Source organism: Brassica napus, chromosome A9, assembly GCF_020379485.1.
Source record: "Brassica napus cultivar Da-Ae chromosome A9, Da-Ae, whole genome shotgun sequence".
NCBI classification, from domain to species: Eukaryota; Viridiplantae; Streptophyta; class Magnoliopsida; order Brassicales; family Brassicaceae; genus Brassica; species Brassica napus.
In genome coordinates, this window is record NC_063442.1 from 25571238 (window position 1) to 25641603 (window position 70366).

The following is a 70366-nucleotide window of genomic DNA, read 5'->3' on the forward strand; positions in this document are numbered from 1 at the left end:
CACACCGGTTGTGGATGTTTTTCAGAGAAATAAAGGTAACTGAGGAGGACATTAGGAGAATGTTTCATCAAGTCAGAGAGAAGATGAAACACAGGATCACATTGACGAAGAAGAGTGATCCTGGGAAGTTTGCAATACCATGCGTAGTCAAGGGTGTTGAATTTCCCCATTCAATGTGTGACACAGGAGCATTAGTTAGTATCCTCCCTAGGATCATGGCAGACCAGCTTGGTTTGACCATCGAACCTTCAACGGAATCCTTCACCTTCGTGGATCTTTCAGAGAAACGATCAGGAAGAATCATAAGAGATCTGGAGGTACAGATTGGTAATGCCCTTGTCCTTGTAGATTTTCATGTCCAAGACATCGAGCTTAACTGGAACTCTTCACTTCTGCTTGGAAGATCTTTCCTGGCTACAGTAGGAGCTGTATGTGACATGAACAAAAACAAATTGTGTCTGACGCTCATAGACCCAAACATCCACTACGACCCCATCCGACCTAAGAGAAAGGTCATTAATTCTACGGATTACGGGAAAGAACTTGTCTTCATTGGCGCATGCCATTGTGGAGCAGAGTATGAATCGGAGTACGAAACAGAGTACTCGGAATCGATCGACACCCCAACCTTTCCATCGATCGATTCTAATGAGTCAATGGTGACCGATGACCGCAACAACACGTCAGTCGACGTAAAGCACCCAGTTGACCATTTCGCTCCACCTAAACCTTGTTACCAACACTTTGTCTTCCAACCTCCAAGCAAGAGAGGACTTGATGATTATTCCATAGGCAGTTGGGCAGACAGTGGTTTCCATGAAAGTTTTGCAGTTGACACTGAAATTACTTCATCTAATGAGGAACATACAGAGGAATACAATGAGGATTGTTGGAAAGAACGTGCAATAGAAATGTCTTTGCAGGATGAAAGACTTGAAACGCATAAGTTCACAAACATGTTTCCAACATCGATCGCCGAAGTACACTCCACATCGATCGACACCCACCCTCGTCCAGCAAAACAACCGCTCACATCGATCGACACTCACACAGGAACATCAATCGATATTTGCACCGCAGCAAAAATTCAGGAGCAGGAGAATATTCCCTCTACAACTAGGTTTATAGATACTTATATAAATCGTTTTGCACCCCCAAAACCACCTCCACATACCAGAGCAGACACACAAGCAAAAAAGATGAACACTCTTCTATCTACATCAACAGGAAAAGCCATGAAGAGCAATCATCTTAAGAACACAAGTTCTGCAGAAATTACTCTACCATCGATCGATGCAACTGTATCTACATCGATCGATACTACTCTAAACCCTAATCTTTCTATTTCTAAATTGAATGATTATGCAAACATTGATTACGGTTTTCTAACACCTGATAAATTTGGTATTTTCAGGGACCCAGATGCCAACGCACGTGAAATAGATGGAAGGATCTTACAAGTGTCCAGAGAGGACATAGCAGATATCCTTCAAGTAGCCAATGGACCTGACAACCTATTCTCACAGCAACGTGTCACTCCAGACGTCATTCAAACAGATCCTAACAACCACGTAGGAGTCGCCACAACAGAAATCAATCCAGATCTATCACGCCAACCAAAAGGGCAAGCATCGATCGACGGAACTACTGAGACATCGATTGACAAGGTAACACTAACGTCGATCGATAGAGATGACACGACGTCGATCGACAGACGGTATGAATTTGGGAACCGCGCTTTTGACATGTACGGAGCCAGAAAGTTCACTTGGGAACAAAGGGACGAGTATGGAATCTACAGAGATGAGTGTGGACACGCACGAGGCATAGCTGGTGAGATGATACCTGTCACAAAGGACGACATCAGGAAATTACTGGAAATAGCATCTCTTTTTGAAGAGAGCCACATCTGTCTTTTAGAACATGCCACTTCCTTCACACTCACAAGACTGGCACCAGAACTCTACACCAAAGATGAAATCAATGAGATGATGTTTGGTATTTGTGGAGCTCAGGAGAAACTGGGAGAGGAGCTCAAAACATTGGTAGAAGATACACATCAACCTTTGGATAGAGGCTACAATGAGCTTTTCAGAAGTATGGCAGAAATGAGGACAGAAATTGAGAGTTTACGTCAGCAACTTGAGAAGGAAGCTACGATCTCAGTATCGATCGACGCACCACATGCAACATCGATCGACGTGAGTCTTCCTACAGCCCAGATCCCTGCAGAACCGCAATGTTCAGCACAACACAAGGATGAATGGGAAGTCTAATACATCGACACAAGGATAAACGACGTGTACTACTCTCTCAAGAACAACCTGGACTGGCTAAGCACTAAAATCGAGCTACTACAGCAAGATCTGGACACCATTCGCAAGAAGGACCAACAACCAGCCACATCGATCGACATGTGTACCTTCACATCGCTCGACGCTAAAGTCTCAGCCATGAATGAGAGGCTGAGGACTTACGAGGACATGTATGACCGCTTTATATCACCAGTCATGATAGATTTAAACAAATTGTCTACTCAATTACTTCATGCCCAAAAGGATATTGATAACATTACTAATCAAAATTTTATTCAGGCAAAATCAACATTGATCGACAGGCTACGAGGGCCTTGGATCGATGGTAAGAAACATGTGGAGTTACTTCCTTACACATCAGCAGAAGTTGACAAGATCACATCCAAGATCTACACTGCTCTAGACCCCATGGAGGAACGATTTGACAAACGCTGCGATGACATCTACTTTCCATTCGACAACAAAATCAGTGGACTAGACAGCCACGCAGAATGGCTACAGAAAGAAGTCAAAGTCATTCAGAGGCAACTCGCAGCTCAACACCAGATATCAGCATCGATCGACAGGACACGAGCGAAATCGATCGATGGCAACTCGCCGAGATCGACCAACGAACACCTAATCGCATCGATCGACGCCGAGTCTATACCAATCGGCGAGCAACTGATACACAAGACGATAGAGTCAATGCAAAAGGAACTGACAGAACTTTCAGCATACGCCTATGACAACATAGGTTGGCACCAGGTCAGCATTGACAACGTTCAAGAAAGGCTACAGAACATCTCCAATGTACTTGAGAAGATGGATGACAAATGGACAAGAAATGATGAGGCCACAAGAAGTTTCATTGCATCTTGGTCCAAAATGTGCAGAGATGACGTGGATGCTTGTTTTCCAACAAGCAAATGTTTCTCCACCCAATAGCCAATCACTACCGCAGTCAAGCTAAATGACTATAACCAAACGCTGAGTGGGAGGCAACCCACTATTAGGTATTTTATTTTGGTTTTATTAGCTAGCATTTATTTACTTTCGTTTTATTTCTTTCAGATTTAGGAGACCCAAGTAGGAGGACCTGAATATCGACCGCCGACGAGACGTCGACATCGCTCGACATAGACAACCACACACGATTGATGTAACACTTACACATCGATCGATATCTAATCCGGTCAGATGTATCTTCCTTACTTGTTACATTTCGTACAACATGAACTATTTCATCATAACTCCGGCTGAGTTACACTGGGACAGTGTAATTTAAGTCTGGGGGGAGATTTACTGATATAATTTATTTTATTCTTATATAAAAAGGAATTTTAATAAATTATGCTTAGCTATTGAAAATAAGGACTATAATCTTATATTGATTTAAACTTGAATATCTAGCCAATCTTTAGCACCATTTTAGATTTACTGATTGCAGATAGCACTAAAGATGCTAAAGCAGATCAACCTATCAACTACACACTTGCCTTGAACCGTATGACATAACCGCTTGTCTTGGGGCTTGGTATACATGGGATCGGATTCTTCATACAGGTCTGGAAGGTAACGCCTGGTGTAGATTATTTATCACATTTTCTCTCTCTAAATTTCGACCCTAGATTAGTTAGAGAGTTTTATTTAAAAAAAAAGATCTATTGTTTAATTAGGATGAGTCTGAACAGGACTTGGTGGCTAAAACCATTAAGACTTGATTCATAAGAACTCCAATAAAAGAGTTCAAAACAAGACTTGGAGGCGGCAATCTTCAAGGCTCGCTTTCGCAAAGAACTCTTGGATATAAGTCAAAAAGAAGTGAACAGAACTTGGTGGCAACCACCATTAAGTTTTGATTCATGGAAACCTGTCCAATCTTGGTCACTGATCATGCAATGGAAGCAGACTTTGACTCAAGAGAGAAAATTAGAGAGAGAAAAACTAGGAACTAACTTTTACCTGCAGCTCCAGATACATGTCTGAGATCCTTGCATCATGTGATCGATACTCCCAAGGTAAAGCATTCACTTTATATTTATGCTAAGAAATGAAATCAGTAGAGGGGGGATGTCAGACGTGAATTGATGAGTTGTGTTATGTTAGAAATGGTTGCTAAGCTAAGATATTGCATAGTGTGCTTTTGTGATTAGAACATTTTAAATGTGGTTGCAAAATTGTCGAGGAAAAGATTTCTTGCTTTAAAATTCTAAGTCCCTAATATTTTCAAACCTCTTTCAGAGAGACTGTATGTATGTTTTGCTTGAGGACAAGCAAAAGGGTAAGTCTGGGGGAGTTGATACACCTTGAATTTGACCCATTTTCATCCATGGTATATAAGTATTTTACTATATATATCTATGTTTTCTACTCATCTAGGTATGTTTTCAGGTTCAGGTGCATTTCGGAGTAAAGCTATGACTTTGGAGCATTTTGGAGCTTAAAGGACATTTCACCCGAGCTGACCACGTAGAGGTCGATGAGAGGAAGAACAATCGATCGATGCACATCAGTGATGTCGGTCGATACCAGGAGATGCCTCGACAGAGGAAGATTAATATTGATTGATGTACAGAAGTAAAATCGATCGATGTCGAGACATCAGACACGCGACATTTGGATTCAGCAGACTTAAAACCCAAGGCCAAGCCAAATTACCAAAATTCCCTGACGAGTTTTTAACCTAGTAGATTATATACTGCCTAAGTGTTTTGACGGGAGAAGAGAGAGTTTTGTTACAAGTTTCATTTTGAGAGAGAGAGAAGAGAGTTTTGGAGAGAAGATCACTTGTGATTGGAACTCCTTGTTTTCATTTCTTTTCATCTATACTATGAGTTTATATATCTTTATTGTTATGAATTGCTTTGCTATGTCTGAGTAGTTCAATTATTAGATCCAGGGTTCAGATAGGTTTGTGGGATTAACCCCAAACTATAGATATGCCTTGTTCTGATATTCATGATAGATTTGTATTCATTGCTTGTTTTAGCCTTGCTAACTAGAACTTGATCATAGGATTGCATACTCAAGCACCCTTGTTATCCCATCCTGACATCTATCTATCATATTAGGACTGCTAGAGAGGGCTAACCACCAATTTAGTATCTTAATAGGGCATATCATATTCGCGCATAGGCCTGGCTAGAACCCGTCGATCGATGTCCTCAACTGACTATCGATCGACGTTGGCAAAGGTGTATCGGTCGACGTCTTAATAGACCATCGATCGACACTCTCTCGTTGTCGACATACTAACCGTTGAGACACAAGATCTAGTCTGTTAACCAGTGAAACATGCGACAGCTGATCACTGAGTTAAGCGATTGAGCTCTAATATATCATGCATGCAACAAATAGGCATCTATAGGTATTATAATCTCCAATACCTGAATAGTGGTCCTGCATCTAATATCATTTCCAACCAAGTTACATATATTATTTACTCGCTTGTTACTATTGCTATTTCATTTAAACATTTACAAACCCTTAGAATTAATAAACACTAGATTTAATTGTTCCCTAGCTCTTTGTGGATTTGATCCCTAAGTACTACATCTGAACCTCTTTTGATGAGAGTAACACTCCTTAGGATAATTTGAGTGGTATCAGTGACCTCATAGCTAGTTTGTTCAAGAGATACGTAGCATGTCTTGTTGCCTCTCCCCATAAGAAGTTTGGAATTATCTTGTCCTTTAAGATGCTCCGTATCATCTCCATCAAGGTTCGATTGCGTCTCTCAAATACTCCGTTTTGCTGCGGAGTAAACGGAGATGTTAGGTGTATTTTGATTCCTGATTCTTTGCAATATGAGTTGAACTTTTGTGATACAAATTCTCCTCCTTTATCGGTTATAAGGTTTTGTATCTTCTCTCTTGAATCCCATTCTACCAACTCTTTTAATCTCTTGAACTTACTAAACGCTTTGCCTTTTTCCTTGAGTAATATATACAACATGTACCTGGAGTGATCATATATGAGGACTAATATATATATATATATATATATATATATATATATGTTCCCTCCAGCAGTGCTAGGTTTTATTGGCCCACACAGATTTCTGTGTATCGAGAAACGAAACTATTGGAGACTTGGGAAACACTTGCCTTGCTTGTATCCAAGAAAACATGAACCACAAACCTCTTTTTCAATCGCAATCTGCGGAATTCCCATGACAAGTTCGCGTGGTATCATATCTCTTATTGTCTCGTAATTTATGCGTCCCAGTCTTGCATGCCATTTATTTGAATCTCCATTGAAGTCGAGTGTAAGCACAAGTATTCTTTTAAGCCTATATGAACCTTGTAGAGTCTATTCCTTGATTTGTTTGCTTTGACGAGAAACTTCCCATCTCGGTCATGCATCGTTAAGTAATCTCCTCTCAATCTGACATTACAACCAGACTCTTTAGCCTGTCCAAGACAGATAATACTGCTTTTTAAATCCGGTATATAGTAAATCTCTGTCATCGTTCTTGTTTCACCATTCCAATCAATAAACTCAATAGATCTTTTTCCTTTAATGTATATCCGCAAGTCGTCTCCAAACTTAACTTTTCCAGCGATAGAGCCATCGAGTAGCATGAAGTATCGTTTATCACCTGTCATATGATTTCTGGCACAATCATCCAAGTACCAAATATTCTCTCCACTGATGTTGGCATCATATTTTCTTGGTACGATCATGTCTTCATTGAGATATACAATCTCCTGGATCATCAATTTCTCCGCATCCTGGGTATCACTATTGTTTTCTTGCGCTTCTTGCAATCTAAGCAATCGATCCGGACAATCTAATGTGTAGTGTCCTAGCTTATCACACCTATAGCATGTGATCCTAGATGTATCTCTCCTCCGCCAAACCAACCGTGACATCTTCCTATGTACCACAAACCTCATCCACCTCGACCGCTATTTTGATTGTCATTGAAGCCACGGTTCGATTAGTTTGCTTGATGATCCATGTTTGCATACATCAATTATTTTTCATCTTCTTGAGATTCTTCTTCTTCATCAGCAACACGTTCATCATAAGCTTTAAGATGACCTATAATATCTTCGGAGCTTGTAGTATTTAGGTATAAAACTTGCTCCAAAGATGCCAAGATATGTATACACTTTTTCGGGGAAGGCTCGTCAAAAATTTCTTCACTGACTTTGCTTCCTCGATGCTTACTCCCAGTGCTGCAGACTTTGATGAAATATCCGACAATTTTCCTCCAAAATCATTGATTGTTTCATTACCTTTATCTTCAGTCAATCAAAATCGTTCATCAAACTTTGCGATCTCGCTTCCTTAACTCTCTCGGCTCCCACATGTCCTGCTTTAATAGTCTCCCATACTTTTGTTGCCGTGTCAAGCTCACCAACCTGTAGGATAAGAATCTCTGGTATTGATTAGAACAGAAGTGTGATGGCCATATCATTCTTGTCTCCTTCGGTTAAATCAGCTTCAATGGCATCCCATAATTTATGGACCTTGAGGGTAATCTTCATACCCATACCGTATAATTGGTTGATGTGAGCATAGGGCATTGGATTGAAGACGTGCCTCCTCCCTTCGGTTTATCTGTTGCTGCAATGATATATCCCATCTCTTATGGAAGGCTCTGATAACACATATAGAACTTCAAAGATTGAATATGAATCACAATAAAGAATAACTCTCTTTATTAATCTCTTAAGGAAAATAAATCAAAACCTTAAGCACTCAAAAACAATCTCTAAACTCTTAAGTTATGCAACATGCATCTACTTATATAGAGATTTATAACTCCTAATCATAATAGGTAATATATCTAGATAACTCCTAAACATATTCCTAATTCTATAACTCGTCAGGATTAGGATAAACTTGCAGCTCAAGTAACCTTCAAGCTTAATCCAACATAATATCAAGCTTCACCGTTTGATCAGAAACCTGAATGGCTAAGAATTGTGTTATGTGATCAATACCCCCTTCGATAAGACTGCACCTTAAGCTCTTAAATGAGGCAAATGGGTGATTTTTGATATTTTTAATGAATTGTGGGCTGGATATGGTTAATTTCTAAGATGAGGTCAAGTACGTGGAAGTACTTTGTAAGGTTGGTACTTATAAATGTGGCTTGCAAAAAGTACCGGTAAAAATGAATGGTTCTAAAGGATATGTGAGTTCCTAGATTTTCAACTATTTTTAACAAGGCTAGTTCTCTGTTTTGTTCGAGGACAAAGAAACTACTAAGTCTGGACGAGTTGATATATCATAGTTTCTATAGGGTCTTAACGATGATATAAGTCATATTTTAGAATCTTTATTATATGTTTCGAGTTTTTTTTAACAATCTCTGCATGTTTATGTATGATTTGGACAAATTTATAGATTATAGTGCACTTTGGAGCATGGAAAGAGTTGTAGCGGAAGAAAGCAAGTCTGAGTTCACTCGACCCCATTCAAATTTTGCTTTAAAATTATGATGAAAAAGCATAAATTTAATTTAAAACATTAAAATTATGCTTCTCTGGTAAAGTTTAGTATTCACTACAAACCTAAAATTTCATTTTTTGATAGAATCTTGTTTTTCCTACCAAAACATAAAATCATACTTTCCGTTAACATAAAATGCCGTCAGTAAAATTTTGTGTTCTAGCCAAAAAGATAAAATCATATTATCTGGTAAAATAATATTTTCTATTAAAACATAAAATACAATTTTCTGCCAAAACATAAAATTTATTTTTGACAAAACTTTAAATATTTTATTCCGTAAAAATGTAAAGTTTCAGTATATTTAAGTTATATTTAGGATATTTTCGTCAGGTATAAAGTAAATAATTACAAAGCTTTGGAGTTTAATTTACTCTTGAGTGTTTTGTTTCTTAAGTTTTAAGAGCATCTTCAGTGTATTACTGCATTTTTTACTCTAAAATAGTGCAACATCAAAATGAAATTGGATTTTACTCCAATGTATTCCTCCATTTTTTACTCCAAAAATGAATATTTACAAATAATTCCAATTTTATTTAATTATTAATTTGGTAATACCTTCTACTTATAAAAAGTTACAAATTAACCCCAACTATTTTATGTTTAGAAAACTTTCATATAACTATAATTTATTTAAATTACACAATTATTATTAAAAAATACAGTAATCATAAATCTATGTAAGATAGCATATTTTGGTTCTATAATGAAATTAGTATATTTTTCCACAAATGGTCAACTAGTCCATTTTATAATTAATAATTAGTTTATTTATCTTTGACTTTCCTTAATGGAGCAAGAAAATTTTTAAGATTGGTCATTTGTATTGTTTGGGCAATACTTTGCAGGTCTAAGCGGTTCCAGAAATGAGTTACCGGATTATTAAATCACTTATTTTATTTATTTTGTGTGTTTTATGTTTAGTTTTGGTATTTTTATTAGTTTATGCATCATTATTTTAAATTATTAAATATTCTCTTATGGGAATCATATTTTCATGTTATTGTATTGTTTTTAAATATTAAAGTATTAAATATAAATGATGAAAAATGTATAAAATAAAAATATTCATGATTTAAAGACTATTCTATAAATAAAAAATTTTTAACTCCAAAATGAGTATTGGTAAGAGTAACCCTAGCTATTATCCCATTTTGGAGTTGAGAATGGGTGTGATTGGATCATATTTTACTTCAAAATGATGTTTGGAGCAGTGACGGAGCCACAGTGTTGGCACATGGGTCAACTGAACCAGGTGAATTTTCTGTTAAAAAAATTTTACTTGTATAATTCTGTGAAAACTATGTAACTATTAGTAAATTTTAGCTAGATGACCCCTGTAAATAATGTTAACTTTTAGAGATTGACCCTCCCAAATGAATTTCCTAGCTCCGCCACTGGTTTGGAGTATAAATTGGAGATGTCCTAATATGCTAAGATTCAAACCGCCACAAACTGCAAAGAGTAGTCGTCACTAGTTAATCTGCCATATCTCCGAGATGAGTTATTGTTGAATTGTTTGGTCCGAATCTTGAGATTTTTTTACCCTGGCCTTAAGAGCAATCCCAATGATAGTTTTTTACCGAGGAGTTCTTAAGTCACATATTAATGTATGTATATATAATAATTACTATTTAATTAAGAATATACTAAAATTCTTGAAAACCCAACCAATAATATCTCATTTGACATATTATTGGTTGGATTTCCAAAAATTTCAGTATGCTCTTAATTAAATAATACTCTATCCGTTTCATTTTATTTAGTAGAGAAAAAAAATTTGTTTTCAAAATAAGTGTCATTTTATAATTGTAATGTTAAATTTATTGATTTTATATTCCGATCTATTTTTTAATTAGTTGAAACGTGGTTAGATGTATTGGTGATAATGTTTTTATTTAATAAATATACAAACTTAAATATTTTTTTAATTTGTGTGCCAAGTTTAAAATGTCAAATTAAAATGATACTGAAGAAAGTAATTATTATATATACATATAATAATATATAACTTAAGAACTCTATGGTAAAAAGCTACCATTGGAGTTGCTCTAAAAGCATCTCGAACCCACCTTTATTTTCACCTCTATAATAGCATTTAGAGCTAAAATCACTCAAACTCATCTCTATTTTTGCCTCTAAAATAGAGATTGTTGTTTTTTTTTCTCTATTTATAGAAGAAGAAATAGCATATCTCTATATTTTGATCTGTATTTTAGAGAAATACATTGGAGCAAAACTCAATTCTACTATAAAGTTTTTCTATTTTAGAGGTAAAAATAGAGAAATACATCGGAGATGGTCTTAGTCTCCAAAAAAAATTACACTCTCTCTTTGCTCTTTGCTTCACTTGAGCTTTACCAGACTCGAACTCTTTTAGGCCACACCTGGAGTTGTCTCTATGTGTGCTTGATTTTAACAAATCATTTTGGTTCATGCTCTGCCGGAGACTAAATCTGGTCCTTAACCCTAGCCCTAACCCTAAATCGCTTAAGACTATTTATGAAGCAAGAGAAGATGTCACATGACAATCTGTTGGTCTCAGTCCCAGATGTCAATGATCCTTCTTATCAACCGTTCCTATGAAAGTTTACCACAATTGGTTCTAATATCTACATGCTTGGCGGACACATCAATGATCAATGGTAAGCCCACGTCTAGGGTATTCTTCAGGGATTGTTGGTCACACATGGCAGAAGCTCCAAACATGCAGATATATAGTCCGGAAGTTTCGGTGAAGTGAGTGTTCTTGATGGGAAAATATATATAGTGGAAGGAGGCCATTGAGAAAAGGGTGCCATCGATGTTTTTGATCCTAGAACATAGATATGGGAACATGTGCCAAGCCCTAGCGCAGAGATATGTGGGATATATATATTATCAAGATATTAGTGATCAAAGAAAATCTTTATATTTTTGGGTATATGGGATGTGATCGAACGTATGATGGGTCATAGGTGTAAGCATCTATGAGGTGTGTGGTTGGGACTACAATATACGGTTATAGACAAAGTTTTGAAGGATCTGGAAGAACGGCCAAAATTACCAACAATATATGGTTGTGCTAACTAGGTTGGCAAATTATGGTGGGAAGATTGATGTTTTATGGGATAAGTGTGCAAGTTCTTTTAGTTCGAAAAAGAAGGTTTTGTGTGCTGAGATTGCACTTGAAAGACGCAACAAACATGAGGTTTATTGGAAAATTGAGTGGTGCAGTGTCGTGCTTACATTCTCCAACCCAATTTTCATATAAGAACATGAGGTTTATTGGAAAATTGATTGTCGCTATGTTTGATAAGCTGATCATACTCATGTACAAGTATAGTATTACAAAAGAACAAATGGTGTGGACAAAAGAGGATTCAAATGAGGCCGATAAGGCGGTCAGTTCGAGTCAAGAGCCATTGGACAAAGAGGAGAGACTCTTAGCTGTTACAAACTAGTGCAGTGAGTATGATGGCCTGACATGATAACATCATTGTGTTCTCAATATGATTAATTGTTTTTTCTTTTTCTTGGGCTCTCTATTTTGTCCTCTGCTTAATTAAAACGCACCATTAAGCAAAAACAGTATAAAACAAACTCTGGTTCCTAAAATTACATGAAACTGTTAGCTGATGTTCTCGAGTCAGGCTGAGTTGTTGTAGGAACCACGAGTGGTCTCTGCAACATCCTGACGTGTGCTTGTCTCCGGTTCTTGCTCCTTCCCATCCAAGTTTACACCTTCTAGTGACCGGACTGTCGAAAATCGATTCTACAAGAACAACGAGGAACTTTCAATCCATTACGGACCTGCCACAAAAGAGGTGAGATTTTTTTTGTTCCTGTAATTTTACCTTGAGAGCATTATTTTCAGCAACAAGCTCTTCGTATTGGCTTCTAAGCTTGTTAATTTCTGCTCTAAGACTTGCGTTTTCTCCATTTAACACATCTGCTCGTTGCGCTAACTCATCACATTCTGCCTGAACATGCAAATAAAGAAAAAAAGCTATTGATCATTTCATATGTATGGCCTTTGATGCTAGAGCAGTTTTGAGTATTACCTGTTTACGCAGCCTAGATCTACGAGCAGACTCCCTATTTGATTCCTTGCGTCTCTGTCGCTTAAGCTCTCTCTCGTCCTAATTCACAAAGCAATTAAACACGCCGCTTGAATAACCGTAAAAGGGGACATAAGTTACACAGACCTGTACCCATGTTTGTGATTGGGAACCATCTACTACAACTCCAGGAACTGTTGTCCCATGACCGCTCCAGTAATCCATTCCCATGTTTAGATTTGTTGGTGGAGCTGGAACACCTGTAGCCGACACTGGCGTGACTGGGACGATTTGGTTCACCGGTTGATTACTTCCATTACGAGGTGGTCCCTGAGCAGAATCTGAAGCTGTTTCACCTGAAGGTACCATCTTTGAACATTTAGGTCTATATCACATGATAAGAGTTGAGTTATGTAAGAAAGATAGACTAACAAACCATCCTTCCCGTTGTGTCTAGATCCAGAGTCCTGCAAACGTTGCAAAGCTAATCAGTAACATCATCATGCTCACAAACTGAAACGATTTAGTGGGTTGCTAGAAACTTACATTTTGTGAGTTTGCATCACTTCCTTCACTTGAACCATCAGAACCGCTCTCAGCACTGTAAAAACCAAACAAAGCTCTGCCAGTTTCAGCAAATATACAACACAATGAGATTACAATCATGATGTGACATGCCTTTTAGAACAAGCTCCATTAGCTGATGCTCCTGAGTTTTTTCCAGCCTCGTTCTTCTTTCCTATAATCATATTCAAACTTCCCAAGCTTCCTTTTGATCTTTTGATTGGTAACTTCTCCTTCACCTCAGCTTGTTTACCATCACCCTCCACACCGCTTCCAGTATTTCCCTGAGAATCCAAAAGACATTCCTGGATCAAGATCCCATTTGAATTGATTGACACAGAACCTTATTAAGAAAATGGATAACTCACAGAAGCTTCAGCCATTCCATTAGGAGAAGGCATTGCATAGGGACTATATGGATAAGATCCCTGTTGCAGCACCGAAACAAAACGTTAACAGAAATAACATAAACATTCACTAACTTGAACACATAACAGAAAGATCTAAAAAGCGGAGCAGTACCGGAGGTATTGAAGGGTGAGCGTACATGCCACCTGGAGGATACATCGCCACATATGGATGAGGCGGTGTTCCATAAGGAGGCATCATATGCTTCAAAAAGAACAAAGAAAAAACAATAGAACGTTTTCATTAGCCAGCACAATGGTTCTGGAGAGCCTAACGAAATACTTATGTTTAGCTTGATGAAACCAACACAAGTGACCAACAGAATGCTTCCCAAGTATGCAAATATCAACATAAGCCCTCGAAGTTTACCTGAACACCCCACATATAAGGGTGAGGTTGGGGACTTGATGCTACATAACCATGAGGCGGCATAGGAGAATAAGCCTGTTAAACAAGAAACATAACAATGAGCCACATAACACCCAAAATGCAGGCAAAGAAACAATACAAGGAATCTCTTTCTAGACCTGGAAACCAGACCAATCAGGAGTAGCCACAGCAGAAGAAGGTTCCTACAAACACAGAAACATTTAAAACACCAAAGCATGAACACTAACAAACACTTTTGGCAGGATCCATCAATTGACAGCAAATGCAAACCTGTGAAGTAACAGGAGCAGAAGAAGAAGAAGGGGTCTTGGGTTCGTTCTCTTCACCAGATTTGTCCACCTCGCTGCTACCCATTATCACATTCACCACACTAGACCACAAGGAGCCCTGCTTATAAGTTTAAACATAACAAACCCACCAATCAGTTATTATCTCCAAATGACGCATTGAACAGTAAAAAGCTCCTACGCAGATTCACTGACCTAACCCAGGATCTAAAAAGATCACATTTTTATCTCACGATGCAAACAAAAAAACTTAGCTTTCCGTTAAACAATGGCGGAGAAGAGCTAATAACACAAATTTCAAATAATCGCTTATACTAAAAGAGAAGAGCTACAAGGAATCCAGTTTTGAAACTCGGAATCTAATCGAATCGGCAGAAAAAATACCTGAAGATCGGTAATGTTGGAGCAATCTGAGGAAACCCAGAGATGCGAAATAAATCAGTGAGTCTCGAATTTGCAGAAATTGGAGTGGGGAGGATTGATTGATCTTTGTTGTGTTTCTGATGGGGAAGAGGAGGAACAAAACAAGGAGAATATTTATTCAAACCCCAAATTGTTTTCTTATTTATGACATTAACCCCGTAAAACCTCTTAATAGCATTTTACTACTGTTTTTATGACGAGTGTTTAAAAAGATGGAAAGACGAATATTATGAGGACTCGATAACAAATGAAGTAAAATTGAGTATCTCCTATGTATACCTTCATTTTTTCCTCTAAAATGGAGTAAAAGTAAAAATGAAGTAAAATTGTTCCAACTCTACTCCATTTTCTACTCCATAATGGAGTGATGAACAAACAAAAAATAGATTACTCCATTTATAGAGTAAATTTCATTATGGAGTGAGATATAGAGTTGGGTTGGAGCATTCCTTAATTCATATTCATTTTTACTCCATTTTAGAGAAAAAAATAGAGTAGGGATGGAGATGACCCATAACTCCTAAAAGAGATAGGTATTTTTAAATTTTAACAGAACAAATTAACATGATAGTGCTCGAAATAAATTAATTCATAGGATTAGTCGGGACTTCAGGTTCAGATATCACAGGCACAAACTATAAGAAAGTGCTAGACTTTAACCCGTGCATCCGCACGGTGTTTACTTTATATATATAAATATATATTTGTTGTAAGTATACAATGTCATATTATTATTTTGTATTAAATGTTATTTTGTTTTTCTTATAAGTATAATATAATATTATATATAATATTTTTTCAAAAATATATTTATTTTTTATGTCACTATTATAATATTATATATGTGTCATCATATAATTAATCATATTTTTAATTATATAATTAATAGTATTTTATACGTATCATCTTATAAACAATCATATATATTATATTTTTAAAACTTAATGTGAAATATAAAACTATAATTTAAGTTGATGTTTGAATCAATGGGCTTTGTATTGTATTTTTCTTATATATATATTTAGAACATTTTTTTAACAATGATTATTGGAAAATATTTTAGTAAAAATAAAATTTTGAATATATGTATATTTTGAATCAATTTTTGATATAAATGTATTTTATATTAATATTTTGATTTGAAATATTTATATAAAGTTTAAATTTTGTTTTATGATTATTTTAGACAAAAGATATTTTTAGCTAATTAGATTGGACCAAATATATAGTTTCTCATAGGATAATTGACCTCTAAGTTTTCTTAATAACATAAGTCCATTGCTTCTTTTTCTTTAATATATTAGTATCTATGTTTACAAACAATGTTATCTTATTTTCTACTACTATACATGTTTTCAAACATTTCTTAAAGGTATTTCTACTTAAATAAGATAGATATTAATAATTCTTCGGAGTTTGAATCAACTTCAACCTTTAAAATAGCATTTCCAGTGATACTGTACTTTTTCTTTATTCTAAATATAAAGTAAAGGTATTGAAGTATACTAAATTTATACCAAATATCAAATATTCAAAAATCGTTAAGCGGTAACCATACGCATTATATGAGAGTATTGACAGAGTCGAGCCTTGATTAGAATCTAGTCAAGCACATGTTTTGAATCAAAAATAGTTTTAGAAGCCAACTTTGTTGCAATAAACGCCTACATCTTGGTTGGTAACTATCCCCATTAGTAGTTTCTCAATTCTAATCTCATACATAATTCACAAAAAACTCTAAAACCCTAGAAACTCTTTTTCGAGAAGAAAATCCGCCGGTGAAGAATCTCTACTCTGGGCTGGCTTTAGCCGGTACCAGAGGTGCCATCCTCTCCCCTTAGCTTATTTTTCCTTTGCGTCTCTCTCCACAAATTCTCTCCATGTCTATATGTGTGGTGTTCTGAGTCGTTGATGACTCACCAGAAAGCTTAAGGGACAAAGGTGACTTATTCCGAAGGCTTGGAGGAACAACGAGACTACGGAGCAGCAGTGGAGAAAAAGGTCGGCTTTTAGAGCTGGAGTGTGACGCCAGATCTGATTTTCCCCTTTTGTAGATCTCCAGCGATCCCTCCACGGCGACGGCGCATGTCTCAGTGGGGCACCTTCTCCGGCGTGGATCTCCCATCCCTAGCAATGGTGAACCAAACTGAGAAGGCACGTCACGAAGGCAGTCTTTTCTGAGTCGTAGGAAATGTTTGTCTTACTGGGTAGAATTACATCAAAGTAGAAGATCGGGTAGTGTATGATCCATCTATGTGTTCATAGGTGATACTAGATCACTTTGTATGTAAGTGTGGTTGAATCACATGTGGTTGAAAATCATGTACTACTCTTTTAGATGATATAAAGTTGAAGTTGAGTCAAAAAGAAAATTGTTCTCATTAGTACTCTAGAGGTGCGAGTTCAAATTTCAAATAAAGGATTTTAAATATTTTTCCATAAAATAATAGTTTTTATGGCCAAATTTTTTTTAAGCTTAAGGACCCAAAATATTCAGGTCCGGCTCTGAGTAATGATTAGACGGGTCTAGACCAATTTTTTTAGCACTTTAGCTGATTTTCGAAAAAAATTAATCTAAAAAATGTGTTTTTTTTTCGTTTAGGCTTTGATCTTCGTTATTGGATTTCGTGGCAATAAGTGTTGTCCATTTGTTTTGTTTTTGTGTATTGTTGTAGGAAAGTGTGAAAGACCGCACATCTGCAATTGTCATATGAGTTGAGGATATGAACTGAGAATTTCCGTAAATATTTATCGGCTTGGTGGGTATTGTTTAAGATTCAATCTTTAGATCTTATTTTCGTCATAAAATGTTAAGCTTCCAATTTCATAATAGACAATCAAGTGAACGATGAAAAAGGTTTGTTACATGCTTTGTTTTTTGGCTTATGAAACCTCTTAGTGGATTCTTTGTTAGGCCTTCTTGAAAGTATGGCTCTGTGTGTGATGGATGTATGGAACTAATGTATAGAGGCTTGATGGATTTTCTCCTAGAATGTTTTCGAATCACTATTTGACATATTAAGAATGTTCTTACAAAAAAAAAAAAAAAACTATGGCTGCTTTCTTCGCAAGAAATGTTTAATTTGAGTTTGGTCATATGGTAAGAGGAATAAAATTCGACTGTGAGTTATTTCAAAAGCATTTTGATCAGAAGAGAGTGGTGCTACAATGTGTGTGTGAACAGAAATAAGTTGGTCCTTTCGTCGAAGTTAGCTGGAAAAGTACAAATCGTCGAAAAGGAGTAGAGAGTAAATAAAATCCCAATTTCTATCCATCAGTCTCCATATGTTCAACCCTTGTCATTCTTGTTCTCATTTTATATGTAATTTTCCTCTTTTTTTTTACCCTAAATTGGTCTAAAAGTAAAAAAAATCTACAACATATATATACTTGAATAATATACTAATAAATACTTAAAATTAATATAATATTAGTTAACTTTGGATGAATAATCAATATGTATTAACATATTTCCATTGAGTAAGTTTTGATTATTTTGGGATATTTACTTTTTGATATATTCAAGTATTTAGAAAAATTTCAAATATTTTTGAGTATTTTTGACATTTATAGATATTATATTTGAAAATAATTAATATATTTAAATATATAATTGTGATTTATGTATCTTCAGATACTCGAATATTTGACTCGGATCGGATTTGATTTTGGTGCTTTGAATGATAAAATTTTAGATCTACTCAACTATTTTACCAATTTTAGTTTTTTTGTATAATATTTTGGGTCAGGTTCAGTTTGGTTTTTACTGCGGGATAGTTTGTGAGCACATCTAAACGTTTTTGAGGCTTTTGACTAAAATGTTAACTTTCTTACAACAAGCCCACCAAGTCCATAGCTGAATGCATACTTCGAGTTTCGATGACGTGGCAAGATCAAAACTGTTGATCTTCCCTCAATCGAGACCGTTGAATATTCCCACTAGGAACCGATTCTCGATTCCTTTCTTCTTTTCTCCTCTCGACAACTCGGAGGTCAGCAGTATTCGAGATTATCTCCGTTGAATCGTTTTCTGGAAACGAAGCAGAGATGGGTTTCGAGGATGATCCGTAAGATCTTCTCCTTTTCTTCTTCAGTTTTCAATTTAACTATGCTGTGCAGAAGAAATTCACAAACCCTTCCTCCTTTCCCTAGGGTTACCGAGATCCAGCTTTGATTTTTCCAAATCTATATCTTCTTTTGATTACAAAAAAAAGTGAATTCGTTTTTCATGGGTAGACGAAAGCTTCGATTTTGTTTTTGTTCCGTATTGGATTTGTGCGTAATCGTTCAATTGAATTTTGGTTTTTGTCGTTTCAGGTACCGTGATGTGGATGGGGAGCCGTTGGTGGACTTGGATGATGACTTCGGAGACGATCGTGAGGACTTTGAAGATAACTTAGCCGATGATATGGGAGACTGGGATGGCCAAGGTTCGCAAACGCCTCTTTACGACAACGATAAAGTCAAACCCAGGAAACGCTTGGTGAAGAAAGCGTCTAGTGATAGACAGTCTATCGATGTTCCTGAGTTGGTTGACGAGGATGTGGAGGATGCGGCGTTTGATGAGTACATGGAAGGAAGAGGAGGTGGTGGTACAGAGTATGATGATAAGGTTGGTAGGAAGAGGAAGAAGGAGAAAGAGAGGACTAGTAGTGGCAGTGGGAAGGAGAAGAGGTATAAACTCCCAAGCCGCGGTGAGAGGAAGTCTGAAGAGATTGATGAGATGTGGAAATCTATTGCACGTAACCCTGAGGTGCACCACTTTGGTTGATCTTCTGAGATTACGTTTGCAGTTTTTTTTTGTTGTTTTAAAATGTTGTTCTTCTGTTATAGAATGATGAAGAAGGTGTTAGGACTATGGATGACGACAATTTCATCGATGATACTGGTGTGGATCCTGCTGAGAGGTATGGAGGTGATGGGGGAGACCGCTCTCCAACTCATTATCCTCAGGTATGACAGGTGTCATTCATTTTCTGTCTCTGAATCTAGCTTTTGTTTGATGATATGTAACGCTTTTGGTTATGAACGATTCAGGCAGAGGAGGGTGAGGATGATGATGAGGTTAATAACCTTTTCAAGATGGGAAAGAAAAAGAAAAAGGCTGAAAGGAATCCTGCGGAAATCGCTCTCTTGGTTGAGAATGTGATGGCTGAGCTTGAGGTCACTGCTGAGGAAGATGCTGAACTTAATAGACAGGGGAAGCCTGCTATCAACAAGCTTAAGAAACTTTCCCTTCTTACCAATGTTCTTGGAAAGTAAGTTACCAAGTTATTATTATTATTATTATCCCAAACAGTTTCTTATCGACAATCTATTTTGTAATACTGCATGTTTCATCTTTTTTCCAGGAAGCAGCTTCAAACAGAATTCTTGGACCATGGAGTTCTAACTCTGCTGAAGAATTGGCTTGAGCCTCTTCCTGATGGAAGCTTGCCAAGTATAAACATTCGTGCAGCTATTCTGAGGATTCTCACTGATGTATGCGTTCCTGTTTATTCTGTAGATATATTTGCCTGATTCACTAAATCTAAGCTGCTTTATCTATTCCTGATTATGTCTTGCAGTTTCCAATTGACCTGGAGCAGTATGATCGGAGGGAACAATTGAAAAACAGTGGGCTTGGAAAGGTTAGGATACACCACTTGGTTGCATATTGACGAGTTGGTACTTATATTTGTTCTTCTGGCTCTGGTAGGTCATTATGTTCTTATCAAAGTCTGATGAGGAAACTACATCAAACAGACGACTTGCTAAGGATTTGGTTGATAAATGGGTAAACAGCTTTCTCGACTGCTCCAATCTGTTGAATCAAATTCTACGTCATTTGCTTACTGTTGTGTGCTTGATGTTGTAGTCTCGTCCAATTTTCAACAAGAGCACAAGGTTTGAAGACATGAGAAATCTTGATGAAGATAGGGCTCCCTATAGAAGGCCACCAGTGAAGAAGTAAATCTCGAACCTTTTATTTTTTCGACTTCACTCATGATTTCATATACTGACGCATAGTTTCTCTTCTTGTTCTACTCGGTTTGACATAGACCTGTCAACAAAGCTTCGACAATGGAGTCAAGAGATGGTGACTTTGACTTAGATATTCGGTATGGAAGAACCTCTTAGAATCTGGATATTTCCATTTCGTATACTGAGTTTAGTTGATAAAATGTGGCAGGCAACGAAAATCTGGTCTGACTTCGGGTCAGAGTTCGAGGGGAGATTCGTCCAGGAACATGACCATGAGACCAGAAGCAACCCCAATGGACTTTCTGATTCGTCCTCAGTCCAAGATTGACCCAGATGAGGTCAGAGCCCGTGCTAAACAGGTTTCTCAGGACCAGCGTCGAGTGAAGGTAGAAGAACACTCTTACCATTAGTTATGTTCTCACTGATCCGACAAAACACCATCAAGAATACCACCTTAAACATTTAGGCTCAAGCTCCTTGCTCCTTGCTCATGCACAAGCTTGGCTGAGTCGCTTTTTGTGAACAAAACAACCTTTGTCGCTCGTTTCCTATGAATCCGTCCTTGAACTGGCTTTTTTTTTGTGTTAAAATTGCAGATGAACAAGAAGCTGCAGCAGCTAAAAGGACCAAAGAAGAAGCGGTTGCAAGCCACTACGGTGAGCGTGGAAGGTCGGGGTATGACCAAGTACCTATAAAGAGCTTGCAACCAGGCGACGGAGTACTGGCTCTCTTCTATCCTGTAATCTTCAACTTTGATTGGATCATTGTTTGAAGTCAAAGACTTAAAGCTTTGGGGTTATACTTATATGCTCTCTACTATAAACTATTTGCTTTGAGTCTCTAATGTAATGGGGAAGTGAAAGAAACACTAATAAAGGATCGATTTTTGCTTTATTTTACCATCAAATCAATTTTCAGTCCGTTGCACAATAAAAGTTCGATTTTTGCTTTATTTTTTCTGTAAGTCAGGTGAGCTCTAAGGCCTCCTCATAGTTATCACATAACTCATATTGTAACATATTTTGTTATAAGATAGAGACATGTAGCAAAAAAAACCTAGTTTCTACTTGCCAAAAATATCTCATTTACTTGTTCCAAATCTTGAAGCTGCAAAAACATAAGAACCCACAACGCAGGCAAGAACAGCAAGAACCAAAGAGAAGAGCTGAAAATTAGCCAGAAACTCTCCAGAGACTACAGAATCAACTGATCTGCAAACGACAGAGTTTCCTTTTAAACCGCACCCTTGAGGCATCATAGGGCCATAGAGAGTGAAGGCTGTTTGGTAAAACCAGAGGCCTTGAAGAGTCATTGCAATGCCATTGCATAGATCTACTGGGAAGCTTGTAGGGCAGATTGCTCCTGCAATCGAGGAGATGACGCAGAGACCGACAAGAAAGACGAGGAGGAGGTGGTAATAACCTTCAAGACCTTTGTGGCTTGTGGAGTGGAAGAAGAAGAGAAGACCTTCTGCTGTAAAAGCTGTTGCAGCTATTAAACACAGAGCTTCTTGTGGCAGAGGAAGCAACCTATGAGTGGCACATGAAAAAGGCATCACTGTGAATCTACTACATCCATTCATCAAAAATAAAGTTATAAGAGTGTCACTAAGGATCCAACCTAACTTCAAAGTTTTCTACCAATCTTGATGATCCAACAACCTATGACTAGTACCTGGTTTTCTCGGAGAGCAAAGCGATAAAACCGAGGATGAAGAACATGAGAAGCATCCCAGAGTGCTCGAAGTCGTTCATGTGGGAAGGGTTCAAGACACCATTGACAAAGAAGTGGAGATGAGTGGAGTAGAAGAACTCGATGCACAAGTCAATGAGTGAGCCAGTGGTGACAACGTAAAGCTCCAAGTACTTGATCCTACCGTTGAAACCAGGGACAGGGTGCCAAACTCGAACACGAAATGAGTTGGGGTTGGATACGAAGCGAACCACAGAGCTCCATATGTGCCATACTCCAACCACAAAGAACAACGTACCTGGCAGAGCATGACCTTTGAAAGAACCCATCTTTCTCGAGAGAGAAAGAGAAAGAGAAAGCAATTATTAGATCAAAAGTTCAGATTCAGGATCAAATGAGAGGAATACAATTAATACCCTGTAAGAGATTGGAGATCAGAGTTCTTCTTGTGGAGATTTCGATCAGAGATAATCTTGGAAAGTCAGAGTCGTCGTTGAAAACGAGGGAGAGAGAGAACAAAGGAACAAACTTGGTCAATGTTTGAAGCTATTGGGAAGAAGCCAGACACATGGGACGGGAGAAAACAACAAAACCCAGGTAATAAAAACAAAATCTTTGGATCAGATTTTTCATAAAAACATAAAACTTTTTCCCAAGAAAGAAAGGTTCTTGAGAAGTGAAAAAGGGTCAGCAAATAATAGGACAATCATAGATGAAAGATTAATAATAATAATAAAAAAAAAACATCCATTTTCTCCCACAAGTGCATTTGAGAATCATATTGTTTTCATTGGATCATCATAACTCCAAAAGATTTGAGAGAGGATGGTTAATCAGTTTTCTTCTTTAGAAATAAATTGTCAATAGATTAATTCACTCTTAATATTTTAGCTAAACAAAAGATCATCAAACAGATTTAATGAAAATGACAGTAATAATGGGAATCATATAATATGACTATACATTATGCCAAGCGCTCTTCTAAGTTGTAACCTCTCCATATACTCTTTTTTTTTTAATGCGTTGATGAAAATATTTGACAAACAACCCAACACATTTACTAATGATTACACGAATGGTTTATGACAAAGGAAACTGACCACAAGTTTTTTGTTTGTTGATGCAGTGTGCAAATTATAGTGGGGAAAAAGGTCAGCACATTTCAACAAGTGGATAATATCAGTCTTCTAACGATAGTTCTTTATACACAACGCTTTTAAGTAAGAAACTAATGCCTTTCTTGTTGTAGTGTTGGGTTATATTGTGTCGACTCGGTTTGAACCAACTGCAAAAGCCAGTCATAAATCTATTCATCATCGTCTTGTATGTTCAATGCGGATTTAATAGAGTGTAGATCATGTAGAACATCTTGGACTCCTTGGCTCAGATCCTCAAACTGTTGTTTTGGTATATGATATGTCACTTCCCCTTCTTCGCCAACGTGTTCCCGCAGTGTTACAATCTCCTCCAAAAACTTCACATTAGTAGCCTTGAGTTCCTGAGCTTTTCTCGGTGATTCTCGTTTGGACTCAGTATTTCTCTTGACAATGGAATGGCCTCCAGCTGATGAATTACCACATAAGCTGGCATCTTCTGAAGATCTTGGTGGCTTCTTCCTCGTTAAAGAAACAGAACCAAGAGAAGATGATGACGACTTGTTCAGTTCTTGAGGTCTTGGTAAGTTTTTCCTTGTCAAAGAAGAAGAACCAGAAACAGATGGTGGTGACTTGGGTGATTCTTTTGAACCTTGCGGGCTTAGGGAGCTTTTCTGACCAGGCGAGTTGACAATATCAACAGATCTTGGTGACTTCTTCCTCTTTGAAGGATAGCCAGACAGAGATGGCGCCTTGTATGGTTCTTTCGAAGCTCGCCGATTTGAGTAATTGTTGTTCTTTACATAGTTATCTCGCCTATGAGGAAGAGGAACAAATGATGTGTTTCTTGGAACCTGAGAAGACGAGCTCGATCTTTTGGCTAAGTCTGCTACCCGAGGTATCATTCTTGGCTTCTTGACAGTAGAATCTACAAAAAAAAAAAAAAGAGTTTGTCTTGAAACAACGGAATCAATAATAAGAAATGAACATGAGAACACATTACAATACCGTTTTGCTTTTCCAAAGGAGTATTTGTCTTGTTGGATGGAGGAGACCTTTTGGGTGATGGAACAGGAAGCTGAAATGTGACATGGCCATGACCCTTAGTCCTCCCTACCCCCCTGAGAACTCCTTTAAGATCCTTAGCACCACCTATTGCACTGCTCGAGCTTCTGTCAGGACTCTTTCTCCACCCCGGTGGCGATCTCTGGACCCATTCAGGCCTATGCTTATCACCTTTCTCTGATCCTATGAGGCTCCCTGAAGAGCTACTACGGCCAAGACTCCCTTTCTTTGTTTTTGTTTCTCTAGATGTTACCTTGGTCGTGGTCGTCGCAGCAGCTGTTGTAGTTGATGGTTTCTGCCTCGGGGGTGAAGCCAGAAGCTTGTGAGAAAGTTTCTTAGCTTCGGACTGTAACATCGCAAAAGAAAGCTTCCACCACCGAATGTACCTAACGGTAACATCACCAGCATTGACCCGTGCAGGAATGTAGATCATATCGCCTGAAATAGGACGGATATAGTCTTTCCAAGCCAGTTCCGGAGTCTCATTCCTAGCTGAAACCACACCGGGAACATCCTGGTCATAACCAAACTGCAACGCCACACGGTGCGGGTAATAAGGTTCAATGCAGTGCACACCAACCAGTTTACAGAACCTCAAACACCGACCAAAGGCTACAATGTTCTTGTCATCAGAGTGCAGATGAACCCAACAGTTATCTTCCATGTAAAACCTAGGGAACTTGAAGTTGCGCAGAGGCTTTGTGTAAGGACGAAAGTCAAAACTCTCTTTGGTGGTAGAGTCCAAAACCGCTCTAACATTCTCAGGATAGCCATACAGATCCTGACCACCACCATGTTGGTGCCACCGAGCCATCCGTGGCTCACCAGGACTTAACTGACCTGGCTGACCCGGTGGCTGCAACTCCATGATCCTCTCATAAGCCCAAACCTGCACAAACTGTAACGGAGACTTCACCACAACCGTATCTGTCTCACCATAACCAGCAAGATGCTCCTTCAAAAGACCGAGATCGCGGTATATCCCGGCTAAAACCGCCGGAGCCAGAGCCAATGTAACCCCTTTAGCAAGCTGAATCGAAGCCGGAAACAGTACATCATTCACCAAATCACCTGCACTAGGAAAAACAAAACGAGACAGCCATGTAACCAGGAAGGCCTCATGCTCAATCTCATTCCCTGACTTCATCATCTCCTTCATCCACAAGCCAACGCTACACTTCTTCCCCAACTCACCCTCAATCTCACCTTTCACCTTCTTCATCTTCTCCTCCACCTCCTTCATCTCCTCCCTCTTAACAGGAGCCATAGCATTGTTCCCAATCACAGAGAAGCCACCAAGAACAATCACATCCTCAAGCGTCACCGTCGCTTCACCCCAAGGGAACACAAACGTGTTCGTCTCAATACACCATTTCTCCACCAAAGCCATCATCAACTCGTCTTGCTTCTTGATCTCGTACCGAGACGCCAAGATCGCATCATACACACCTGCTTTCCTCCACACGGTGGCGTGCGTCTCCGCCATAGCGTTCACCCACTCGACCCAGTTCGGAGACGGAGAGCCCCAGCCCGGAAACGAAATCTCGGCCGTCCATATATCCGGATCAACGGACTCGGGTCGGCATATAAAGGCGTCGAGGGGGAGGTCGAAAACGTCGTCGTCTATAGACATGGTGGTGTGTTTGAGGAACCTCGCGGTTCGTAAACCCTCGAATCTTTTGCCGTTGAGGCACATTAAAGCTTCTCGGACTTGAACAATCTGTTCATCTTCTGCCTCAGAAGATCCTCGAGACTCCATTTGACTCGACAAAGGCGATGCCTTTGGGGTCTAACAGAATAAAAGGAGAAAACTTTCCTTAAATCTTCCTTACGTCCGCCGTGTCTATTCCGGTGGTATTAACCGGAAACATATCCATCTTCAAATGTCCCTTTTAAAAAAAAAGAGGCTAAATTAGAAGAAAAAAAGTATAAAAATCTATTTATATTACCACAATAACTCTAAAATTACATGTTTTCTCATTTAACAGCGGTTGCCAGCCTTGAATTAATGTACAGGACACTGGAATTAGAAAAGTTTATCTTTTTCTTTTTTTAAGTCAACAGTATAAATTTATCTGGAGGATAATATTATTTTTGTTACAAGTAACATAATATTTATTTAATATTTCTTTCATTAACTGAAAACTTGGGAATGTCATAATATGATCTCATGACGGGAATGTTACATTTATTATTTATATGGTGTATGATTGTGAGCTAAAGTCTGTAATCATAATTTTAATATAATATAATAAGATTTCAGAAAGTGGTAGATCTCTGAGAAACATAGTAGATGTCTAGGATAATTACTCGAATTGATTAATACAATTGACAATGAATATAATAATTACAAACAAAATAATACAGTTTAAAGAGAGTATATTAGATCTCAAGTGAACAAGTTAAAGAACGTCTCTCAAATGATGGTTGCGGCTTGTTTTTATACTGCTTAGCTCGCTCTAACTATTCTGCGTATCTAGAATTCATGTGTCGTGCTTTGTTTTAGAAATCTCAGTAGATTATGTAATGTTTGACTACGAAATGACTGTGTCTCGGTTGTTATATGTAAACGATCAGAGTTCCCGACCTCGAACTGGGAAGTAGCCACTTAAGTCAAAATAGCTGGACTTTGTTGATGATTCATGTGTTCCTAGTAACCGACCAGGGGTGGACGAAAACTCGTAAGCTACAAAAGGTTAGAGATAACCATCCAGGTCTTACTTTGAAACAAAAAGGTGCTCTATACGGTTCAAGTCCATTCCTTTTCTCGTTAAAAAAGTTCATCTAAAGAGAAAACTTTCAAAAGTAGTTTTATGATACTTTTGTCTTATACAAAACCTATTTATGATATATCAATCACTTTTCCAATATTTAATTAATATTTTATAATATATCAACCATCGTGCTGCACTAGAATCAAATATAAGAATTCAGAAGATATCGTTTTTTGAGTATTCTTAAACTAAATAATAATTTTTGTATTTATTTTAATTTTAGCTACATCGTGAATAAAACTGGAAGGTTTGAACTGAATCAAAATGGTTTAGTTGTTTGATGGGAACATGGAGCTCAAAGGAAAACCAGAGATAGGTGTCTTCATCATCGTTTAGGTCAGTTTGATCTTCAGCAGCATCACCACCTTCATCAGCACTATGAACGTATTAGAGCATGATTATCGGGGTTGCTTAGATAGGTTGCTTAAATTAATTTTGATTAAAAAAATAAAAAATTACCTTTTAATTCAAGAACCGTAGTTTAATTAAGAACAATAAGATACGTCGCTTATCTCCTCCTCTCTCATCTCTATCTCTATCTCTCTCTCCACTTCTTGATATCAGTCGATTTCTATTCCAAAATATCGTGATTGATCTCTTCTCCTGGGATGATCTCGTCGTCGTCTTTGATCGTCTCGAGGGATAGGGATTGGGTTCGATCGCCTCACCGCGTACGTCACCGTCTTCTCCTCCTCGCCGCCGTCTAGACATGGGCCTTTGGTGGTCCGTTCGGTTTCGATCCGGGTGATTCGGATTTTCGGATTTTTGGTGTTATGCTCATAAGTACCATTTGGTTTTTACTACTTATCGGATCGGATTCGGTTCGGTTCCTTCCGGGTTCGGTTCGGATCGAATTTAACCAATGTTTAAAATCGTGCAAAAATATATTTTTAACAACCTCGAAAATTGACCAAATTTTTTTTTAAAATATATAAATTATTTACAAATCTAATTAAAAATTAGTTAAACTATCTAAATTAACTAAAAAGTATTCAAAATAACAAACAAAACAAACTACAAAAATATTTTGAATACTCTAAAATATTTAAATCACCTTAATATACATAAAAACATTAACATATTTAACTAATTTCGGATATCTTCGGATCCTAATTCGGATTTCGGTTCGGTTTGGATTATAACCAAAGTCCAAAGTAGTAAGCTCATAAGTCCCATTCAGATATTTTTGTAAAACAGTTCGGATTCGGTTTCGGTTTTTGCGGTTCGGGTTATGATCGGTACTTCGGGTTGAGTTAAAAACGCCCAGGCCTACCGCCGCCCTTGTTCTGATCCAAAAGCTCCTTCACCGGAAGGCTAACCTCTCCGACGGGCTTATCGCCGGCGATGGGACGATCAGCCACGATCACGATGACTAAGGTGAGGCTTTAACTTAGTTAGTAAAGAGATATTCTGCAAATCTTATTGATAGTTTCGTGTTGTGGCTTTTGTAAATCTTATTGATGGTTTCGACAGAACCGAGCCTTCACATGGAGGTAGAGGGAGAAGATGAGTTCAGGGAAGAGTATGCTTGCCCCTTCTGCTCAGACTATTTTGATAGCGTCTCTCTCTGCTGCCACATAGACGAAGATCATCCCATGGACACTATCAATGGGGTAAAGCAATATCAAAAATCTAATAAATGTCTCATCACATGGTTCTTAGTAGATTAGGCAAACAACTAGAGAAAATCAAATTGTAATTAAATCCATCCTGTCCGAAAATCATTGACATAGAGAACCAAGAATGGAGAAAAGTTTCTGTCTTTGAGGCATTTGAGTCTCATGGTGGTGCTTTATTTGATCAAGCGTGTGTGTGTTAGTTTATGTGTAAGAGTTTTGTTTTTTGGTTTAGGTATGATGAACTTTGTCAAAAGTTGGAATCTTTGATTCTTGATTTACAACAAGACATACAAAAAACTTGTTTTTGGTAAAACGTTGTTTATTACATATCTCCAACTTTTATTACATATCTCCATGTTCCTTCTGATCCCATTTATGTTTGTCGTGTAACCACAAGAATGGAACACACTTTTAGTAGTTCTATCTTTTTTTCAAGTCTCTGTTTTGTTTTATTTTTGTAGTTGTGCCATCTCTGATTGTTTGCTTTTTGTTTATGATGGAAATGCAGATAACTTCTTGGGGTTTGAGGAGGTGGTCTTCTTATTCCCTGGAGGATGGTGATAGGCCATGGCGTGCTTATTATAGGAGGAAGAAGGGGTCAGCTGGAGGAGTGTTGGATGATAACCAGTTGGAAGATTAGACGGATGAGGAATTGAGCTGACGTGGAAGTTTATGGAGGGAACTTATGAGGGTATAAATACTAAAGAGTGTTTACTGTTGTGATTATGCAAATTGTAATTGAGTACTTGCTTGACGTCATGAGTCAGCAAAGGTCGCTATGAGACCTAGAGTATTATAGTTACATTTGTACTTGGTTTACATATTGATAAAGAGGAATTACGGTTGAGATTCATAACAAATTGGTGCGTTCGTGATACTGGATCGAAAATTCATGGCGGCGTGGCGAGCTCGGAGATTCCGATCGATTCGTCGATGGCGAGATTACAAGACGATGTCGAGTTTTTGCGGATTGGATGCGATAAACTGGCTCGCGCGAGTCGAGATTCAACAGATCGCTTCAATTCATTGGAGAAACAGATCATCAACATTGGATCGGAGTCGAATCTGAAGATCAGAGCTCTAGAACGACAAATGGTGTTGATCAGTAGTACGTTGGCTCGAATCAAAGCTCAGGCGTTTGTTCCGCAGCGAAGCGGCAAAGAAATCGCGTCTGATTCTTTGGATCGTGATCCTCAGATACCGATCCTTCCTTCTGCACCGGGACAGTCTCAGGAACAGTTAGGTTATCGCGGAATTGGAAATTCTTTAGCAAATCGTGATTCGATGTTGAAGAAAGTGGATATGCCTGTGTTCTCTGGTAAGTTGCCTTTTGACTGGATCTCGAGAGTAGAGCGTTTCTTCAGGATTGGAAATTACAATGAGGAGGAGAAGCTTAACCTGGTGTCATTGAGTTTAGAAGGTGCAGTGTTGAATTGGTTTAATGGTGAGGTGGTGAGCGAGCCTTTTACGATCTGGCATCAGTTCACGGAGAGACTCTTGGATCGTTTTTCGGGGTCAATTGACGATGAACCAGCGGCACGCTTATTCTGCCTTCAATAAACAGGGAGATCACTGATTATGTCAATGAGTTTAAAGCCTTACGGAATCAAGTGACAGGGATTAGCGAGAGCAATCTGATCAAGGTGTTTTACAATGGACTCAAGCCAGAGATGAAAGAAGTGATCCGTATGAAAGAACCTCAAGGCTTAACAAATCATAAGTTAGCTGTGTTGAAGATGCAAAGCACCAATTTTTGTAAAGTGATGGGGTCTGAGAGGCAAGGTGGATATCGTTCGAATGCAAATCAACACGCAACGGGCTTTCAGAAGAGAAGCGTGTTTGTTCCTGATAAGACTGTTGCTGTTCAGAGTGATAAAGCATGTCAGGATAAACCAGCTCTGCGACCGAGACAATATCATACTGACGCTGAATTAGACAAAATGAGAAAGGAAGGAATTTGTTTCAAGTGTAAAGGGAAATGGTTTCGGGGTCATCCTTGCAGTAGCCCTGAACTGCAGATTATGTTGGTATCAAATGGGTTAACGTTGGAGGTATTGGAGGAGAGTATGGTGGAAATGATCGAATTGGAGGATGAAGAGGTGCATGCGGCTCCACACGAGTTGATGACATTGTCATTCAATGCTTTTATGGGCCGTACTTCACCAACAACAACCAGAGTGCGTGGGAAAATTGGGAAGATGGATGTGGTGATGTTATTGGATAGTGGTGCTTCTCATAACTTTGCATCACCATCTCTTATGACTAAGTTGCATATTATGTCAGCTGCAACACCAGAGTTGGAAATCACATTGGGCACTGGAGTTTCAGTGAAAGGAATGGGAGTGTTTCAGTCTGTGCCCTTTGGAATTGAGGAGTTGCGATTAACTTCAGACTTTATTGCGTTGGAGTTGGGCAATATTGATCTGGTGCTTGGTGTTCAATGGTTACGCACATTGGGAAAGGGTTTAGTGGATTGGGAGGAGCAAGTATTTTTTTTTTGGCATGAGGGCTCTTGGGTGACAATACGAGGAGATCGTTCTTTGCATGACACCCCTACTCTGCAGATGCTGCATTGTTATCGCTCACATGCAGTTCTACTATTAGTTGGAGAGTTTGCTAATACAGAAGTGACGGTGGAAGAAACGATTCCTGTAGAGCTCAAGGGGGTGCTTCAGAGGAATGAACACATCTTTGATATACCACAAGGGTTACCACCTGAGAGGGGTCACGAGCATGCTATTACGTTATTGTCTAATTGTGGTCCTGTCAGTGTGCGTCCTTACTGGTATCCTCACGCTCAGAAGGAAGTCATGGAGAAGATGGTCAAGGAGATGCTAGAAGCAGGTATTATCAGACCTAGCCGGAGTCCATTTTCAAGCCTTGTTTTGCTTGTGAAGAAGAAGGACAAGTCTTTCAGGTTTTGTGTGGACTATCGTGCAGTAAATAAAGCCATGGTATCTGATAAATTTCCTATTCCTCTCATCGACCAGCTTTTGGATGAGTTGCATGGTGCAAAAGTTTTTTCAAAGCTTGACCTTCGTTCTGGCTACCACCAAATCCGTATGCGAGCGGAAGACATTGATAAAACAGCGTTTCGCACTATGGATGGTCACTACGAGTTTCTTGTTATGCCATTTGGTTTAATGAATGCACCAGCTACGTTTCAGGCGCTTATGAATGAGATCTTCAGTCCATTTCTGAGGCGTTTTGTTCTGGTATTCTTTGATGATATACTAGTTTACAGCGCGACAATGGAGGATCATGCTATTCATCTTCAACAAGTTTTGGAGGTTCTTCATCAACAAAAGCTTTTCGCCAACAGAAAAAAATGTTCCTTTGGTCAGGAGTCCATTGAGTATTTAGGACACATTATTACAGCTAAAGGGGGTAGCTACAGACCCGAACAAGACCAAAGCAGTTGCTAATTGGCCTCTTCCTAAAGTCATTAAGGAACTGAGGGGTTTCTTGGGTCTCACGGGTTATTACCGTCGGTTTGTTAAGGATTACGGGACCATTGCTCGACCGCTTACTGAGATGCTGAAGAAAGATCTTTTTGATTGGTCTCCACGGGCACATTCAGCGTTTGAGGCTTTGAAATTGGCAATGACTTCAGCGCCGGTTTTGGTATTACCAGATTTCAATGAGCTGTTTGTCATTGAATCCGACGCCTCGGGGTATGGACTAGGTGCTGTGTTGATGCAGAACGAAAGACCGGTGGCTTATTTTAGTCGCGGCCTTACTGCTCGTGAGCAACTAAAGCCTGTGTACGAGAGGGAATTAATGGCTATAGTTCAAGCAGTGGTGAAATGGAAGCATTATTTGATGGGTAGAAGGTTTGTAGTGCGTACTGATCAGAAGAGCTTAAAGTACTTATTAGAGCAAAGGGAAGTGTCGATGGATTATCAACGTTGGTTATCAAAGTTATTGGGGTATGATTTTGATATTATGTACAAGCCGGGGGTTGAAAATGCTGCAGCAGATGGCTTGTCCCGGATGTCGTTCTCTGCTACATGCACTCATTCTCAGGAGTTGTTAGCTTTGACAGTACCAGCGTCCTTGGAGGTTCAGAAATTGTATAAGGAGGTTGAAACTGATCCGCATATTAACACTTTGCGAGATCAGTTATTAAAAGGAGAATTGAATAAACCGGGGTATAGTATGAAGAATAATCGTTTACATTACAAAGGGAGGTTGCTGATTCCGCGGTCCTCTGCTTTGATTCCTACCATCTTTCATGAGTTTCACTCGAGTGTGATTGGTGGTCATGGTGGTGTTTTGCGTACTAAGAAGCGCATTCAAGAAGTTTTTTATTGGGAGCAGATGTCAAAGGACATTAAGATGTTTGTGGGTGAATGCATGGTGTGTCAGACTCACAAGTATACAACATTGTGTCCTGCAGGATTGCTTCAACCATTACCCATACCTGAGCGAGTGTGGGAGGACATTTCATTGGATTTTGTTGAGGGTCTTCCAACTTCTTCAGGAAACAATGTTATATTGGTGGTGGTGGATCGCCTCAGCAAGTATGGACATTTCTTGGGGTTGAAACATTCTTTTTCAGCCTCGGATGTGGCTCAGTTGTTCGTGAAGGAGCTTGTGAAACTTCACGGATTTCCACAGTCAATTGTGTATGACAGAGACCATGTGTTTTTGAGTTCGTTTTGGCGCGAGTGTTTTCGTTTGGCAGGCACAAAATTGAAGTTCAGTACTGCGTATCATCCGCAAACTGATGGGCAAACAGAGGTACTGAATCAAGGGTTGGAGACGTATCTTCGTTGCTTTGTGTCTGCGCATCCGAAGAAGTGGTTCTCGTATTTGGCGTGGGCTGAGTACTCGTACAATACAAGCTTTCACACCGATATCCAGTGTTCGCCTTTCAAGGTTATGTATGGTAGGGATCCACCTCATTTGTTGTCGTATGAGCGTGGGTCTACTGGCAACTATGAGTTGGAGAAGGCTTTGCTTGAGAGAGATGCGTTGTTACGGGATATTAAAACTCATCTGCTTCACGCTCAATAGCTGATGAAGAATAATGCGGATAAGCACAGGAGGGATTTGCAGTTTAATGTGGGTGATTTGGTGTTTCTTAAGCTCCGTCCGTACCGTCAGAATTCAGTTACTAAGCGTTTGTGCAAGAAGCTTGCGGCACGGTACTATGGGCCTTTTCGGGTTTGGGCGAAAGTGGGTAATGCAGCGTATCGTTTGGAGTTACCGGTGGAGTCTAAAATTCATCCTGTGTTCCATGTTTCACAACTGAAGCAGGTGTTGGGGCATGGTCATGAGGTTATGCCTTTACCATCGGTATTATCAGCTGAAGATGAGTTGGTGATTGAGCCGGCGGATGTGTTGGATTCTCGTTATGATGGAGAGGGACATTTGGAGATTTTGATTCAGTGGAAAGGATTGCCTGATCATGAGTCGTCGTGGGTTCGTATGCGTGAAGCTATGATGGAGTTTCCAGCTGCTAAGCTTGAGGACAAGCTGAATCTTCGTTCGGGGGGTATTGATAGGCCGTGGCGTGCGTATTATAGGAGGAAGAAGAGGTCAGCTGGAGGAGTGTTGGATGATAACCAGTTGGAAGATTAGACGGTTGAGGAATTGAGCTGACGTGGAAGTTTATGGAGGGAACTTATGAAAGTATAAATACTAAAGAGTGTTTACTGTTGTGATTATGCAAATTGTAATTGAGTACTTGCTTGACGTCATGAGTCAGCAAAGGTCGCTATGAGACCTAGAGTATTATAGTTACATTTGTTTGTTTTCTTTTCTATAAGAATTTGTATTTTTTGCATACACTTAGCTATTGTTAATCAATTGCATACACATTGTGTAGTGTCATTACTATGAATTTGTATGCAATTGATTAAGGTTCCTAATCTCAGTCTCTCTTTCAACGCAATAGCTAAGTGTCTAGATTAGAGCAAATACTTCCCCTAAGTTTGCTATCTTTGACTGTATTCTTAATGATTTATTCGAAGATGTTTGAACTTAGTGTGTTTGTTCGCAAAACTAATAATCTGATATGAGAAAATGATCATCCCTCCTAATGTAAGATATAAGATTAAGAACAATCTACACTTTTTGCTATATTTAACATCCTCGAACCGAAAGTACAAGAACGAAAAAGTGCCGCGCAGTCACGCAAATCAATCTCTAGTAGTACTTTATACTTAACACTGTTGGATATGAAATTTAAAAAAAAACAACAAAATAACTTGAAGATCAAACTTCAGACACAAAAGTAAAGATACAAACCACAAAATAATAAAACTGTAAGCATTGAGAACCAGAAACTGACGATACAAACTTTATATATTATTTTAAATTAGAGACTGAAATTAAGAGAATGAAAATTGAGATTCACCTTGTTGTGAATTGTTCTTGAATCATCTACTCCAAAACACTGAAACCTTTGGCGACATATCGACGCCACAGCTTCTTTCATTGACTCCGGTCCACATACCAACACTCCTATACTTGACCATCCTCTCAAGCTCGTCTCAAACTCCGACAATATCTCTGTGAGGAGAAACAAGAATGCCATACAGGCTAAAGAGACATTAAAACTAAAAAATGTAAACGCAAATCCACTGGTACCTTTGAATTTGGGCCTTTCTCCGATATGTATCTCATGTTCCTCGATAGGAACAATTGGTGTTGACTCAGTAAAGTTACTTCCCTGTGGGTTTACTTCTTCTTTAGTCATTCTTAGTGTTTCTCTGCGTTGTCGTCTCCACTGTAGGATAATTGCAGCTAAACCACCGATTGTCATAGCTATAACGTAAGCGACAATGATAACCAAATCGGGTACCCATGAAGGAACCTTTTCTTTAGCTGTCGTCATTGTTCCTGAAGCAGCTAATTTCATAGAGTTTGAATGCTTCTTGTGCTCATTCGGTATAAAGAAATGGCTTAAACCGATGAGTAATCCGAGAAACGTCAGCAAGGCTACAAGAACTAAAGTAGCAAGGCGTCTGAAACTTTCATGTCCAAGAATTTGGAATCTTGAAAAGTCCTCGTCCGTTCCAACATGAATAGTCTGAACTTGTGACTGTGCCAAGTACTCTTTTAGTGTTGTTGGTCCATTGGAATGCTTTTTTTCTTGAGTGACAAAAACTTTAATCTTAAGATTTAAGTTGTGGATCGGGCGAAAGAGTATAGGGGATACTGGAAGCAACATGTTAATGTCTTGGAATGTCCTGACCGAAAACACGAGCTGCACGCTTTTTGGAGTTTTGAGGCGGTTTTCGCAAGCCAGTTCCTGCAAAATGTTTAGAAATGGCGTAATCCCTATTCCCCCCGCCACAAGGAAAAGAGTATCATACCTGCTGCCATACACGTCAATACTTTAGGTTTAAGCAATATATTAAACTTGAGCTGACGGAAGTGTTTTAGCAACCTGAGGAAATCTACGGAGACAGGTCCATAAGGACCTTCTACTCTTATGGTAATGTTGTTAATCTTAGTATTCGAATCTGCAGCTTCTTCTAATTTCTTGTAAACAGAATCTGTCCATTTGCCTTCACATTTCATCATAACAGACATTGTGTGTTTGTCTACACTAGAGCTCGATGTAATACTAAAAGGATGCCATTGAAACTGCGAGATCGACGGAATGTTCATGAATATAAAACTCGAGGGAGCATAGTTAAGCCCTGCAAAATACCAAGAATTCTCACCAAATAAAAAAAACTTTTCATGTGTAAATTTTGATTACGGAAGAAATCTAGTTTCTTAATGTTTAAATCAGGTTTGTCATAAATTTCCAACTTAAAACCGATTGACATTAAATGTATTTGTGGTAACTTTTTATATATAACTTAAGCTTTTTTTTAAATTTCCAATGTGGGATATTTTATTGTTAATATCTTACTTGGGTCCTTTGGCAAACACTACAAAAAAAGTTGCTATTGATAGCACATGATTATAGCTCGTTTTACTGAACTGCTGTACTAGATGACTTAAAAAATTTATTATTATAGAATAGCGTTCCGTTAACGCTATGATAGAGTTTAAGTAAGCGGGAAAATAAAATTAGTTTTCCGCGAAACACTTAGTGAAAATCCCTAATCTAATTACACTTCCCTCTCTTTCTATTCGTTGTTTCCCTCTAATATCTCTCCTTATCCCCTTTTTTCCCCTTTTTTCTATTGAACCCTAAAAACTCTAATCGATTTCCCTAAGAAATCTTCTCCGCCGTCGCCACAACTCTTCGATTCAACTCCGATTCTCCATCTCGAAGGTATCGGAGGTTCACATTTCGACATCTCTGTCGATTTGAGCTCAAATCGTATCGAGGATTTCATCTCCTTTTCATATTTCTTGGTTGCTTTGATTTGTTGTTTGCTTCGAGTTCGATTCATAGCCACATTATCTTAGGGTTGTTGTTTTAGATTTACAGTTTAGGGATTCCATTTGCTAAAATATATTTCCTCTCAAGTCTTCGATTTTGTATTGTACTGTAATTGATTCGCTGTGTTATTTGTAGAGTACTCTGTCTTATACTGATTTGTGTTTTGCTTTGAATAAAACGTATGTGTTATTTCCTCTGAATCTGAGGACACCTTAACAAAGACTTTATGTTACTAAAGGTTTACATTTAGGTTCGAACAGAGAATGGTTGACAAAACATGGGTGCATCTAAGCAGGTAATGTACTTCATTATATTTGTTAGGTTTTAGTTGTTGTGTAGATAGTTAACTTAGTTTAACTTTTTTGCTTTTCATTGTGTATTGTAGAGTTGATCCTGCATACGAGAGAGGGGCTTCAAAGTTCGTACATGATGTTGCTTCAGCTCTGGGAGGGATTGATATGATCGTATGTCCTTGCATTGACTGCCGAAATATAGATCGTCACTCAGGAAGTGTAGTAGTTGATCATCTGGTTACGAGGGGAATGGAGGAAGGTTATAAGATGAGGGCTGATTGGTATCTACATGGAGAACTGAACTCAGATATAGAAGGTGCAAGCAGAGCAAGTGAATGGAATGATGAGATCTTTGGGTTATACAGAGCTGCTGAGTGTTTCGATGAAGAGTTAGCTGACACGGGGGATTTATCTGATAAGGCAGAGGGAGACGACAAGAAAGAAGACGAGTTCTTGGCAAAGCTAGCTGATGCTGAAACACCCCTGTATCCGAGCTGTGTCAACCACAGTAAGCTATCTGCCATTGTTTCCTTATTTAGACTGAAGACTCAGAATGGGTGGTCTGACAAGAGCTTCAACGATCTGCTTGAGACATTGCCGGAGATGTTACCAGAGGAAAATGTTCTTCACACATCACTGTATGATGTGAAGAAATTTTTGAAATCCTTTGACATGGGTTATGAGAAGATTCATGCATGTGTCAATGACTGCTGCTTATTCAGAAAGAGGTTCAAGAAGCTTGAGAAGTGTCCAAAATGTAAGGCTTCAAGATGGAAGACTAACATGCATACCGGTGAGAAGAAGAAAGGCGTCCCACAGAAAGTATTACGTTACTTTCCCATAATACCGAGACTGAAGAGACTGTTCCGCTCTGAGGAAATGGCTAAGAACTTGAGGTGGCACTTTAGCAACAAGAGCAGTGATGGAAAGCTTCGTCATCCTGTTGATTCAGTGACATGGGATCAGATGAATGCTAAATACCCTGCATTTGCAGCTGAAGAAAGGAACCTGCGGCTTGGACTTTCAACAGATGGATTCAATCCATTCAACATGAAGAATTCGATGTATAGTTGCTGGCCTGTTTTGGTGGTAAACTATAACTTGCCACCTGACTTATGCATGAAGAAGGAGAACATCATGCTTTCACTGTTGATTCCTGGTCCACACCAGCCGGGTAATAGTATAGATGTCTACTTAGAACCCCTCATTGACGATCTGAACAGTCTGTGGAACATTGGAGAGTTGACATACGACGCTCTGACTCGATCAACATTTACTCTTAAGGCGATGCTGCTCTGGACCATCAGTGATTTTCCAGCTTATGGGAATCTCGCAGGCTGCAAAGTAAAGGGTAAAATGGGGTGTCCGTTATGTGGGAAAAAGACAGATAGCATGTGGCTAAAGTTCAGCAGAAAACATGTCTACATGTGCCATAGAAAGGGTCTGCCACCAACTCATAGTTTCAGGGGTAAAAAGAAATGGTTTGACGGCAAAACTGAACAAGGAAGAAGGGGAAGAATACTATCTGGCCGTGACATTTCTCAGCATCTAAGAAATTTCAAGAATGAATTTGGAAATTTCAAAGGATCTGCAAGTAAGAGAAAAAGGCTACAGTGTTCTGATAATTTAGGCTCTGATAGTGAGGCTTTATCGAGTGAATCAGAGGAAGAGGAAGATGAAGAAGTTCAAGTAGATGAAGATGAGTTGTCTAGATGGAAGAAGAGGTCAATCTTCTTCAAGCTACCTTATTGGGAGGTAAGAAGGTTATCTCATTTGCTTAAATGGTTTTCTATTGTGATTGTCTTTTGTTTAACTTGAGCATTTTGTATTGTTTCTGCTATGAGTAGGAACTTCCGGTCAGGCACAACTTGGATGTAATGCATGTGGAGAGAAATGTAGCTGCCAGTTTAGTGTCAACGCTATTGCACTGTGGGAAATCAAAGGATGGTCTTGCAGCTCGTAAAGATCTTGAGGAACTTGGTATTAGGCCGGAGTTACACCCTAAAATTCAGGGGAAACGCACATATCTTCCTCCAGCACCATGGTCTCTATCGAAGGCGGAGAAGAAGATCTTCTGCAGGCGTCTATTCGACTTCAAAGGGCCAGATGGCTATTGTTCAAACATATCAAGAGGTGTCTCATTAGATGACTGCAAAGTGACAGGGTTGAAATCACATGACTACCATGTGTTAATGCAACAACTTCTGCCCATTGCACTTAAAGGGCTGTTACCTAAAGGACCGAGACTTGCAGTTTTTAGGTTATGTGCATTCTTCAATCTGTTGTGCCAGAGAGTGATTGACAGGGAGAAGCTTTTGGTTATGGAAGCTGAGGTTGTCGAGACTCTCTGCTTGTTTGAAAGATTCTTTCCTCCAAGCTTCTTTGATATCATGCTCCATCTGACTGTCCATCTAGGAAGAGAGGCTCGGCTTGGTGGTCCGGTCCACTTTAGATGGATGTACCCATTTGAAAGGTACGTTAGATATATATGAGTAAGTTAAATTTAACCATTCTGTTGCTGAACTATATATATTGGCATTTGTTTCAGGTACATGAAAGTCCTTAAAGACTATATCAGGAATCCTGCAAGACCAGAGGGGTGTATAGCTGAGTGTTATCTAGCTGAGGAATGTATCAGGTTTTGTAGTGACTTTTTGAAGAAGACAACAAATGTCCAAGAGAAAGTAGATAGAAACATAGAGTATGAGAACAATTCTATCTTAGAAGGTCGTGCAATAGGAGCTAAAAGTTCAACTCCTACTACGAAGTCTCCAGCAGCTAATCAGGTAATATTTTTTGGTTTGTTTCTTTCAATAATCTGGTTATATATATATTAATCTGAAGATATAAACTGAATCAGAAATGCAAACTGATGGCTATTGGTGGGAAGAAACAAGTTGTGGCTGAAGGAAGAGTGCATTCAACAGACCCAAATCAAATGGTCCATTTTGTACGCCTCGGTCCGAATGCAGCAAGAGTGTGGGTAGATTCAGTGACTGTGGATGATGCAGAAGTTTGGAGGAAATCAGATGAAATAGAGTGTTTGAAAGATGCTCATGGTTCATCCATCGCATGGCCAGTTGATAAATTGGTCATCTTTTAAGCTGTTGTAAGTGTAATGCTTTGTGTTTTGAACTTGCATATGTAACTACTTAACTGATGATATTTCGATTTCTTGCAGGCTGCAGGGGAATGAAGAACTTTGGTCCAGACTTAGCTAGCTAGTTTTAAGCTAGGTAATGAACTTATGTACTATCTTGTCTCTTAGGAATTTTCGGTGTGTTTTCAAACTTTATATGTTATCCCTTATGTCTACTGAATGGTTATGTTTGCTACGTAATGTATGAATGGTTATGTTTCTGTTATGAGTTCTATTTTGCTATTGAAAATGTGGAAATCTTACCAAATCATAGCTCTCAGACAAAATAACAATAGCAAAAAAAAAACAGTTGTAATCTCAAATCATAGCATTTAATATTTCCTACCAACAGAGGTATCATAACATATTACAAAGCAATAACAAGTTTTGGTATAGCACTTATCAACAGCTCTTATTAAAATATGCGTTTGCTATTGTAGAAGACCCTACCATGGCACAACATATGCATCGTAGAAAATTTGTAACATAAATAACTCGTGTTGTAGTTTCGTTACTAACAACATCTATTTATTGCTATCTATACGCACATATCTTAGCGTCACTAAAAAACGCTATCGTTACTAGGGTACCTATGATGGCTGCCGTATACATAGCATTTATGATTTCGCTATCAAACCTCTAATATAGCATATTTCTCGCGCTAACAATGTACATATTTCTTGTAGTGAAAACAAGCTCAACGGCTTTGCATGAGTAGAGACGAGCAGAAAGAACGCGGCTTTCGGATCGTGATTGAACAATCCGAAGTGTCTTGTCAAGTCCAAAGAGAAACACTCCAGGGAGAATCCAGTAGAAGTGACGATCACCAGCATGAAACAAGAAGGATACAAGAAAAACAGTATACAAATGGTGTGTGTAATAAAATGTTTCAAAACATTTCCTACGAATTTGTGGAAGTGATGTGATCCACATCAGCAATCCTATTACAAGACTGATCCCTCCAGCCACATATACTCGACCCGTTCTCTGCCATTTCCAAACCTGTTCTTTTTTGTTTTTACCACAAGAAAGCAGTCAGGAACATTAATATATGACTGTTATTAGGAATATTAAGATTACCTCTTCTTCGATGTTATGACTAATACCCCATATGAACAGAGTGCTTCCACCATGAACCAAAGAAAAAAGACTAAACCGGTGCCGAGCCAGACATGATATTTTACAGAAGCTGCAAACTGAATGTTGAGTAACCGGAACATCGAGAGTCCCCTCAAGACAGGAAAGAGAAGCAGAGAGAGACATGCTTCGGCTAATAGACCAAACCTTGTGGCAACTCTAAAGTACTTAAGCTGCCATCTGAAAATATAACAAACTCAACAAAGTTAATGGATTCTGTATTAAAGAGCTGAAATATATGGATCTGGAGAGAGGTTTTACAAGTCAAGATTAATGGTTTTGACAGGCATCAGCTTCTTGAGATCATTATTAACGCGAACATAAAAGGTCCAAGCTAGAAAAACTAGGAACAAAATAACAGCAATGATCTCGAAACAAGACACAATCCCAATGAAGCTATTGATAATGGCTGGCCTTGAGACAGTAATAGCTGCACTCCTCCCTCCTCTACGAGTAGACAAATTACAACATCAGTTTGTCTAAACTCAAGTTGGCGGGTCTTGATATTTACTTATATTTAATTACTAGTCTTAAAGACGAAAAATATTCAATACCTTGTTAGACGATGATGTTGCGGCAGTAAACTCAAGTAAATGAGTCCAATTATAGAAAGAGCAATAGGAGGGAATGAGAACACAGCAAAGCTGAGGCCTGATGAGTTATAGTTGGAGAAATGAAAGATGTATAGAAGTGAAATAAGAAAAGATTAGTGGTTTATTTGAGGGTTAGTTACCGTAATAGCCGAAGAAAGTATGCTTGAAGGTATCTTCAGCTTGACGCCAAGATTGTATCCACACAGTAGTTGGTTTTATGATCCAGAGAGAAATCCAACTGATAAGTAAGAGATTCATGAGTAGTCGGAGCACAAGTAGTGTCAACATTTTTCCCATGTTTCTATTTACTTTTTAGTTAGTTCCAATGCATTAGGGTGGTTTGGTTTTGAAGCATCTTCCAATTTCTCTTTATATGGTATCAAAAGAAAGGAGACCCAATAATAAGGCACCACCACTATATCACAACTTGATTTCACATAAATGCATATTCTACTCCTTTCACTCTCAAGAGATATAGATTTCCGAGTAATGGAATTTAGAGTAAAGGAAAAATAGAAGAAAGAGTTGAAAAACTGAAAATGATTGAAAAGTCTGTAGAATTAAAGAGGGAACCTAACACTAAAACCCAATAAAAAAGGTAAAAAGTAAAAAGGTCCAAACAGAACAAGACAAAAGAATCCAGCGAAAAATTGCAGGAAATATTTTCCTTTAATCATTTCATAAAACATATCTTTACTTTTTCTGTTGTTATTGGTCTGAGTAAAAGAAAATTGACAATATCGATAGTTGATCATCATATGTAATAGAATTAGAAATTATATGATGATGTAATGTGTTATCCAGTATTAAAAAATATTCGACAATAATAAATTTTCTTTAAAAATATAATCATTATTTTTTTTGTCAACTAATTTTTTTAACATTAGATATATGATCGTATAATCTCTACTTCATCTATCCTAAAAGTGAAGTATAAATGAAAAATAACTTTGATTTCTTTTCATTATTTACGATTCCATGCCACTGATTTTAATTAAAGACATTTTGCTAATTTATCCAACTCATTTCACACAAGGCTCATTAGCAAAGCCCACTGCGTTTTGTACAACATTTTAATGAGTCTACATTTTGTTTATATTTATATTGACCTAATTGCCTTATATCTAACCATCTCTAACCATTAGACTAATACTCATATTTCACATAACCACAAACTTAATATACACATGACATCCTTTAAAACAAAATTGAAACAAGAGTTTGTATAATCCATTGCCAAATTCACATATGAATAACCTAAAAACCAAAACCAATATATGTCAATAATTTTGTAACTTTAAGAATCTTTCTAAACCGGACATTATGTATTACATTAAATATCCCAAGTACAAACCAGTCGGTTTGTTTAATCTATTGACAAATTCACTTCCAATTAAAAACCATTCGATTTGCCTATTTATTTAATTCTTTATATTATTGATGAATATTACTCCATATGTATATAGAATCTTAAATTTCAAACATAAAATAGAGATTTATAAAGATTTTACGCAATAGATTTTGCACCTACCATTAAAATAATAAATCAGATAATATCAATTAAAAAACTGTTAAGATTAACTAACTATTCCTTAAATATTTAAATATCTTAATTATTTAACATAATAATCCCCTACATTTAAGCTCTCATGTTTAAAACTAACTAGAGCTTGACCCGCACGTCCGTGCGGATATTAATTTTTACATTTTTATAAATTGTTTAATGACATTTCTAAATATATAAGTTATTTGGATATTTTGGGTTCGTACAAATCTATCCATGCCCAAATGGATCCGAATACGAACCGTTCGAAAATTTATAATATCCGAACATAGTTTAATTTTAAGCCCGGAAATCTGATACAAAAAATGATCTGTATCTGAACGGGCCGGTTGAATTCTTGTCAGGAATGAATCCATTTCATTCAAACTTGTGAAATTATTTTGGTTAACACATAAAACTGACGAAATACTATGATAAATATAATCAATGAAGTAATTAGCAAGAGTGAAAAATAGAATGTACAAGATGTAATAAAAACACTTAAAATATGTAAATTTTATTTTGAATTTTTGTAATGAAGTCAAATTAATTAAAAAGACAATAAATAAAATGGTTATAATTAGTTTTAAAAAGAATAAAAATATGTAAGAAATCACTTAAAATTAGGCAAATATTATTTTGTATTTCAATTTTAACAGAAGAGATGTTATAGAAGCATCTGAACTATTAAAAGAGAAGTACAAAAATAAAATACCCCTAAGTTTTCCTACTTATTTACAATAGTATGCCATTGAAGTAATTAAATGAACCTATTTTTAAGTAATCATTGTCTTTTCCTATTTATTAAATCATTTTCTAAATCAAATTTAGTTTAATTTTCGTATTTAATATATTTCCTAAAACAAATTAGCTAATTTTTGGGAATATTCAAATTTAAAATTGATTTTAACAATATTAAACTTGGATAATGTTACCATTAATTATTTTGAACATAATTCAAGTTTAAATTTGATATTAAACAATATAATGAATATTTCTAAAATATATGTTTAACTTACCATTAATTATTTTGAACAATAAAATCTATCTATGCTAAGATTTAAATATCTTTAAACTACTTATAGAACAATATGAAATATTTGTAACTGAATATTATTTTTAATATAATTAAATCTCGCCTAAGATTATATATATTTCAAAATTTTCTACAACATATGTTTAACCATTTCGGTTACTATTAATTATTTTCAAAAAAAAAAATAATATTAAAATTTAAATATCTTTGAATTACTTATAAAACACTGTTTAATGTTTATAACCAAATATTTTTTTAACGTATCTAAATCTCACTGTATGCTCCATATCTGATCAAAATATTTAAATTCTTATTACATTTGAAAAACAATTTCATGTTAAAATAAATATTACTCAAACATATCAATAGATCAATATTTCTCGAAAGTTTAGTATCGGACATGGATCACTATTTTTTTACAGCACGTAAACTATTTGATTGTTGTGTTTATAAAAATTTTAAAATATGATAAATATTTAAAATATAAACCAATAAACGCTTAAATAATATTCATTTATATAAAAAGTAAAACTAAACCCGCGCGGGCGCGCGGGTCAAGCTCTAGTTAATTATATTATATAGTATTTTTAAAATTTTTTACATAGAAACAAGTTGGATCTAACTTTGTACTTATGTTTGAATAGTAATGATATCAAAATACTTGCTAATCACGAATTTATGTATTTGATTGATTACAGTAAATTTTGTATATCGATCGATTCAAATCTACCTAACTACGTGAGAAAAATTAAACACAAAAATCTTTGGAAAATATTCGATACATTAAGTATATTCCTTATCTACACATGACTTGCTCATCAAGTTTTCTAATTAATAATTAAGATTTATTTCTCATCGATATCTCACCTATTTATCTATATATACACTTCATTCTACGTTAAATAACAACATTCACATTGCGATCAAAACCAAAGTAAGAAAATGATGAACAATGCAAGTCTTACCCCTGTCAAAAACTTGAAGCCATTTAAGACTAAATGGCAATCTCAAGTGAAATTTCTACATTCCTGGCAACAAAACACTTCCTTCGGTGGAGAGACTCTTCAGATGGTTCTAGCCGATGAACACGTAAGTTTAAAAACGCAAACAATCATTTGATTGGTACAACAGTGAGAACAATACATGGGACGTACAAATGGTACAAAACAGCAGAATATGGCGTAAACTGACTATTTGGTAAGCTATAAAAGTGAAGAAGAATGATCACTTGTCTAAAGTTTATACAGGTCAAACACAATTCACTGACAGATACTATAAAAATGAAATAAATTTTTCTCATATATTTTACAAAACCAGTCTCATGTATTTGAACAAGTGCAATCTAATAAATTAGACCAAACAAACTTCACGGAGCTTAACATTTTTATAGAAACATTAAGTAATCTAAACTTATTATCTTTATAAGTTTATATAATACATTCAAGAAATCTAAACAGGTTCTAAGTTTTATCATACTACTCACTGGGAATTTCTAAATATGGATAATAGAGTACTTATCTTTTTTTCATGTCGACTTCTTCCTTCTTTGCTGTTTACGGATCTGCTCTTATCACTCTCTAGATCACAATATGAACCAAACTATATCAGGAAACATCACCACAGACGCATGCGACATGCGACGTTTCTTCAATTGATGTATTGGATGTCTACTTTTTATTCTTCTATGTCTTGATTTCGTACACAATCAAGAAACCTATCAACTGGAGACACAAAAGACGTTTCATTAGTCTCAAACGAGTATATAATGCGATGTTTAAACAGAGTATACAGACTAATTGGTACCTTGATAGAGTCGATTAATCCATTCATTACATCTTTTAATTCCAAATCACATTTAAATCGTCTGAAATTCTCCCCGGAACTCACCGAATATCTCACTATTTTTCCTTTGCAGCCCTAGAGTCTTCTCTTTCGATTATCGAGTTATTTTTTTATCGTGTAACTGATTTTTTGTCCTGCGTAAAGTTGTTACACATCTAACTGGTTTTTGTTATTGTTATTTTTGGTTAAACATAGATAATTGGAAAGCCCATTTAGTAATTGGTTATATTTTGGTCTATAACCAGCAATTAAAAAGCCCATTTAGTAATAATATATATATTGCTTAACTATAAATCTAATCTATTACATGAACATATTTAAAAAATTAGAATTTAAATTTACAAATATACATAAATTATCTAATACTATTTTTGATCTATAACTTAATAATGTTAATAATCTAATATGGACTTATGCATTTCTAAATATATAAACAAAATATTTTAAAATATGTAAGTGAATGAGTATAAAAATATATCAAAATTTTCTTTTATTGACTATAAAATTAAAAAACTATCACGGACAAACTATGTGATTAATAAAAAAGAATTTCAACCATTTAGATATAAATAACAAATGTAATTCATCTCTTAATTTTTTTTATATAACCATATAGTATAAGATATTTAATATAACACTTAAATAACCTATAATAAATATTATAGCATTTCAAACCGAAAAATAAGACCCACGCGGGCGTGCGGATCAAGGTCTAGTCTATATTATTAAAATTGAATTACCTTTTGATACTGTTTGGAAACATGAATAGAAGTATAAACAAGAATTGTTTGGAAATATTGATAGCAGTATAAAAAAATATTGTCTTTTTAGTAATTTCGTTAATAAAATAACATTAATTGTATTTCCGTATGTCACTCAGTTTGATAATTTCGTTAATTATATTACCTTAACAATACATCACATCATTAATTATATTACCATTTTAATAGTGTACATTTTTATTTATTAGTTAATCAACATTAACTTTGTGTCAATTATAAAATCAAAAATGTAAAATTACTGGGTTTTGCATATGATTAAACATTCATAGTTTGTTTTACTAACACCATTTTTTATTTTAGTTTCCATTGGTTAAAAATTACATAGCCAAAACATAATTCAAAAACAAATATTTTTGTGAATAAAATAATAACTTAAACAAAAAATAATAAAAATGTATTAAATTTATTGCACTTTATTTTTCACTCCATATAATTATTTTACTAAATTAAAAACTTCTTATATTTCACTTAATTTAGCCAAATACATAGAAATAATCATTTTATTAGTTTATAAAATCTGTTAGGTATGAACATTGGCTATCTATTTAAGTACGAGTTGTTCTTTATGGGTATCATTTTTTTTTTAAATTAGGCACCGCTTGGATATTATAAATTTATGTGTAAATTTTGAGTTGGATCATCCTGGGTCTGGATGAGTTCGGTTCTGATGTATAGGAACATAAAAATATCTAAATAAAAAAATGTATCTGAAATGGTTTCGAATATTTGTACAAAAAATAACCATAATACTCAATTCGGTCCAGATATTTTGAATACAATTAGTTATATACGACCCATTTAAAATATATAACACTAATTATAAAAAAAACAAATGATGATGATAAATTTGCTGGATCAATTTAAAGCCATTGAGCTTTGGCTAAAATGTGAAAAGGAAACAAATTTAGGTCGAAAAATGCTATAAAACCCAAAACAATAAAAATGTGGGAGTATCATGTAAGACCAGGTGTTTAATTTGGTTTTCAACAGTTTAGACCCTACCGTGGAGCTCTTGAATTTTATTAAAAACAGAGATGGATTACATTGAGTTAATTAATTTCAACGGTTGAAAGAAACTGAAATGAGTCCAAAATTACAAAATGTCAAAATTTAAGAGGAAATGATGTTGAATATATATAACCCACATGCTGTATCTCTATGTTTCTATTGGTTGATAAAACTTGTGCGATTTTTATTTTTTTTCAAATTATTCAAGTTCAGTTATTTTGTAGTGAACTGTTTTTCAGAAATATAAAAAATTATACCAAAATCCGGTATTTTATGATCACTAAATAAAGACTAGCTTCATTTTATTTGGAATAGAAAATAAAATGTCATTTTAATATATTTTCTTAGCCTCAAGTCAATTCTTTTTATATATTTTAATGTATTTTTTGGTAAATAGATAGTAGTAATAATCTTTTTAACATCCAAATATTTTTTCTAATTCTCATTTTAACTACCAAATCTTACTAATTATCAATATAAAACTAATTTTTAACTAATTATCAGTTTCAAAATCAATTTTATTTTAAAATATAAATATTTTAATTTCTTTAAGTTTAGATATTTTAATTTATGATATAGTTTAATATATTTTCACAATATAAAATAGAAAAGAATAAAAATATGAGATAACCAAATAGTGAAATAGGATATTGAATTTTATTAAATATCTACTAAAAAAGAAGCGAGCGTTAAATAATTAAGTGAAAAAAGTAGAAGATGAAGTGGAAGTGGAATGTCAAAAAAATGAGAATGTTGAGTATACAAACCACTGCACTCTCGTGCCTCTAAATTGTCTTATGCTTTTATGTTCAGATAATCACTCGCATTCTCGTGCTATTCCAACTACTCAAGTTTCTAGTATTACAAGATATCTTGGTGAAGAAATTAGTAAGTAACCATAGCAATCCTATGATTATCAGTTTGATATTAAGTTTATGGAATCCATAAAGCTAATAGGTTGACTACTCTGACAAGAAAGCAATAACACAAATCATAGTCTCAATAAATAATAGATAAATCCAAAGGAGTTATAGGAAAACTCTAAAGGAGTTCTTCTCTTCTCTCCAGACCTAAAACGACACTTAAAAGATATGTTATGCTGTCAACAATGACTTAGAAAAAATTATTTAGGGCTTATACACGTTCTAGGAACTTATGTAAATAAGTTAAACTTTGAAACAAAGTTGCAATTCTTGGAACTTCATTAAAAGTAGTAGGTTTTCTGAGCCTTTCCCCCAAACTTAGGCTCTTCAGTCTCATATTGTTTTACCTAAGTTTGTTTTAAAATCAGGAGGGTGTCGATCGACGCTGGAGGGGTGTCGATCGATCGATGCCGGAGGGGGGTCGATCGACGCTGATGCTGGTTGTTCAGTCTCGTAATTTGAATCAGCTACAGGTGCTAGATCTTCAGGCAACTCTATGCAGGAAATAAACTCCTCGCTTTGGTCTTCTTCAAAGGATCATAGAAGACAGTTTTGTCAACAATAGTCAGACACATCTTATTCTTCTTTAGATCGCTAATTGCTCCTATTGTAGCCATGAAAGCTCATCCAAAAAGAAGAGAAGATTTCCAGCCTGATTTTATCTCCAAAGTATGGAAGTTTACAAGCACAATGAATTTTCCTATCTCTACTTTTACATTCCTGATCATGCCGGCTGAAATTTCTTGGAGTTATTCACGAAGTGAAACTAGTGTGAGAAGGTTCCAACTTTAATCCTAATATTTCAGCAGTGTCTTTGGCCATGATGCTGACCGCAGATCCAATATAGCAAAGATAATATGGGAAATCGTAGCCATGTATACAACAGGGAATCAAAAACTTCTCAGGATCTTGTTCCTTCTTTAGTGTCTTCTTGAGTTTACGACTGAATTTTTTAAATAGCAGCTCAATGTTCTTATATGTCTCTTTTCTCTCTCAGAAGAAATTACCAAGTCTATACTGATGATAGGCATTCTCTAAAGACATATCTTTAGAAATCTTCTTCACTCTCTTGTGAAATCCATCAAGTGATCAGCTTTGTTGGCTTCTCTCCTAGGGTGTTTGGGAACATAGGGCTTCCTATATTTCACTTTCTTCCCAATTGGAATTATTTTTTTTGTTGCATGCTTATCCATGTCAGGTTCGTGTTCGTCCATATGGTGTTGATCGACATTGGGTGTGTGTCGTTCGACACTCTCTTCTTGGAACGCGTCTTGAGAAATGTGTTGACCGACACGCATGGTATGTCGATCGATAATTTCAGCTAGGGTTGATTGCTATGATTTTGTTATCGGTTGACACCAGTAACCACTGCCGAATGACATGAAGCCTTCAACCGAAAAATCACCTTCTTCCAGCTTCTCATGCTCGACCACTTCCCTGAAATCATCATCGAAGATGGAATCAACCTGGTGCCTAGGGTCTTGTAGCCTTGTGAGTTTCATGATCTCTACAACTAATTATCTAGCCACATCATACAATGCGTTGGTTTCTTTCATGGTTTCTCTAAAGTTATCAAAGAACTAAAAGAAACAAAAATCTTTGCAAGCATATTTAAAAGAGAAACCTTCAGGTATCATCTTCACTATCTTATTAAATCCAGCCAATTGTTCTGCACAGATGGGTGGTTTCATATGCTTGTGGACAATAAGGTATGGCACTTCAAGCTCGTACATTCTCTACTCAATCAGTTCTAACTCAATCTTGAGCCTCGGTAGTACGTCCAACCATGAGAGTCGATCGACACTAGATGAGTATCAATCAATGCTAGTCTTTGGTGAAGTTTTTATATCTTTTTTCGATGGGTGTCGATGGATGATAGTGGAATGTCGATTGTCATGAAGCTTTAGTTTCGAGTCCTAACCAATATTTTCATGTTGTTCTTCATCCCCTAGCTCCAAAAAAATTTCCATAGTGATTTTGCTATTCAAATCGAGGGAAAGATGACAACTCGACATAATTTTGTCGATTGACACGGAGCTCGAATCACCAGTACCAGTTTTGTTCATTGTGTTCAACTCGCTAAATCTATCGTGTTCATCACCATTTGCCATAGTGGGATCAGCAAGTTGTCTTAGTTTCAGTCTTTGCCTCTGCGTGATCTCGTCTCTGTTGAACCTGAATAATGGGCTTCTTGACATGATTGATCGGGGCTTCATATCTCCATTCGGCTCAGTGTAGACAGAATCAAACTTCTGACTGCAATCAAACATCATCTCCTTCTGCCAATCTTCCAGGACCCTGTCCACCATATCATCAAGCTCCTTTTCTCGAGTTGCTACATCATCATCGAGAAAATTATTGAGGTAGGCATTCTTTATGTCATTCCAACTAGTAAGAAATCCTGATAGTAGCTGTTTGAACCAACATGCTGCATTTTCAGCAAGAGAATACAAGAAAAGTTTGTAGAAATAGCAGTTTTCAGGGACTGCACTGAACTGAGTGCATGATATATCCTCAAATGATTCAATATGAACCACTAGATACTCATGAGTAAGACAATGAGATATATGCATGATTCAGCTTAAAAAACATACTTTAGAGTGCAGAATGACGAATCGTAGACCTGTTATCGTACAACTCTTCAGGACTGTTGTAATCTCTAAGAAGTGGAGATGAATTAAACTCAAAGCCTTTCTCGAGAAGGCATAGAAAACTTGACAGAAGAAAACATGTGTTGGACCAGAAAAGGAAAAGCAACCTTCAAAGATAAAGTTTGAAACTGCCATAGACAACAAGACATTTTACACACTAAAAGCTGCACACACAAACATCTGTAATGCGGTAGTCACACAACCACCATATCCACGGTGCACGAGCCGTCACGAATACACCGTCGCCACTCTTGAGCACCGGATAAACAATTAACTGAGATAAGACACCGAGCATCGACGCCATGAAAGCTGAAGCACCGCTCCACATCGAGAAGGAATTCTCGCTGAAGAAGACCATGAAAACCGGAGAAGCGAGGTTTATCTTGGCCTTAAACAACAACATACCTAGAAAGGGGGGAAACTAGATCTGCCATATTCCATTCGTTTTACAGCCTGCACCGCCTCATCTAAGCTCCAGAAAAGAGATTCAGCCACCAGATACATCACCCTTCGGAACAGCCTTAGATTTTTGTTGACGGAACTCTAAACAGAGCATCAACATATTGGTGGCTAAATAAGAACTAACGAAAATAAACAAACAAAAAAAGAAGAGAGGGCAGGTGACGCCCTGATGGGAGCCTCATGGAGCTAACTCATGAATTTACCGGAAGGAGTTATCGCTTTTGTTTTCACTCGAGGAAAGAGAGAAAAAGTTTTAAGTTTTTTTTATTGATGTTCGCTCTTTTTTGTAAATTATTAGATTAGTTTGCAACGGCTCTTAAATTTATTAGATTTTTAAAATATAATAAATTTAATCTCTACTTTTATTTTAAAATTAAAACTAAGTTAATATTTAGAAATATTTTCAGTAATAATTAAGAATTTAATTATTTGTTAATAATAAAAGTAAAAGAATATTCTAAAAATTATAAACAGAAAATATCCAAAATAAAAAAATCTATTTAATGAAAATATTTTATGGTGTATTCTATTAAAATATTTTAATATTTAAGTAAAGACAAAATTAATCTTAATAAATGTATAAGAGGAACTAAAATTTGAATAACACAAACTGTAAATAATAAAAATAAAATTATATATATATGATGTTTATGTTTAATAAGATAGAAGCAATTGTCTAGTAGTAAATATAATAAAAAGCATAGTTGACGGGCATGAGTTTAAAATTTGTTGTTTAGTCCACTTAACATAAAGTACTATTTTTACCAAAAAGAAAAAAATACATAAAGTACTATTGTTGAAAATAAGATAAAGAACTATCGGTATCTTTAAGAATTTGTTGGATATGAGTGAAGTGGCAGTCGCAATCCTATTTCTTCACGTGAAGAAAGTTGCTCCTTCAGCTGCGTAGTGGATTCATTGTCCATCTGTCTGATGAATCTCATCACTTCGGTTCTGAATTAACCTATAGAAACCAGTTAAAAATATATATATAACCCAATATAATTATAAGAACAATAATATCAAAATGAGAGAGTTCTAGACCGCTGATTCATTTACGGCGATCGGTTTCCGTAAATGATTACTCGACGCCACAATGGTTGGTCGGCTAATATCTACATAATATTTCATTTAAATAATTACTCGACGCCACTATGTATTATTATCTCTCAGAAAATTGTTCTCTATCGTCATCATTATAAATGTATTACCCCAAATACTATAGAGAAAATCTACAAAAATAATGTAGAAAACATATTAATCCCTCACGAGAATTTATCCAATTTTGAAGCTTTCTGAAAAATAAATCAATTATACAGAATCTGAAAAATGGGACCAGTCTTGCTTCCAGAGCAAAATGCTTTCAAGTTTTTCATCATTATTTTTTTTTCCTCTGAACTGATGATATTCATCTATATTATTAAAAGAGAAGTACCCATTAAAAAATATCTCTAAGTTTTCTAACTTATTTACACTTCCATGCCACTGAAAATTAAATTAAACTACATATTTTAGTGCTTGTCTTTTTCAGTTAAATTAATGAGTTTTCTTTAATCAAATTTAAACTTAATGTCATTAAATTAACTTACATATTATAATGCTTGTATTATTCAGTTAAATTAATAAGTTTTCCTCAATCAAATTTAAACTTAATATCATTAAATGAACCTAAAAATACATCATATTTAACGTAGCTTATTACGGACGAGTACGACACAATAATGAACTTGAATTTTATTTTTACGAAAACGTGAATCACTTGACGTATGTAATATTTAAAATATATTAACTACAATATAACAAATGCATATAACCTTCCTATACTTTAGTTTGAAATGATCATGCTCAAGTTTTATATAGTCAACTTACATCATGCATCGATTGATGTACAATATTCAAACCACCTATAGTTTTTATTTTCCTTATAGGATGTATCAAAACAAAATCTAATATCTTCTATTAATCAAAACAAAATATTTTCAATGTCATATCTTTAATATACCTATTAAATATAGAAACTGTAACCATAATTACACTAATTATAAGAATAGATTTGATTACAACCAATTGATCTATTACTTCGGTAATTGATTTGCTCTCAGAAGAGGAAACAATAGATTTTAAATTTGTAAGAAAATAAAGATATAGAGATTCCAACCAATTGCCTATATTTGCATATGATTTTCGCATAATAAGCTTCAAATTGAACATTGAAAAAGATATAGATTTTTTTAATCTTTTAACCGACACAGAACTTAAACAAAATGAAAAGTTAAATGTAATTTTTTTGTTACACTTCCCAGAAAAAAACGGTTACAACATGAGTTTCATAATATGACCTTTTAACATATTAATGTTATGGATATTTAATAATTATCTTGACGAAAAACAGAGACCATAAATAATTTAGTATTAATAAAATTATGAAATTATTTACAATTTGATGACTAATTCATCACATTTTTTATATGTTAAATTTTTCATAGAAGTTTAAAAATCATTGTATTTTCTTTAATCATGTATAACTAATTTATAATATTTTATGCCATACTAAGTCATAATATAATATTTCTTCATATTTTACATTAATAACCATTATTTTTATACAATTCTCTAATTACGTCGGCTTGTTCTATTTTTTATATGATATCGAATATTCGTCATAAATAGATGGTTTAAGATGCCGAAAAATTATTTACTTAGTGAATATAATACTTCAAATATTAAAAAAACATAATTTAGTTAAATAAATAACCAAAACTGAAAATTCTTATCTGCGCTCGCTCGCGGGTCAGGGTCTAGTTAAAAGTTAGAACACAAGTTTTGTTAGAGATGCTGGCGGATATCATAAAATCCCCAGAAACAAAAACCTAAAGAAAGACAACTATAACCCACACTAGGACAACTTTCAAATACAACATAAACACGGAACGAAACCTAAGCTAGGAACCGCAGCTAAAACATAACCAACAAAAACGAGCTACACAAAGGTAAAGGACGATTCAGCATAACCAATGTTGCCACGTACTAGATAGCAATGATCTGGATATATCGCAGCTGCCCTTAGCTCGTCGTACGATACCTTCCACTTCTAGAACCGAAGACACCGAGTCTTCTCATCCCGGATCTATCGCTACCGTCTATGGCCGGTCAAACGATACCATCCCCAACTAGAAACCTAAAACCATGACTTCACAACCCGACAAGCCTGAGCGCTTCACGCTCCACATAACTCTCAATACGGCTGGAACGCATTTTTGACCCTCCTTTACACCAAGACAGAAGTCCATCATAACCCAACAAACACACAAACCTCGTCAGTCACTCAGCTCCTATTAAAAATGAAATCCGCACCAACCTGAACCGACAAGAGAACACTGCTACTACCACAATAGGAAAAGGAGACTGCACCTGAAGTCCAAGCTCTATATTGCCATTGAACACATTCTCATGACAGAGAAACAAGGCTCAAACAAACTACCGAGCAAACAAGAAAAACAAGGACAAGCCATCACTATAGACCTCCAACGAAACAGGAACAAGAGATGAAGAGCACAAAAAGAGAATCAAAAGATCAAAATCAGCGGCCAAAAATTACTACAGTACCAAAACGACCAAACCCTAGGTAACAAACCCAGATCTGAATCGAAGGGGAGAGCTCCAAATCACAAGCTCGCCGTACTAGATCTGAACCAAGACTCCAAATCAACTCCGAAGACAGCAAGAGATATCACCGGCGCTCAAAACAAATCTTTTCACCCCTCCTCACCTTAAATCACGATTGTAAAACACTTGCCCAGAAGAAACTACACACAGAAAACAAGGAAACCCTAGAGCTACACACTCCTCTCACAGCGCTGTGGAGGCCGCCGGAAAGGATGAAACCCACAACCTTTTCTCTCTTTTTTCTCGCCTTTTTTTTTAGGTTATATGATTTCTCGGATTATATCTTTTTCATCACTATTTACTATATTATTGTTCGTAGGATATTTTCAGAAACAAAAACAATCAATCAACAATATAAACTTCTTTAGCAAATACTAAATGATCCTTAAATATTTTTCTTGTCTTGATAATCATCACTCACGAAAACAATGCAAGAAATATTAAACAAACGGTGCATTGATGTATTTCTTTTCTTTTTGTTACAATTTATTAGTTACTGTATCTGAGTACTTCGATTAGCATGATTATAAGGAAGATATTATATTTGTGAACTTTGTGCACATGGACACATAAGAATTCATGGAGTTGCAGTACATTTACGACATACTTTTTCACCATTTCCAAAGAGTGAGGTTTGCCTGTTTTTAATGATGGATGAACTTGTAAAGCAATAAGGTTCAATCCATTTCGTGAAATAGCTAAACTCCAACAACATTATGCATTTATCTCAAAACATTTATTTTCACACACATAATAATAATAATATTTCATATTTACATTCTGGTTATTAATTTTTTTAATATCGTGAAGAATCAGAATAGATATGTCTTATAGAAAAAAAATTATGTCTTATCATATACAAGAAAGTGTAATTTTCAAAAAGAAAAAAATAGTATATTTTTCAATTTTAAATAATAAATAGTGTACTTTTAAAATTATCATAACTTTTAAGTTTAGTATTTCGAAGTTGGGTAGGTTTAAGTTTTTTTAACAAATTGGGTAAATCAATTTACAAATTTCAAATGACATTTTTGTTTAACGATGAGGATTTGAAGGATCCATCTTATATTGAGAAAATTGGTTTGATTGGATTCCAAAAACAACCAAATCTTTACTTATGAAGATACTCGCTTTGAATTTTCCCGGATATGACCTCACAGTTTGACATATTCAAAAGATGCATTGTAAGCATCATCTAGGAGTACTTTTTCTTTTAGAGACGAAAAATAGAAAAAACTGTATTGCAAAACATCAAAGTGGATATGGAGTTATGATCATATATTTACCGTTGAGTCACTTGGCTTGAGGGGAGGATTTGCATTGCTTTTATGGATGATTACCAAGTTCGAGTTTTATTTTCAAATAATAAAACCATTGATGTAGAAGTATCCATTGATGGAATAAGGTATACATGATGAGGATACCTAGTTTTAGAGTGGGATCAAGTATAGGAATGTCTTACGTGTTTTGCAACATCTTGAAATAGACCATGGTTGATGATCAGAGATTTCAATGAGATACCAGGGCACCACGAAAAAGAAAGGGCAGAAGGCACTCAGAGAGCTCCTTTTCTACATTTTACTCAGATGTTGAGTGATTGTGAAATGCAGAAATTCACTTCTTCTGGAAACATGATACTGTTAGATGACGATTAGACCGAGCTCTTGGAAATGAAGGCAAGCATGAAAAATTTCATCATTTGACAGTTCAGTATTTGTGGTGATTGAATCATTGGCCGGTCCTATGAACATTCTCGCTAAACCAATTAAGGCCAAGAAAAAAAACTTAAATTTGATAAGTGATTGACAGATAGTGAAAAGATTAGGCAGGTGATATTGGAGGGTTGGAACTCACCAGATCTTCTGCAGATTTAAATATCATGACACATATCTCAAGTTTCTGCAGAGCTTTGGGCCCATGGAGATGAAAAAATGATATAAACTCGGATAAGCATGCGGAAGAGCTCGAAGAGAAAGTAGAGTCATGTACACAAATGATGATACATCCTCCGAGGAGTTAGCGACTGCTTTAAAGGAATTATATGATGCTCTAAAGGAGCGAAAAATGTTTTGGAAACAAAAGATTAGGGTGCTTCGGTGGAGGAAGGGGATAGGAACTCAAAGTTTTTCCATGCGCTAACCCAAGCCGAGATGGGAGAGAAGCAGAATTATACATCTAATTGATGATTTGGGTAATATGGTCAAGATAGAAAAGGGACTGGTAGCTACTGCTATGAGTTATTTCAGAAATATTTTTGAGTCATCAAACCCTAGAGAGATCAATGAAGCGCTAGAAAATATAGCCTCGACTATCACAGATACAATTAACGAGGATCTTACATATTCGGTTACATATTGGGAAGTCAAACTTGCTCTGTTTGTGATGCATACAAAAAAGCTCATGGGCCAGATGAAATGATATTTTGTTCTATCAGAAATTTGGGATATAGTAAAAGGAGATTTAGCTCGTATGCTTAATGATTTCGTTTTTGAACGTATTATGGTGCAAGGATTAAATGATTAAAAATGTGTCTCATTCGTAAGAAAGACAAGCCTACAAAGATGGCGCTATTTTGCCCAATCAGATTTGTGTAATGTTAGTTACAAGATGATTTTCAAGGTCTTACGTTATAGACTAAAGCGAGTATTATTTGACCGTATATCAGAGATCCAGTCAGCTTTTGTTTTGAGGGACAGATCACTGAAAATATTGTCATTTCTCAAGAGATGCTCCATGCGCTCAGAACAAATCTAGGAGGAAGAAATAAGAAAATAGCCATAAAAACAGACATGAGTAAATAACATGATCAAATGGAATGGGATTTTATTAGAATTGTTATGCAGAAGATGGGGTTTTCGGCAACCTGGATTAACTGGATAAAGTGTTGTATAACATATGTTAAGTATCATGTTATGATGAATGGTCATAATAGAGGCAACATGGTCCCTGAGGGGGGATTACACGTCAATGAAATCCTTTGTTTTCTTTCATCTTTATTCTATGCAGAGAAGTACTCGCCAGCCTTCTTAATCATGCGAAGAATCAAGGAAGATAACGGTGATGTTCTTGTCATGCGCTATCCTCCCGTGTCACACATTTTTCACTGAGGATATCTTTTTCTTCTGTGAGGCGGAGCCACGTGAATGTGTTGAAGTAATGACAACAGTAAAGGTATATGGAAAAGCAACGAGCCAGTGAATCAATTTGATAATTATTGTATACTCTTTGGTAAGAGAGTGCCTGGTAATTTTAAATCAAACGATCAAATATTCATTTCTTATTGATAACGAAAACATGAAGGGTTCACGTCTGGGAATTCCAGAGGATATCAGTAGATAAAAATGTAAACTTTTTGTGTTTCTCAAAGATAAATTGCACATAGGGTTAATAGATGGTATGCTCAATGGTTATCAAAATAAAAGAAAGAGATTCTGAAAACAAATTCTCTAGCTCTCCCAACCTATGTTATGTCCATCTTTCTGTTACAATTGGATATCTGGGAAAAGCTCACTAGTGCCATTGCATGACTATAGTGGAGCTCAAATATAAAAGAATGATGCCTTGGAAAAATGGGAAAAGCTGTGTTATCCAAAAGAGGAATGCGGTCTTGGTTTTCATATGATCCATGATTTTAATCTAGAATTACTAGCAAGCAGTACAACCCAATTGCCAATACCAGAGATGGCAAAATGGAGGCTTGCCCGTGGGCCTGGCCCGTAAAGACCCAATGCGGAGCGGAATTAGGCACATATTTTACGTCCCATTAATTTTGCGGGCCTCGCGGGCATAACTGCGATGGTATTGGGCCGAAGCGGGTTGGGCCAAAGCAGGACGCGGGACAATTGTATGGCCCGCTTGATTCTTTCAATTCGTCTCTTTGGTGACACCGACTTCTCATCTCTGCTTCTCATTTTCCCAAACCGGTGACCATAACTCATTCATTTCGGTCATGCCTCTTCCGGTTTGCTTCCGGTCTCTTCTCTTCAAACTTTGTAATGTTGACCAAAACTTATTCACTTTCTTTGTAACTCATCGCAGGGAAAAAGGTTTCGTTTCTGAAGTGAGTGTGGGTGGAGAAAATGTACACACGACTTGTTTTTTGTTCTTGTTTTCTGGATGAAGTTCAAGTAATATTGTTATAGTTGATAAAGTTACTAATATCCTGTGATACTAATGCTTCTATATAGGTGTTTGTGTTAGAATCAGTCTATACATGAAGATTAAGTAGACAATTGATTAAACAATATGTTTCCTTAAACGTTTAGTTGACCATTGGCATTATGATTTCTCGAGACTATTGAACACTTACAGGGTGCTTACCTTGGAAGATGCTTACTATGACAGGCAGAAACTCACCGGAAGTTCAGGGTTGCAGCGTTATACCAAAGGTCATGCATGGAGCACATGACTCCATGGGTTTAGATGTGGCAAAGATGGCTTATCATGTCAATTATCTAGGGAGGTTACATATAAATTGCTTGCTGATTCACTTCACTGACTTCATCTTTTTCAATCAGGCTTTCATGGTTATCTCGGAAAATTTGAATTGTTGGGCGTCTTTTACAGTATGATTAAGTCTGGCATTAGGCAGTTATAGTTTACTGTGAGGGTTTTTCTTCTCTCTTTTATTTTTGACATTAGCCACATGATTTAAAGCTTTTGTCTTGCCTGAGAACTCGATGGTAGCAGGAGCTTTTACTATTACAAAATCTTGCGGTTCTTGTTGTTAGCTACACACTGAATCGTATTGTTATAACTTAATATGGATTTTTTTTATCTAGTTTAGTTATCTTGTTCTGTTTCTCATCTTTAGAACACTGAAGTTACTCATGTTATGTACTCGTGTTGTTTCTTTATAACAATGCTACAACGGTTTTGATCAGTTTTTGTTTTAACTAGTGCTAAGAAGTAAGAGCGACTGTTGTTGTCTTATAGGCTGAGCATCATTGTGTTTAACTGATTCATAGAAAGACTTATGTTGTACTCTCCTCTCTATTGGTCTCTTCTTTTTGCAGGTGCCATGTTGTTATTGAAGACCGGAGTCCCACGGGCCTGTGTCGCCAAGGCCTGTGCAAGTCGCGGGTCAGGATTTGTCAGCACTTCTAGGGACCGCATCCCGCGCGGGCCTGTACTGCCAAGACCCTCATCGAACTTGTACTGTGGCGGGGGAACTGTGGCGTATGATACAATTCCTAGATTCTCCTCTTGCAAGAGTACTGCATGGAAAATTTTACAGACATAGTTCACTAGTTTATCATTTGCTACATATAGTCCTTCTTATGTTTGGACGATTCTATTGGCTGCTAGACTATTACCAAAATAAGGAATTTGTCAGAAAGTGCATTTTTTTATTTGTCGTGGATTCCAACGATTGTTTTGGTTGTTCATCCAATGATGAAGGCGAGTAATTTTATTAATGGCCTGCCTAAACCGTGGGATATTGAGATGTTGGAGAGCCTAATTGTACCGTAGGCATAGGATATACCGTTTATTCGGTGTTTGGCCGTTAGCCAATCTACCCAAAGTGATAAGTTTTGTTGAAGGTACATAAAAATTGGACAATATATTGCATAATTAGGTTACTAGGTAGCAATACATATTCTAAACTGTGAACATGAAAGCTACGGTAAGTGAGCCTAGAATTACAAAGGTCTAAGCCTTTTCTCAGAAGATATGTCATTTTATAAGGCAAGTTGTAAGTTGTAACACTTTGCGGTAACTAGGAACCTGACAAGTCATCCTATGTGATGTGATAATCATTTTTTTATTTGTGGGGAACCATATTAATCTGTTAATCATGTTAATTATTTTCGAATGTTCTCCAGCTTTACAAACTTGGGTATTATCTTCTATTCTTTCATGCTCATCGGGTTTTCCTATTTTCAGTGTTTATACCAACTTGAATTATCTAATCCGTAGGAAAAACGATATTGAAGATCTGTAGTTGAATAAAGATCCTTAACCATTGATAATTTGGTATCTCTGAAAAATGTGCAATGATAAATTATTTAGGGAAATCACAAGTGCTCTAGAGCTAACAGGCATGCATATGCTTGTTTGAAGCGAATGCAAAATAAATTGAGAAAAGGAAACCACTACATTATCCAATGACATCTCAAACCTTAAGCTTGCAGAGAAAATGTTTGGTGGATGATTCATGGACTAATGAGACATAGTTCAGTGGGTATAGGTGGATGTGAAAAGAGTCTTCAAGACATGAGCAACTTTTGGGATTAAGGAAACAAAGGAGGCGGCACGTCTCATCTCCGTATATGAAGCTGGAAGTGCTTACATGGGTTATCGAAAGTATGTTTCAATACTCAACATGTCAACATTTTGGAACAGTCTACAAGGACCTAATCTCAATGACTCAAGACCCAACAACATTGATATGTTTTTTTTTGACACATTGTACAAACGTTTTCTGAATTGTTTTAGAGTCTTTATGGAGCCTTTCTAGTCTATTTTGAGTCAATTCAAGTCTAGAGTACGCATGGAGGCCCTTGGAGAGACGTATGAGGAAAAGAGTCAGAATTGGTGTTTTTCCGCGAAGAAACCGAACGGAGCAGCCTAATAGGTGATCCTGAGCGGAGCAGCCGCTCAATTGCTCCCGATATTTAAGGAAACCAAGATTCTATTTCGAGATTTTTTCTAGTTTCCCTATCTTTTCATTCCAGCCGCATGTGGCCTCCACATATTATTTTCTTCTTTCTTTTATTTTTCTAGTTTAGTTTTGACGCAAGAGACAAGAGTTTTGAGATTTGTACTTGGCGATTTTCTACTTTGTAAGGGAGATGGCTCCATCTTATACCTAGAGAAGATTACCATGAACCCTCTTTTTATTTGATCGCATGATGTATTTCTCAGTATTGATCTCTGTGTTATCTTGTGTTATGGCTGAGTAGTCGCTTGTTTCGTCTAAGGTTCTAGGGTGTTAGATCCGTGAGCTAAACATAGATAAGTATCTATCAATTTTCTTTATTCAGAACTGTACTTATTGCTTGCATTAAACTGATCACTTAATGAATGAACTTAGGTTTAATCTGTTCATTAACCGTGTAATAGGTTGCTAGACATGTTATGAATGAGCATTGCATCCTAATCAGCGAGAGTAGATATTAGAGTGTTTTGTGAACCAATTGGACCCGATCTTAATGTTTACATTTGCATCTTGATCCAAGCAAGAGCTTATATATCAAGATAGAATTGTAAAGGAGAAGTTCCACGAGAGTGGGCTGATCTAACTAATGAGATTCAAGTTCTAGACTTGTCCCAATTCGAACTTGAATAATTGTTTGGCTCTCAACATTTTACACTGATGATGTAACCATAGGTTAGCTTCTTAATTGTCTGAAAACTTTAAACCAACTGTGTTACTTGCCTTTTACGTTTTCTCAGTTTTAAAACCTATATTGTTTTATCTCGATATTGAATTTATAGAGATAAAGAATATCGAGCTAAAGTGCAAACTGGTCTTCTGAAACTAAATTTCAAAATACTATATTTACACTGTTAACTTATAATAGTAAATACACAATTTTAGTGTATAAGCATGACCAAGCTTTTCAACGTAATTGAAAATTTTAGCTATTAAAGAATAGTTTCAAGACTTCAATATTGTCTGTAATTCATAAGCACATAATGTACTGCTGATTTATTAGTTAATACTGTACATGTTTTCATACAAATTATATTTTGTAAGTTATTTTATTTTGATCTGGATTTTCACAACACCTCTTATTTATACAATAAAATAACCTTTTATGTCAAAAAGAAAAAAATGGTACATGAAAATGTCAAGTTTCTAGAAGTCTGTTATTTAACTAGCTATTTAGACATTCTAGAAATATGAAAACGAAGACATTGCAAAAAAAATTTTTTTAATAACCGAGTGTCCTGGCCCCACCGTGGTGGTCCAGACTAAAGACCGAACCTTTTAGTGGCGCGGACGCACATCCGAGGGTGGGTCATGGCCAGGCAACGGTCTTCGGTTCGGATGCCAGAACAAGTCCGCATGTAAATTCCATAGTAACCAGTGCGAATCGAACCCAAGGCCGTACTTGGCTGCAAGCCGTTCACCACCAGACTAACTCGTCCTCGTCCTGGTTGACATCGCATAGTATGGAATAATTTATTTGTTTAAAAACCAAGACTCAGTTAAATGTTGGAATAATCTGCAGCTGAAAATTCGGTTCAACAAAATCAACTGACTAATCTCGTGGAGACATGCAATATATGTCCTATCGAACTTATTTAAAAGAAAATTTCAAGGTCAAAAAGTTTATAGTAATATATTTTATAATAAAAATTTGTTTTACAAAAAAAAAAACTGATAATTAGATTGTATATTATTGATAGAGGTAGGTTTCACCCCGTTCCAAACCTCCTATTAAAGATACAGCTCGATAACAAATTCTAGTGAAATTAAAAAAATTATGCTATTATTACAAATAACAAAATTTTAAATTTTCTTTTTATCGAAAACATTATTGTTTTGGTTAAATAACACCAAAATAATAAATAAATAACACCACAATATTATCAACTCATATGTCCAACCAGCATAATTAACAGTTAAATAGTTTCTGATGCAACAAAATAATAGATGTAGACACGTTTTAGAAAGTTGAGATCATTTATTTGAATTTGTTTGTAATTTACAGATCTATAGTTCATGATGAAAACAAATTTGAAGCAAAAAGAAAATCAGTCCGGAAAATGCTTTTCGTGGTGTGGGTCATAACGTCGACTCTTCAACGCATTTTAAACATCAAATTTTCGTTTACCTCAAAGAGCATTTAGAGATATACAATTTTATACACCTTTGGATATAATTTAATAATCATACAATTTTTTTTATTTGATAATCAATCATATTTTACGGTCTCATAAAGTTCTACCGTCAATTTCAGCGGTAACAAATATCAAATGTTCAGGATTTGATAATCAAACATCTTTTACGTCTGTACAATGAATGAAGACGATTTTACCAAAAATAAAAAAAAATGAATGAAGACGATTAGGGGGAATTCTTTGTGGCCGTTGAAATTGACTTTGAAACCATGATGTAATGGGTTGAATACATTTACATCAAATTTCAAACAAATGATGTAATTAATGCATGTAAACTCATAAAGATTTTTTTTTTGTGCAAAAAAAATGCATAAAGATTCTAAACAAATTTTACCGAATATACTGTCTTAAGACAGTATATAACTGCTATCTTGAAAAACACTATATACCTAGGAGAAATATACTGTCAAATACATTTTGAACAACAAATTTTAATGCTTTAGGTTTTTTTTGTTTAAACTATTTTTAATGCTTTATGTAACTCATAATATTAAATCATAAAGAATGGTTACAATCCAATGATATCAAACCCTCTATATCAACCCTTTATGTAACATGTTTCGACCCATAATATATATACACCAGAGGCGAGACACACTTCTAACAAGCACAAAGATCAAGAGAAAAAATGGGAGAGATCAAAAGCGGCGAGAAAACGCGTGTTTTAGTGGTGGGAGCGACGGGATACTTAGGGAAGAGAATCGTAAGGGCGTTTTTGGCTGAAGGTCACGTGACCTACGTTTTGCAGCGGCCAGAGATTGGTCTCGACATCGAGAAAGTCCAACTCCTTCTCTCCTTCAAGAAACTCGGCGCTCGTCTTGTCGAAGCTTCTTTCTCCGACCACCAAAGCCTCGTATCAGCCGTGAAACTCGTAGACGTCGTTGTCTCTACCATGTCTGGCGTTCACTTCCGTAGCCATAACATCCTTGTCCAGCTCAAGCTTGTTGAAGCCATCAAAGAAGCTGGTAATGTCAAGGTATGACAGTAAAGATTAAGAATAAAGATGTACAGATTGACCAACTAGTTTCCCTACCTATTAATTTTAGTAGTTTGGATGGTTATGGATATATCTAAAATGAAAATATATAAATTAACTATTTCAGCGCTTTTTACCATCTGAATTTGGTATGGATCCATCACGCATGGGACATGCGTTACCGCCGGGAAGAGAAACGTGTTGGATCAATTATTAATAAAGCCCATGGCTTATTTAAATAATTGTGAACTGATGAAAAGAAATGGGCCTCAGCCTTGTTTCTAGTAAATGAAGAGGGAGTAACAAAGTCCCACATCGGGGAAGAGGAACAAAAGTGTGATGTTTATATATGGGATAACACACTCACTTGTTTAAACGAGTCAGAGAAGGAAGAGACTCCCCACGCGCGCGCCGCCGCCGCCGTCCGGCCGGCTCGGCTCGGGCTCGGGCTCGGGCTCGGGCTCGGGCTCGGGCTCGGGCTCGGGCTCGGGCTCGGGCTCGGGCTCGGGCTCGGGCTCGGGCTCGGGCTCGGGCTCGGGCTCGGGCTCGATAAGAATTATTCTTTTTGGACCAAGTTAAGCTCAACATCTTGTCATTTAAAATCTCAAAAAACAACATGCATTTTATTTGAAACGACAAGCAGTTTGTCTATAAAATAAAAACGTCATGCAGTTCATCCTCTCGAGATATTTAAACGAGATAAACTTCCCGAGATCTTTGCCAAATCCCCACTAACGAGCGCACGTTATGCAACAGTTACGGGAAGTCGCTCCTCGTCCATCTCTTTAAATACAACTCGTCTCTCTTCTCATTTCCTTAACTTTTTCGAGATCAAAAATCCAACAGCAAAAATCCCTCTGCGTAAGTCTATATTGCGAGAGTGTTTCGTAGAGTTATAGTTCGATAGGGCGATCACGAGTGAGGCGTGATTCGTCTGCCATGGTTTTATCCTGGGACTCTATATTCGTACAGTTCCGTCTCACTAACGGAGCGAATATTTTGAGTTAAGGAAAGAGATCATATCTCGACTCCATGTCTCTTCGCGAATACGATTTCTTATCGTTCTTGTATTCGCTTTATACATTCGTATATTTTCCTTAACATCGCTTTTATTCTATCGTTTTATATCAGTCCGGTTTTCCGGCTTATACAATCTTAACTCAAAATCGCTTTATTTCTAAAGCTCGAATCGGGTTGAAAAACGATTTATAAAAACGGGTTTTGGAACCGTGTTTGAGATTTGCTTTCTAGCACTTCCGCGAAACGTTTAATTATTATCTGATAACGATGTTTGCGATTTGCTATACGCTTATCCGCGAAACGTTTCTGTGTTATTCTGAAAACGTGTTTGCGATTTGCTTTATAGCACTTCCGCGAAACGTTTCTGTTTTATTTCATTAAAAATGAATCGTTTCAAGATCGCTTTTTTAAGCGAGTTTGTGAAACATTCTAAGTCTATAAAAATGATTTCTGCGAACGCTTTTTAAGCGAGTTTGCAAAACGTTTTTCCAAGACTTATATCGATATGATTTGGTTCAAACACCAAAAATGAACATCGATTTTAGACTATTATTTTATTTAAAATAATATGTTAAATATTGAATGGAGTTCTAATCCGTTTTCATGTTTTCTCTACAGAAAAATGACAAACGATAATGACACCCCCACTCCCATGGACACCTCGGATGTTATTCAGACTCCACTCAACGCTGCAGCAACTGGCGTGACAACCGCTGGAAACATCACAGCGTCAACCACTGCAGCAACAACGAGCACTTTCCTCCCTGCGGGGAATGCTGCTGATGAAACCACTCGCCGTACCCTATTCGGTGCTGGTCTTTATCAGACGGGTTCCATTTCAGCAACTGCAAGTGGTCCGGTGGCAGTTCAAACTCCTCCGACTGTCCCTAGTGTGTTCACTCAAGGACTGATGCCAAACCAATTTGATGGCAAAGGCTTCAAAACATGGCAGAAGAAGATGTTGTTCTTCTTGGCAACGATGAAGCTGGAGAAGTTCCTCCAGGAGGACAAGCCCCTTATGCCCTACGGGATTGATGATGTTCACAGCCTCGCAACTGTTGACATATGGGTGCATTCCGACTTCATTTGCAAAGGCTACATCTTGGGTCGCCTCATTGACCCATTGTACCGTGTCTACTGTGAGATCCCCACGGCAAAAGAGCTATGGAGATCACTAGACAAGAAGTACAGAGGTGAGGACGCTGGCTGCCAGAAGTATGTGGTCTCAAAATTCCACGACTTCAAAATGGTGGATTCAAAACCCATCATGGATCAGGTAGAAGCGCTCCAGCTCATTTGCCATGAAATCGCTGCTGAAGGAATGTCCATCTGCGAGACATTCACAACTCTCAGCTTCATTGAAAAGCTTCCTCCAAGCTATGCGGATTTCAAGAACTACTTGAAGCACAAGAAGAAGAAGATGGGGCTCGAGGAGCTCATCACGAGGCTTCAGATGGAATCCAGAAACCGAACTGCTGCAAAGGTCGGTACAAAGGAGCACAGTGTCAACATGGCTGAGCACAAAGGCAAAGGAAAGGCACATGCCTATTCTCCTGCAAAGCCTTCCAAAACTGCTGCAGCCTTGAAGGCTTCTGGAAAAAACTTCAAGAACAAAGGTATTGAGATCAATGCGAATGTGGAGAAGTTCAAGGGGAAATGTCACTACTGCCACAAAGTGGGGCATAAGACTGTTGAGTGTCGCAAAAAGATCAAGGATGAGAAGGATCAGGCAAATCTCACTGAGGAGGATCTCGTTGCTGTGGTGACTGAAGCCAACATGGTTGAAAGCAACAACCCCAAGGAATGGTGGTATGACACTGGTGCAACCACCCACATTTGCACTGACAGGGCGATGTTCAGCACCTATCAGAAAAGCAAGACTGAAGAGAAGCTCAAGATGGGAAACACTGCAGTCTCCAAGATTGAAGGACGCGGCAATGTGATCTTGAAGATGACATCTGGACGTGAGGTCACTCTGACAAATGTGAAGCATGTGCCAGACATGAGGAAGAACCTGGTCTCGGGAACCTTGCTCAGCAAGAATGGATTCGCCACAAGCTTTGAGGCGGATAAGCTCGTGATTAGGAAGAATGGGATGTATTTGGGAAGGGGTTATGTTAAGGGTGGACTTGTCAAGTTGAATGTAATGACAGTCACTCCAAAAGTTGTAGCTCCAAAAGTTTCAATGAATAAGAATGAGCCAGTTGCTTATTTGGTTGAGTCTTTTAATATATGGCATGAAAGATTAGGCCATGTAAACTACAAGTCTATACAAAGATTAATGAATTTAAATCTAATTCCTAAATGCAAAACAAGTAAACAAAAATGTGAAGTATGCGTACAGGCTAAGCTCACAAAAACGCCATCACCTCGTGTTGAAAGAACTAATAAACCTCTAGATTTAATTCACACTGATTTATGTGATTTAAAATACTTACAAACTAGAGGTGGTAAAAAGTACTTTGTGACCTTCATAGATGACTGCACAAAATATTGTTATGTTTATTTATTACATAGCAAAGATGAAACCTTGGAAAAATTTAAAGAATTTAAACTCGAGGTCGAGAACCAGCTTAAAACAACTATTAAAGTAGTTAGAAGCGACAGAGGAGGCGAGTATGATGGTCCGTTCAATGCATTCTGTAAAGAACATGGAATAATCCATCAAACTACAGCTCCGTACTCACCAGAATCTAATGGAGTTGCTGAACGAAAAAATCGAACTCTAAAAGAGATGATGAATGCTATGTTGCAGGAATCTGGGTTACCCCAGAACATGTGGGGGGAAGCATTGCTTACCATGAATTATATCCTCAACAAAATTCCACACAAAATAACTGGCAAAACTCCATATGAATTATGGAAAGGTAATTTACCTTCGTATAAATACCTCAAAGTGTGGGGGTGCCTGGCAAAAGTTGCGGTACCACCACCAAAGAAGGTCACTATTGGACCTAAAACAGTGGATTGCATCTTCATCGGATATGCACATAACAGTAATGCTTAT

At 36.7% G+C, this 70366-nt stretch overlaps 8 protein-coding genes and 1 long non-coding RNA gene across 11 annotated transcripts; 3 read left to right on the forward strand and 6 right to left on the reverse strand.

The window, feature by feature from the left end:
• Window positions 1-12104: 12104 nt before the first annotated feature.
• Window positions 12105-15011, reverse strand: LOC106435205 (bZIP transcription factor 68). Of its 2 annotated transcripts, none has more exons than XM_022690918.2 (13): window positions 14836-15011; window positions 14435-14551; window positions 14302-14346; window positions 14144-14218; window positions 13889-13978; window positions 13735-13794; window positions 13481-13650; window positions 13349-13403; window positions 13239-13269; window positions 12956-13158; window positions 12806-12883; window positions 12599-12724; window positions 12105-12516 (listed from the first exon to the last, which is right to left on the reverse strand). In XM_022690918.2, exons 2-13 carry the CDS (start codon window positions 14516-14518, stop codon window positions 12391-12393), a joined length of 1143 nt encoding a protein of 380 aa, XP_022546639.2. In that variant the 5' UTR covers window positions 14519-14551; window positions 14836-15011; the 3' UTR covers window positions 12105-12390. The 2 variants fall into 2 exon arrangements, with proteins under 2 accessions (XP_022546639.2, XP_013731527.2); XM_013876073.3 differs by having other exon boundaries at window positions 12950-13158.
• Window positions 15012-18767: 3756 nt separating this feature from the next.
• LOC106435197 (protein IWS1 homolog 1) lies at window positions 18768-21732 on the forward strand. Its single transcript, XM_013876067.3, has 11 exons — window positions 18768-18941; window positions 19192-19627; window positions 19708-19827; window positions 19912-20132; window positions 20226-20355; window positions 20442-20504; window positions 20573-20650; window positions 20732-20823; window positions 20916-20975; window positions 21047-21224; window positions 21435-21732. Exons 1-11 carry the CDS (start codon window positions 18922-18924, stop codon window positions 21531-21533), a joined length of 1497 nt encoding a protein of 498 aa, XP_013731521.2. The 5' UTR covers window positions 18768-18921; the 3' UTR covers window positions 21534-21732.
• Window positions 21733-21768: 36 nt separating this feature from the next.
• Window positions 21769-23327, reverse strand: LOC111200273 (transmembrane protein 45B-like). The gene is made up of 3 exons (XM_022690920.2): window positions 22947-23327; window positions 22513-22859; window positions 21769-22367 (listed from the first exon to the last, which is right to left on the reverse strand). The coding sequence occupies exons 2-3, from the start codon at window positions 22857-22859 to the stop codon at window positions 21920-21922; spliced, it is 795 nt and encodes a 264-aa protein (XP_022546641.2). The 5' UTR covers window positions 22947-23327; the 3' UTR covers window positions 21769-21919.
• Window positions 23328-23563: 236 nt separating this feature from the next.
• On the reverse strand, window positions 23564-26639 carry LOC106441554. Its single transcript, XM_022690919.2, has 2 exons — window positions 24633-26639; window positions 23564-24552 (listed from the first exon to the last, which is right to left on the reverse strand). Exons 1-2 carry the CDS (start codon window positions 26446-26448, stop codon window positions 23837-23839), a joined length of 2532 nt encoding a protein of 843 aa, XP_022546640.2. The 5' UTR covers window positions 26449-26639; the 3' UTR covers window positions 23564-23836.
• An 8570-nt stretch (window positions 26640-35209) lies between these two features.
• On the reverse strand, window positions 35210-36968 carry LOC125577591 (ferric reduction oxidase 8, mitochondrial-like). The gene is made up of 4 exons (XM_048739049.1): window positions 36956-36968; window positions 36482-36737; window positions 35680-36407; window positions 35210-35601 (listed from the first exon to the last, which is right to left on the reverse strand). Exons 2-4 carry the CDS (start codon window positions 36703-36705, stop codon window positions 35408-35410), a joined length of 1146 nt encoding a protein of 381 aa, XP_048595006.1. The 5' UTR covers window positions 36706-36737; window positions 36956-36968; the 3' UTR covers window positions 35210-35407.
• Window positions 36969-37698: 730 nt separating this feature from the next.
• LOC106359135 lies at window positions 37699-40924 on the forward strand. The gene is made up of 6 exons (XM_048740471.1): window positions 37699-37730; window positions 37821-39483; window positions 39576-40201; window positions 40277-40514; window positions 40589-40819; window positions 40910-40924. Exons 1-6 carry the CDS (start codon window positions 37699-37701, stop codon window positions 40922-40924), a joined length of 2805 nt encoding a protein of 934 aa, XP_048596428.1.
• A 336-nt stretch (window positions 40925-41260) lies between these two features.
• LOC106435186 (ferric reduction oxidase 8, mitochondrial) lies at window positions 41261-43104 on the reverse strand. 2 transcript variants are annotated; one of them, XM_048739050.1, is made up of 5 exons: window positions 42738-43104; window positions 42559-42655; window positions 42266-42451; window positions 41948-42184; window positions 41261-41874 (listed from the first exon to the last, which is right to left on the reverse strand). In XM_048739050.1, the coding sequence occupies exons 1-5, from the start codon at window positions 42892-42894 to the stop codon at window positions 41769-41771; spliced, it is 783 nt and encodes a 260-aa protein (XP_048595007.1). In that variant the 5' UTR covers window positions 42895-43104; the 3' UTR covers window positions 41261-41768. The 2 variants fall into 2 exon arrangements, with proteins under 2 accessions (XP_048595007.1, XP_013731508.2); XM_013876054.3 differs by having other exon boundaries at window positions 41261-41869; window positions 42738-43091.
• A 12470-nt stretch (window positions 43105-55574) lies between these two features.
• LOC125577592 lies at window positions 55575-56948 on the reverse strand. The gene is made up of 2 exons (XR_007316006.1): window positions 56203-56948; window positions 55575-56110 (listed from the first exon to the last, which is right to left on the reverse strand). It is a non-coding gene; the product is annotated as an uncharacterized LOC125577592 (long non-coding RNA).
• Window positions 56949-65991: 9043 nt separating this feature from the next.
• Window positions 65992-66345, forward strand: LOC125578154 (pinoresinol reductase 1-like). Its single transcript, XM_048740472.1, has one exon. It carries the CDS (start codon window positions 65992-65994, stop codon window positions 66343-66345), a length of 354 nt encoding a protein of 117 aa, XP_048596429.1.
• The last annotated feature ends 4021 nt before the right edge of the window (window positions 66346-70366 follow it).

Bases quoted from the DNA above. Each gene is read 5' to 3' on its own strand.
- LOC125578154 (XM_048740472.1), top strand. From the start codon at position 65,992: ATGGGAGAGATCAAAAGCGGCGAGAAAACGCGTGTTTTAGTGGTGGGA.
- LOC106359135 (XM_048740471.1), top strand. From the start codon at position 37,699: ATGGTTGACAAAACATGGGTGCATCTAAGCAG. The intron at 39,484-39,575 runs GTAAGAAGGTTA...TGCTATGAGTAG, and splicing joins TCAAGCTACCTTATTGGGAG to GAACTTCCGGTCAGGCACAA. The intron at 40,515-40,588 runs GTAATATTTTTT...AAACTGAATCAG, and splicing joins AGTCTCCAGCAGCTAATCAG to AAATGCAAACTGATGGCTAT.
- LOC106435197 (XM_013876067.3), top strand. From the start codon at position 18,922: ATGGGTTTCGAGGATGATCC. The intron at 18,942-19,191 runs GTAAGATCTTCT...TTGTCGTTTCAG, and splicing joins ATGGGTTTCGAGGATGATCC to GTACCGTGATGTGGATGGGG. The intron at 20,824-20,915 runs GTAAATCTCGAA...GGTTTGACATAG, and splicing joins AGAAGGCCACCAGTGAAGAA to ACCTGTCAACAAAGCTTCGA.
- LOC106435205 (XM_013876073.3), bottom strand. From the start codon at position 14,518: ATGGGTAGCAGCGAGGTGGACAAATCTGGTGAAGAGAACGAACCCAAG. The intron at 12,725-12,805 runs GTAATACTCAAA...TTGCATGTTCAG, and splicing joins GATCTAGGCTGCGTAAACAG to GCAGAATGTGATGAGTTAGC. The intron at 12,517-12,598 runs GTAAAATTACAG...TTGTTCTTGTAG, and splicing joins CTGAAAATAATGCTCTCAAG to AATCGATTTTCGACAGTCCG.
- LOC106441554 (XM_022690919.2), bottom strand. From the start codon at position 26,448: ATGGAGTCTCGAGGATCTTCTGAGGCAGAAGATGAACAGATTGTTCAA. The intron at 24,553-24,632 runs GTATTGTAATGT...TTTTTTTTGTAG, and splicing joins TCCTTTGGAAAAGCAAAACG to ATTCTACTGTCAAGAAGCCA.
- LOC125577591 (XM_048739049.1), bottom strand. From the start codon at position 36,705: ATGAACATTCCGTCGATCTCGCAGTTTCAATGGCATCCTTTTAGTATT. The intron at 36,408-36,481 runs GTTGCTAAAACA...GTATGGCAGCAG, and splicing joins GTCTCCGTAGATTTCCTCAG to GTATGATACTCTTTTCCTTG. The intron at 35,602-35,679 runs GTACCAGTGGAT...TTCTCCTCACAG, and splicing joins AGAAAGGCCCAAATTCAAAG to AGATATTGTCGGAGTTTGAG.
- LOC106435186 (XM_048739050.1), bottom strand. From the start codon at position 42,894: ATGGGAAAAATGTTGACACTACTTGTGCTCCGACTACTCATGAATCTC. The intron at 42,656-42,737 runs GTAACTAACCCT...ATAACTCATCAG, and splicing joins TACTTTCTTCGGCTATTACG to GCCTCAGCTTTGCTGTGTTC. The intron at 42,185-42,265 runs GTAAAACCTCTC...TTATATTTTCAG, and splicing joins AAAACCATTAATCTTGACTT to ATGGCAGCTTAAGTACTTTA.
- LOC111200273 (XM_022690920.2), bottom strand. From the start codon at position 22,859: ATGGGTTCTTTCAAAGGTCATGCTCTGCCAGGTACGTTGTTCTTTGTG. The intron at 22,368-22,512 runs GTACTAGTCATA...TGCCACTCATAG, and splicing joins TTGCTCTCCGAGAAAACCAG to GTTGCTTCCTCTGCCACAAG.